This window comes from Scyliorhinus torazame, chromosome 4 (genome assembly GCF_047496885.1).
Source record: "Scyliorhinus torazame isolate Kashiwa2021f chromosome 4, sScyTor2.1, whole genome shotgun sequence".
NCBI classification, from domain to species: Eukaryota; Metazoa; Chordata; class Chondrichthyes; order Carcharhiniformes; family Scyliorhinidae; genus Scyliorhinus; species Scyliorhinus torazame.
Window position 1 is genome coordinate 370,477,314 of NC_092710.1, and position 70,765 is coordinate 370,548,078.

Genomic DNA, 70,765 nt, shown 5'->3' on the forward strand with positions numbered 1-70,765 from the left:
AGTTGGAGGAAGAAGAACGAAAAAAAAATGGACTATATTATTATACCTGTTTGAGTGTGTTGTTTTTTTTTTAAACGAAAAGTGTATTTACAGTGTGCATTTCTTAAAGGATAGTGCAAAGGTGAAAAATGAAACCATCTTGAAGTTCATGGTTTATTTTTTTATTCTTGGGGGGAGGTGTCATGTGAGAGTGCCTTCAAGTAATGAGTTTTGAAGAAATGTACCTTTAAGAAATGTATCTGCTCATGTTACTGGAGTGATGTCAGAGTGTGGGTGGAGCTGAGCTCTACTTCTGCTTTTTAGATTCAGTTTGAGAAAAAACTTGGCTGTGTCTGTGTATTTTCAGTGAGCTGCATCTGAAGTCTGCCATCCAAAGACTATCTATGAATCATTTGGTGAACCCAGAATTGTAAAAGGTCTCAATATTGAATGTAAACCTAATGTGCTCCTGTTTGAAGGTTTGTTAAGTCTTTTGAATGTCAAAAGGCAGCTTGTAGGGTTACTTAGTGTTGTATTCTTTGGGGGGGGTGTTTGATTTACTGGCTGCTAAGATGTTCACTGTTTGTTTTAGAAAGGTTAACTTGAGTTCATACAATAATCATTGTTTTGTTTTTAAAAATCCTTTTCCATTTCTGCTGTACCACGCCTGTAGAGTGGGCCGTGTGCTCCCCATACCACAATCTATTAATGGTTGTGGGTCAGGTGAACTCCATGATACACTTTGGGGTTCCCTAAACCCTGACCCATAACAATAGACTATTTTCTAAATGGGGAGATGCTTAGGAAATCAGAAGCACAAAGGGACTTGGGAGTCCTTGTTCACGATTCTCTTAAGGTTAATGTGCAGGTTCAGTCGGCAGTTAAGAAGGCAAATGCAATGTTAGCATTCATGTTAAGAGGGCTAAAGAGCAGGGATGTACTTCTGAGGCTGTATAAGGCTCTGGTCAGACCCCATTTGGAGTATTGTGAGCAGTTTTGGGCCCTGTATCTAAGGAAGGATGGGCTGGCCTTGGAAAGGGTCCAGAGGAGGCTCACAAGAATGATCCCTGGAATGAAGAGCTTGTCGTATGAGGAACGGTTGAGGACTCTGGGTCTGTGCTTGTTGGAGTTTAGAAGGATGAGGGGGGATCTTATTGAAACTTACAGGATACTGCGAGGCCTGGATAGAGTGGATGTGGAGAGAATGTTTCCACTCTCCAATTGTCACATCTCCCAATGAATTACTCTCTGTCTCTTCATTCTTTAACTTTACACCTCAACATCTTCACAGAATCATTTCACTGAAATGTGGAGAGTTTATCTGATATGAAACTAGTGATGTGATCAGTGACCCAGATTTATTTGTGAGGAAGAATCTAACACGAGACCAAATGTGTAAATGCATCACCCTCTTTATTTCACAGTGAGAATCCATTCCCAGCAGTTTGAAAAACAAAAGACAAACAAAGACTAGAAGACGATGGATTATTTACTGCACCAGACAAACCTGTGAATGGGTCACCTGTTAACGGCAGTCAGATCTGAATCGATCATTTTCTCAGTCACAGATTCAGTCTGTCGATATTCCCAAAGTCAGCTCCCAGTGTGGGTTTGAGGCGATCTGAATGGAAACTTTATTCCATCTTCAGTCTCTGGATTCTAATTTTAAACTGGGATTCTTTCTCCGGTTTAAGGACCAGTTTTAAGCTGCTTCACACCTGGGTCACAAAACTCCCACTTTCACTTTCCTTACCTGGGCCCATCTGTTTCCTGAACTTGGACTGATCTGAGTCAGACCAAACCGGGTTGAGAAACAACCTTTTTAATCATCCCCACCACAATGTCCAGTGTTTGATTCTCAGGACTGGCAGGAAAAGGGAATATTTTACTGCCCACACAGGGTGTGGTCTCCATTAGCAGGTTTCTCCAGTGAGTGACGTGTTCTTCCTACAGTGTCCAGTGTCTATTCCACACAGTCTGTTATATGGTCCATTCCCATTATATTTCAGAGCACAGGACACAGAACTATTCAAACATTGAAGCAAAATCTTCCCGATGATGTGATGAAAATCTCATTATTTTACAAATGGTGAACACACTGTCTCTTTACAGTTTAAACATTCCCTCGTAATTAAATAATTCCATCTGGAACTAACTCCGAGTGAGAGAGCCCAGGAACAGTCCCACATCTGATCACTCCATGATTTCACATTTAACAGCTTCAATACTCTGTGCTCTGTCACAAATCCCAACTCTTTTCACATCAACTTGAAACATTCTGGGCAGTATGATGGATAAATATGAATATATTCCATGGCTGTGTGAAGATAGAAAATTCTGGAACTATATCTGACAGTAGGACCATCTCAGTCTCAGTCTCACAATTCATTGAAAGCAAGATTACAGAAAAAGCAAATTAGTGCAGTGATTAATCTCCGTTCCCCAATAGAGGGCCCACCACCCGGTACAATTGAGTTTTGCCCTGTATCTGTGCAGTGTGGAGACGTGTTCAGCAATGAATTTCAGACGTTGAAGGGAAACCTAATTATAAATAATATTAAGGGGAAATAGAGCAGGCGGGACTCAGAGACAGTCAAATATATCAGGGCTGGAGTCACATGTACGGTTAACGTGTGGGTGGACGATCACGTGTTTGCTCCACATTTGGTTGGTTAAGTGAGTGGTTAAGAACATGGCAGGTAGAATATGATGTGGTGATGTTTGGGCTCCTTAGTTAAGGGTGGATGAACCGGGTTTAGTGGGAGTGCATTCCCTGTTTATCAGACAGATTACACACTCGAGGGACAGTGTGGGAAGGTGGAGTTAAGGTCGAAGATCAGCCATGATCTTCCTGAATGGTGGAGCGGATTGAAGAGTCTCTGTTTTTATTTAATTTTGAGGCAGACAAAACGGTCCACCCCCAGGTCAGAACCAAGATGACCGGACGATGTGGGGAGAAACTGGACATCGAGAAAAGAACATTGTTTAGAATCATTGAGCTAAATAATCAATGGGACAGTGTATGGAAATGAGGAAGAAATGTTCACTGTTGATATGAATGTCGCTGAATAATTTTGAATCTAGAATAAATGCTGCAGTGTGTGTGTGGGAGTCATAATTACTAACTGCCAGTAGTGGGCAATATTTCTAAACAGGGTCACAGGGATTTGGAGATGGACATTGGTGGAATTGTCCAAAATGCCAATATTGACTCAGAGACGTAACCTGTCTGATGAACAGACATTGCGTTCCCTCAAAGGTAAATATAACCGTCTTGAGGTAAGGAGATTAAAACTATGCTCAGTATTCCAGATTAAACCCAATGGAAAGTTAAACAGTTTTAGAATAGAGTTAAGCATATCTCACTGTTTCATGTTCAGAAAAGCAACAGAACCTTCCAGAAAACCTTGATTCTCCCGTCTTTTCAAAACCCATTCCCATTAGCCCGTCTGTGGTAAAAATATCCATGATGAAATATGTGCTATCGAAGGATTGGTTGTCCTGTTCCAGATCCTTCATTAGTTGAAACAGGTGCTCTTCCATTTGCTGTTCATCAACTTTCGTGTCAAAAGCCCTGCAACAGAATTAAGAACAGAGGACTTTAATTTTTACCCTCCTGACAAAACCTGTTTGGAAAGTCGGTTGCCAGGACAACAGGGACAGGAGTTGACCATTCAGCCCATTGAGTCGCCTCCGCCAGTCAGTTATTCCAGGCATTGTCAAACGCGGGGGAGCGACCGCGACTGTTAATCACGCCGGCTGCAAGCGGCCTTCAAAATGGCTGCGAACATGTTCAAAAAAAGCGGCTGCACTGTGCATGCGTGTCAGATCGATGCACTGTGCATGCGTGTCAGATCGATGCACTGTGCATGCGTGTCAGATCGATGCACTGTGCATGCGTGTCAGATCGATGCACAGTGCATGCGTGTCAGATCGATGCACTGTGCATGCGTGTCAGATCGATGCACTGTGCATGTGTGTCAGATCGATGCACTGTGCATGCGTGTCAGATCGATGCACTGTGCATGCATGTCAGATCGATGCACTGTGCATGCGTGTCAGATCGATGCACTGTGCATGCGTGTCAGATCGATGCACTGTGCGTGCGTGACAGATCGATGCACTGTGCATGCGTGACAGATCGATGCACTGTGCATGCGTGTCAGATCGATGCACTGTGCATGCATGTCAGATCGATGCACTGTGCATGCGTGTCAGATCGATGCACTGTGCATGCGTGTCAGATCGATGCACTGTGCATGCGTGTCAGATCGATGGCGATCATGTGCAGTGCGGCCGTTTTTTTTTTAAACGGTCGCAGCTTTTTGTTTTACAAGTTCGGGGGGGTTTTATTCATTTAATTTTTTTTTTCATTTATTTTATTCTTTTAATTTTTTTTTATTTTTACAAGTTCGGGTGGGGGGGGTTTATTTGATCAAATTTTACAGGAAAAATGTGCGGAATTTTGGACAGATGGAGACTCCATACTTTCCCACACCGGAAGGCTTCACCTTCATCCAACAGATTCCATTGGAGGAGCGCGTACGAGGGCCAAAGGGACCCAAAACCATTTCCTCCATTTTTATCAGCAGCAAACAAGGGAAGAGAAAATGGTGGCTCGCGCAGTTTGGCCGGCGTGGGTCACGAAGGTCGGCCGACGCGGGTCGCGAAGGTCGGCCAGCGTGGGTCGCGAATGTCGGCCGGCATGGTTCGCGAAGGTCGGCTGGCCTGGGTCCCGAAGGTCGGCCGGTTGGTAAAAATGGGTCCCCGGAAAAAAAGTTTGAAGAAGACTGAGTTAGTCCCCAGCTGGGGTAAGATCATCGAGAAGCTGGCCAAATGGGCAGACAAGTGGCAGATAGAGTTTAACACAGAGAAATGTGAGGTGATGCATTTTACAGAAAGGGTGGAGAGAGTCTATCCAGACTTAATGGCTCAGATCTAAAGAGAGTGCAGTAGCAGAGGGACCTCGGGGTGCCCGCCCAGGATAGATTCTCTGCCATTCCGGCGGGAAAAACGCCAGTGTGAGAAACATTCTTCACAATGTAGTGTGCCAAAGTCAGGATGCCTGGCGCTGCCCACAGAGTTGAGGATGGAGAGCGCCCTCAACCCTGGACCCTGGAGCACCACAGCAGTGGGTTGGGGGAGATTGGGACCATGGATCTTCCGTATCATGTGTTCTGGAGGGGGTCCTTCTGCTGGCCTGTTTCTGGGTGACCAATGTTGCTGGAAATCGATCTGCATTTTCAGGAGGTCCACCTTCTTTTGTCAACATGGCTCAGTGTTGTTGGACATCTTTTCAATATGACACCCAGGCAGGAGGGCGGACTACACACCATCCAGGCCTGACCCACTGCTGAAAACAGCGGAAAACACCCAGGTGAATAATTAATGATGGGTGGGAAGATTCAGAGTGTTTTCCGGCAAGCGGCCACGTTCCTGCCCACTTTCATGCCCACTTTCCTGCCCACTTTCCTGCCCACATTCCTGCCCATGTTGCTACCCATGTTGCTACCCATGTTCCTGCCCTCGTTCATGCCCATGTTCCTGCCCTCGTTCATGCCCATGTTCCTGCCCACATTTATGCCCTCGTTCCTGCCCACGTTGCTACTCACGTTGCTACCCATGTTCCTGCCCACATTTCTGACCATATTCCTGCCCTTGTTCCAGCCCACATTTCTGCCCACATTCCTGCTCACTCTCCTGCTCACGCTCCTGATCACTCTCCTGCTCACGCACATGCTCACGCTCCTGCTCACACTCCTGCTCACGTTTCTGCCCACGTTACTGCCCACGCTCCTGCCCACGTTCCAACACACGCGCCTGCCCATGTTCCTGCCCACGTTCCTGCCCACATTCCTGCCCACGCTCCTGCCCATGCTCCTGCCCACAGTCCTGCCCATATTCCTGCCCTTGTTCCTGCCCATGTTTCTGCCCATGTTTCTGCCCGCATTCCTGCCCTCATTTCTGACCACACTCCTGCCCATATTTCTGCCCACATTCCTGCCCACGTTACTGCCCACGTTCCTGTCCACGCTCCTGCCCACGCTCCTGCCCACGCTCCTGCCCACATTCCTGTCCACGCTCCTGCCCACGCTCCTGCTCACGTTCCTGCTCACGTTCCTGCTCACGCTCCTGCTCACGGTCCTGCCCGTGATCCTGCCCACATATCTGCCCACATTCCTGCCCATGTTCCTGCCCACACTCATGCCCACGTTGCTGCCCACATTCATGCCCCTGCTCCTGCTCACGCTCCTGCTCACAGTACTGCCCACGTTCTTGCCCACATTCCTGCCCTCAATCCTGCCCATGTAGCTGCCCATGCTCCTGCCCACGTTCCTGCCCACATTCCTGCCCATGCTCCTGCCCACGTTCCTGCCCATGTAGCTGCCCATGCTACTGCCCATGTTCCTGCCCACATTCCTGCCCATGTTGCTGCCCACATTCCTGCCCACGCTCCAGCCCATGTTACTGCCCACGTTCCTGCCCACATTCCTGCCCTCAATCCTGCCCATGCTCATGCCCATGCTCCTCCCCACACTCCGGCCCACGTTCCTGCCCATGCTCCTGCCCACGTTCCTGCCCACGCTCCTGCCCCTGTTTCTGCCCACATTCATGCCCCTGCTCCTGCCCACGCTCCTGCCCACGTTCCTGCCCTTGTTCCTGCTCACGCTCCTGCTCACAGTACTGCCCATGCTCCTGCCCACATTCCTGCCCACATTCCTGCCCACATTCCTGCCAATGTTCCTGCCCACGCTACTGCCTATGTATCTGCCCACATTCCTGCCCACGTTCCTGACCATGTTTCTGCCCACATTCCTGCCCACGCTCCTGCCCACGTTCCTGCCCATGTTCCAGCCCACGCTCCTGCCCATGTTCCTGCCCACATTCCTGCCCACATTCCTGCCCACACACCTGCCCATGTTTCTGCCCACATTCCTGCCCACATTCCTGCCCATGTTCCTGCCCTCGTTCCTGCCCACGCTCCTGTCCACGTTTCTGGCCACATTCCTGCCCCTGCTCCTGCCCACGCTCCTGCTCACGCTCCTGCTCACGGTCCTGCCCTTGTTCCTGCCCACATACCTGCCCACGTTCCTGCCCATGTTCCTGCCCACACTCCTGCCCACGTTCCTGCCCAAGCTCCTGCCGACGTTTCTGCCCACATTCCTGCCCACATTCATGCCCCTGCTCCTGCCCACGCTCCTGCCCTCGTTCCTGCCCATGTTCCTGCCCACGCTCCTGCCCTCGTTCCTGCCCATGTTCCTGCCCATGCTCCTGCCCATGTTCCTGCTCACGCTCCTGCCCACAAAATAGCACTTAGTCTCAAAATGGGAGAATTGCTCCCCGGGCTGATGTTGATACAAGAGCTGACAGAAAGGAACATCAATCACAATATATCAGTCACTAAACTCACCTGCCATAGAACCAAACAGGAGGGGCTGTTACTATTTCAACTGTTGGATCTGTTGGTTGAGGCGGGTTGGTGACTTGAGGAACTATCACAAGAAATACTCGGAATCTCTGCTGTATTTCGCCATTTTTCACGTATCCAAAAACTCCCCAAGGTGCAGAGAGAGGAACAATAGTACCTGTGGACAGAGAGACACTGTTACAGCATTTAACTGGGTGATCAGCTGATAGATAGTCAGAGGTTACAGGTCAGGGGGCAGGGTCACTTTGGTGACATGTGGAAAATGTTGTGATATCACTTTAAGGGAATATGCAAATGCCCAAGTTGCCAGGATGGAGAGCAGCATGTGACCAGCATGGTCCCACTCGCAGTGTGAGTGTCGACTGTTGTGTTCTGCTTCTTCATGTAGCATAAGCTGCTTCCTTGATGTCGGCTCTGACAAAGGAAGGTTCAGACTTGGAGATGGTTTAACACATTTATTGAACAGTTAACAATTCTCCTCCTTGAGTTCGACTCTCCTGCTCATCTTGCTATAGTAACTCAGTCTAACTAACCAGTCTGCTCTCAGCCATGCGGTGAGTGTGATGCTTCCTGATCTGCCCCTGTCTCTCTGAGTGTCCTTTTATATGGGTACCTTGTGGTAGTGCCACCTCTGGGTGTCTTGACAGCTCATTGGACGTGTCCTATCTTACTGACCTATCGGTTGAATGTCTGTCAGCTCCCGCTAGTGTTTATTTAGTTGCAGAGTATTTACATGAACCCCTTGTGTGTTTACAGTGATGCACATCAGCACACCGACACCACACCCCCCTCCCTGCCCCCCGAGCCCTACACCACCCCCTTCCCTGCCCCCCGAGCCCTTCCCCACACTCCCCTCCCTGCCCTCAGAGCCCTACACCACCCCCCTCCCTGCCCCTGAGCCCTACACCACCCCCCCTCCCTGCCCCCCCGAGCCCTTCCCCACACACCCCTCCCTGCCCCCCGAGCCCTACCCCCCTCACCCCCCTCCCTATCCCCGAGCCCTACAACCCCCACAACCCCCCCTGCCGACACGAGACCTTACACCTCCTCCACATCCGTTGCACAGCTCTCCTTCCACATTACCCCCCTCGTCTTTGTCAAGCCATTAGTTCACCCCCACTCCAAACCCCCCCCCCCCCCCTCCCATGACCCCAGAACGCACCTCATACTCCTCTCCTGGTCAAACTTTGTACCTTTATTGTGGTGGCTGCTGAGTGTCACAGAGCTGTCCAGATAGACACTGGTGTGTGTCGCTGCTGGAAGGGACAGACAGCACAGAGCTGTCCAGATAGACACTGGTGTGTGTCACTGCTGGAAGGGACAGACAGCACAGAGCTGTCCAGATAGACACTGGTGTGTGTCACTGCTGGAAGGGACAGACAGCACAGAGCTGTCCAGATAGACACTGGTGTGTGACACTGCTGTAAGGGACAGACAGCACAGAGCTGTCCAGATAGACACTGGTGTGTGTCACTGCTGGAAGGGACAGACAGCACAGAGCTGTCCAGATAGACACTGGTGTGTGTCACTGCTGGAAGGGACAGACAGCACAGAGCTGTCCAGATAGACACTGGTGTGTGACACTGCTGTAAGGGACAGACAGCACAGAGCTGTCCAGATAGACACTGGTGTGTGTCACTGCTGGAAGGGACAGACAGCACAGAGCTGTCCAGATCGACACTGGTGTGTGTCACTGCTGGAAGGGACAGACAGCACAGAGCTGTCCAGATAGACACTGGTGTGTGTCACTGCTGGAAAGGACAGAGAGCACAGAGCTGTCCAGATAGACACTGGTGTGTGTCACTGCTGGAGGGGGAGACAGCACAGAGCTGTCAGATAGACACTGGTGTGTGTCACTGCTGGAAGGGACAGACAGCACAGAGCTGTCCAGATAGACCCTGGTGTGTGTCACTGCTGGAAGGGACAGACAGCACAGAGCTGTCCAGATAGACACTGGTGTGTGTCACTGCTGGAAGGGACTGACAGCACAGAGCTGTCCAGATAGACACTGGTGTGTGTCACTGCTGGAAGGGACAGACAGCACAGAGCTGTCCAGATAGACACTTGTGTGTGTCACTGCTGGAAGGGACAGACAGCACAGAGCTGTCCAGATAGACACTGGTGTGTGTCACTGCTGGAAGTGACAGACAGCACAGAGCTGTCCAGATAGACACTGGTGTGTGTCGCTGCTGGAAGAGACAGACAGCACAGAGCTGTCCAGACAGACACTGGTGTGTGTCACTGCTGGAAGGGACAGGCAGCACAGAGCTGTCCAGATAGACACTGGTGTGTGTCACTGCTGGAAGGGACAGACAGCACAGAGCTGTCCAGATAGACACTTGTGTGTGTCACTGCTGGAAGGGACAGACAGCACAGAGCTGTCCAGATAGACACTGGTGTGTGTCACTGCTGGAAGGGGGAGACAGCACAGAGCTGTCCAGATAGACACTGGTGTGTGTCACTGCTGGAAGGGACAGACAGCACAGAGCTGTCCAGATAGACACTGGTGTGTGTCGCTGCTGGAAGAGACAGACAGCACAGAGCTGTCCAGATAGACACTGGTGTGTGTCACTGCTGGAAGGGGGAGACAGCACAGAGCTGTCCAGATAGACACTGTTGTGTTTCACTGCTGGAAGGGAAAGACAGCACAGAGCTCTCCAGATAGACACTGGTGTGTGTCGCTGCTGAAGGGGGAGACAGCACAGAGCTGTCCAGATAGACACTGGTGTGTGTCACTGCTGGAAGGGACAGACAGCACAGAGCTGTCCAGATAGACACTGGTGTGTGTCACTGCTGGAAGGGACAGACAGCACAGAGCTGTCCAGATAGACACTGGTGTGTGTCACTGCTGGAAGGGACAGACAGCACAGAGCTGTCCAGATAGACACTGGGGTGTGTCACTGCTGGAAGGGACAGACAGCACAGAGCTGTCCAGATAGACATTGGTGTGTGTCACTGCTGGATGGGACAGGCAGCACAGAGCTGTCCAGATAGACACTGGTGTGTGTCACTGCTGGAAGGGGGAGACAGCACAGAGCTGTCCAGATAGACACTGGTGTGTGTCACTGCTGGATGGGACAGACAGCACAGAGCTGTCCAGATAGACACTGGTGTGTGTCACTGCTGGAAGGGGGAGACAGCATAGAGCTGTCCAGATAGACACTGGTGTGTGTCACTGCTGGAAGGGGGAGACAGCATAGAGCTGTCCAGATAGACACAGGTGTGTGTCGCTGCTGGAAGGGGGAGACAGCACAGAGCTGTCCAGATAGACACTGGTGTGTGTCGCTGCTGGAAGGGACAGACAGCACAGAGCTGTCCAGATAGACACTGGGGTGTGTCACTGCTGGAAGGGACAGACAGCACAGAGCTGTCCAGATAGACATTGGTGTGTGTTACTGCTGGAAGGGACAGACAGCACAGAGCTGTCCAGATAGACACTGGTGTGTGTCGCTGCTGGAAGGGACAGACAGCACAGAGCTGTCCAGATAGACACTGGGGTGTGTCACTGCTGGAAGGGACAGACAGCACAGAGCTGTCCAGATAGTCACTGGTGTGTGTTACTGCTGGAAGGGACAGACAGCACAGAGCTGTCCAGATAGACACTGGTGTGTGTCACTGTTGGAAGGGGGAGACAGCACAGAGCTGTCCAGATAGACACTGGTGTGTGTCACTGCTGGAAGGGACAGACAGCACAGAGCTGTCCAGATAGGCACTGGTGTGTGTCACTGCTGGAAGGGACAGACAGCACAGAGCTGTCCAGATAGACACTGGTGTGTGTCACTGCTGGAAGGGGGAGACAGCACAGAGCTGTCCAGATAGACACTGGTGTGTGTCACTGCTGGAAGGGACAGACAGCACAGAGCTGTCCAGATAGACACTGGTGTGTGTCACTGCTGGAAGGGGGAGACAGCACAGAGCTGTCCAGATAGACACTGGTGTGTGTCACTGCTGGAAGGGGGAGACAGCACAGAGCTGTCCAGATAGACACTGGTGTGTGTCACTGCTGGAAGGGAGAGACAGCACAGAGCTGTCCAGATAGACACTGGTGTGTGTCACTGCTGGAAGGGACAGACAGCACAGAGCTGTCCAGATAGACACTGGTGTGTGTCACTGCTGGAAGGGACAGACAGCACAGAGCTGTCCAGATAGACACTGGTGTGTGTCGCTGCTGGAAGGGACAGACAGCACAGAGCTGTCCAGATAGACACTGGTGTGTGTCACTGCCGGAAGGGGGAGACAGCACAGAGCTGTCCAGATAGACACTGGTGTGTGTCACTGTTGGAAGGGACAGACAGCACAGAGCTGTCCAGATAGACACTGGTGTGTGTCACTGTTGGAAGGGACAGACAGCACAGAGCTGTCCAGATAGACAATGGTGTGTGTCACTGCTGGAAGGGACATACAGCACAGAGCTGTCCAGATAGACAATGGTGTGTGTCACTGCTGGAAGGGACATACAGCACAGAGCTGTCCAGATAGACACTGGTGTGTGTCACTGCTGGAAGGGACAGACAGCACAGAGCTGTCCAGATAGACACTGGTGTGTGTCACTGCTGGAAGGGGGAGACAGCACAGAGCTGTCCAGATAGACACTGGTGTGTGTCGCTGCTGGAAGGGACAGACAGCACAGAGCTGTCCAGATAGACACTGGGGTGTGTCACTGCTGGAAGGGACAGACAGCACAGAGCTGTCCAGATAGACACTGGTGTGTGTCACTGCTGGAAGGGGGAGACAGCACAGAGCTGTCCAGATAGACACTGGTGTGTGTCACTGCTGGAAGGGACAGACAGCACAGAGCTGTCCAGATAGACACTGGTGTGTGTCACTGCTGGAAGGGACAGACAGCACAGAGCTGTCCAGATAGACACTGGTGTGTGTCACTGCTGGAAGGGACAGACAGCACAGAGCTGTCCAGATAGACACTGGTGTGTGTCACTGCTGGAAGGGACAGACAGCACAGAGCTGTCCAGATAGACACTGGTGTTTGTTGCTGCTGGAGGGGGAGAAGGAGACTCCTGTACTCGCAGCCCTGGCACAATACTGAACGGGAAACGGTGGCACAGGCGTGTCCATGGGTCCAGCAGCACGGTGCTGCCCATGAAGACGAGCTGGGCATGGAGACGGAGGGCAGGAAGTGTGGTGAACGATGCATCAGGAGCGGCGCAGCACTGTGGCAGTGTTGCATTCACCTCAAATCTCGGGTGAACCGAGAGCCCCCTGTTCACGCCAGCCTTCATCGCCATTAACCCGCCATTGGGAGACTTGTAACGGAATTTTACACCAGCGGGTATTCGACGGTCTGGCTCCCACCAGATTCACCGCATCCAGCCGGCACTAAGAGAATTGGGAGAATGGGGTCCCTGGTTTAACAGAGCTGTGAGTGAGGTCGGTCTCATTGCTCTATTGGACTGATCCATTTAATTGCACGGACCCTCTCTTCACTTTCCCCATTCGTTGAACATTTCTCTGTTGAATTTTAGCCTTGCATTTGTTTCCAGTTCATTCCCGTGACTTCCGGCCTCCCCAGAGTTGGATTTGGAGAGGGTTTTCCAAAGATGTTACATTCGCGCCACACAAGTGCCCGGCAATGACCATCTCCGACAAGAGAGGGTCTCACCCTCGCCCCAGAGAGCGGGGAATCTGTGGAATTTGAAGAAGGAATTAGATTTGCTCTCGGGGCGAAAGGGATCGAGGGAGATGGGGGAAGGTGGGATCAGGGGATTGAACTTGATGATCAGCCATGATCAGAATGAATGGCGGGGCAGGCTCGAAGGGCCGAATGGCCTCCTCCTGCTTCTATTTTCCCGGTTTGTTCCTATGTGTGTAAGTAGCCCAAACAGCGCCTCAACCCACTGGTCACATGTGACCGCGGAACGCTCTGGGATTGACAATTCTTTGCTCAGTGTGTCAGTCTGTACAAAAAGTTTCAAACGTGACAGGTTAAAGAGTGAATGGCTGTTTTAGAATCTGTTGTTACTTTGAAGGAACATCTGACATACCTGCAACATTCCCACAACGTGCATAACTGAATAGTTTGTCCAGACCGATCGCCAGCGCACTTTTAATATCCACGGCATCAACTTCAGTTTCAATCCTCCGGCGTTCTTTGAATTGCACCTCAAGGTAATTCTAAAACAAGAAAATAAAATCCATCACCATGTGACACAACTGAACTCGCACCAAAACACATCAGTGTTGAGGGGACTGTCCTCGGTTCCCAGGTGTGGGAGCAGTATTCATGTCCTGTGATAGGGAGACCCCCCCCTCACAGAGACCCCTGTGACAGGGAGACCCCCACAGAGTCCCCTGTGACAGGGAGACACCCACAGAGACCCCTGTGATAGGGAGACCCCCACATAGAGACCCCTGTGATAGGGAGATCCTCACAGAGACCCCCGTGATAGGGACACCCCCACAGAGACCCCTGTGATAGGGAGACCCCCCCCCAAGAGACCCCAGTGATAGGGAGACTCCCACAGAGACCCCTGTGATAGGGAGACCCCCACAGAGACCCCTGTGATAGGGAGACCCCCCCACAGAGACCCCAGTGATAGGGAGACCCCCACAGATACCCCAGTGATAGGGAGACCCCCACAGAGACCCCTGTGATAGGGAGACCCCCCCCACAGAGACCCCAGTGATAGGGAGACCCCCACAGAGACCCCAGTGATAGGGAGACCCCCACAGAGACCCCTGTGATAGGGTGACCCCCCTATTTTGACCCCCTTCCTGCAGGAATCCCCTCCACAGGCGACTCCCCACATAAAGACCCCCCCCCCCCACAGACACACAGAAGATGAACCCACCCCTGCCTGGAAGCTCAGAGCAGTCCAAACAGGGTCAGTTAGTGCCCCCCTATTACAGGGGTCCCTGTGGGGGGCTCCCTATTACAGGGGTCTCTGTGGGGTCTCCCTATCCCAGGGGTCTCTGTGCGGGGGTCTCCCTGTCTCAGGGGCCTCTGTGGGGGGTCTCCCTATCACTGGCGTCTCTGTGGGGGGGCTGACATGTGGTCCGGAGGGTGGGGGGGGGGGGGGGGGGGGGCTGTGCGGTGTGGTGGGGAGAGAGGGTGTGGGATGATGGGGGGGCTGTGCGGTGTGGTGGGGAGGGAGGGTGAGGGATGATGGGGGGGGGCTGTGCAGTGTGGTGGGGAGGGAGGGTGAGGGCTGATGGGGGGGGGCTGTGCGGTGTGGTGGGGAGAGAGGGTGAGGGATGATGGGGGGGGCTGTGCGGTGTGGTGGGGAGAGAGGGTGAGGGATGATGTGGGGGGGCTGTGCTGTGTGGTGGGGAGAGAGGGTGAGGGATGATGGGGGGGGCTGTGCGGTGTGGTGGGGAGGGAGGGTGAGGGCTGATGGGGGGGCTGTGCGGTGTGGTGGGGAGAGAGGGTGAGGGATGATGGGGGGGTTGTGTGGTGTGGTGGGGCAGGAGGGTGAGGGGTGATGGGGGGGTCTGTGTGGTGTGGTGGGGAGAGAGGGTGAGGGATGATGGGGGGGGCTGTGCGGTGTGGTGGGGAGGGAGGGTGAGGGATAATGGGGGGGGGGGCTGTGCAGTGTGGTGGGGAGAGAGGGTGAGGGATAATGGGGGGGTGGCTGTGCAGTGTGGTGGGGAGAGAGGGTGTGGGATGATGGGGGGGGGCTGTGCGGTGTGGTGGGGAGAGAGGGTGTGGGATGATGGGGGGGGGGCTGTGCAGTGTGGTGGGGAAGGAGGGTGAGGGATGATGGGGGGGGCTGTGCAGTGTGGTGGGGAGGGAGGGTGAGGGATGATGGGGGGGCTGTGCGGTGTGGTGGGGAGGGAGGGTGAGGGATGATGGGGGGGACTGTGCGGTGTGGTGGGGAGAGAGGGTGTGGGGTGATGGGGGGGGCTGTGCGGTGTGGTGGGGAGGGTGGGTGACGGATGATGGGGGGGGGCTGTGCGGTGTGGTGGGGAGAGAGGGTGAGGGATGATGGGGGGTGGGTTCGGTGTGGTGGGGTGGGAGGGTGAGGGATGATGGTGCGGCTGTGCAGTGTGGTGGGGAAGGAGGGTGACGGATGATGGGGGGGGCTGTGCGGTGTGGTGGGGAGGGAGGGTGACGGATGATGGGGGGGCTGTGCAGTGTGGTGGGGAAGGAGGTTGAGGGATGATGGGGGGGCTGTGCGGTGTGGTGGGGAGGGAGGGTGAGGGATGATGGGGGGGGCTGTGCGGTGTGGTGGGGAGAGAGGGTGAGGGATGATGGGGGGGTCTGTGCGGTGTGGTGGGGAAGGAGGGTGAGGGATGATGGGGGGGCTGTGCGGTGTGGTGGGGAGGGAGGGTGTGGGATGATGGGGGGGCTGTGCGGTGTGGTGGGGAGGGAGTGTGAGGGATGATGGGAGGGGCTGTGCGGTGTGGTGGGGAAGGAGGGTGAGGGATGATGGGGGGGGGCTGTGCGGTGTGGTGGGGAGGGAGGGTGAGGGATGATGGGGGGGCTGTGCGGTGTGGTGGGGAGGGAGGGTGAGGGGTGATGGGGGGGCTGTGCAGTGTGGTGGGGAAGGAGGGTGAGGGATGATGGGGGGGGGGCTGTGAGGTGTGGTGGGGATGGAGGGTGAGGGGTGATGGGGGGGGGCTGTGCAGTGTGGTGGGGAAGGAGGGTGAGGGGTGATGGGGGGGGGCCGTGCAGTGTGGTGGGGAGGGAGGGTGAGGGGTGATGGGGGGGGGCTGTGCGGTGTGGTGGGGAGGGAGGGTGAGGGATGATGGGGGGGGCTGTGCAGTGGGGTGGGGAGGGAGGGTGAGGGGTGATGGGGGGGCTGTGCGGTGTGGTGGGGAGGGAGGGTGAGGGATGATGGGGGGGGGCGGTGCAGTGTGGTGGGGAGAGAGGGTGTGGGATGATGGGGGGGGGCTGTGTGGTGTGGTGGGGAGGGAGGGTGTGGGATGATGGGGGGGGCTGTGCAGTGTGGTGGGGAGAGAGGGTGTGGGATGATGGGGGGGGGCTGTGCAGTTTGGTGGGGAAGGAGGGTGAGGGATGATGGGGGGGGGCGGTGCAGTGTGGTGGGGAGAGAGGGTGTGGGATGATGGGGGGGGGCTGTGTGGTGTGGTGGGGAGGGAGGGTGTGGGATGATGGGGGGGGCTGTGCAGTTTGGTGGGGAAGGAGAATGAGTGATGATGGGGGGGCGGTGCAGTGTGGTGGGGAGAGAGGGTGTGGGATGATGGGGGGGGCTGTGCAGTTTGGTGGGGAAGGAGGGTGAGGGATGATGGGGGGGGGCGGTGCGGTGTGGTGGGGAGAGAGGGTGTGGGATGATGGGGGGGGGCTGTGTGGTGTGGTGGGGAGGGAGGGTGAGGGATGATGGGGGGGCTGTGCAGTGTGGTGGGGAGGGAGGGTGAGGGATGATGGGGGGAGGCTGTGCGGTGTGGTGGGGAAGGAGGGTGTGGGGTGATGGGGGGGGCTGTGCAGTTTGGTGGGGAAGGAGGGTGAGGGATGATGGGGGGGCTGTGCAGTGTGGTGGGGAGGGAGGGTGTGGGGTGATGGGGGGGGCTGTGCAGTTTGGTGGGGAAGGAGGGTGTGGGATGATGGGGGGGGCTGTGCGGTGTGGTGGGGAGGGAGGGTGTGGGGTGATGGGGGGGGCTGTGCAGTTTGGTGGGGAAGGAGGGTGAGGGATGATGGGGGGGCTGTGCAGTGTGGTGGGGAGGGAGGGTGAGGGCTGATGGGGGGGGCTGTGCGGTGTGGTGGGGAGAGAGGGTGTGGGGTGATGGGGGGGGGGCTGTGCGGTGTGGTGGGGAGAGAGGGTGAGGGGTGATGGGGGGGCTGTGCAGTGTGGTGGGGAAGGAGGGTGAGGGATGAAGGGGGAGGGCTGTGCAGTGTGGTGGGGAGGGAGGGTGAGGGATGATGGGGGGGGTGCGGTGTGGTGGGGAGAGAGAGTGAGGGGTGATGGGGGGGGCGGTGTGGTAGGGAGAGATGTGATGGGGGGGGGTGCTGTGTGGTGGGGAGGGAGGGTGAGGGATGATAGGGGGGGGTGTGCGGTGTGGTGGGGAGGGAGGGTGAGGGATGATGGGGGGGGTGTGTGCGGTGTGGTGGGGAGAGAGGGTGTGGGATGTTGGGGGGGGGGCTGTGCAGTGTGGTGGGGAGAGAGGGTGAGGGATGATAGGGGGGGTGTGCGGTGTGGTGGGGAGGGAGGGTGAGGGATGATGGGGGGGGTGTGCGGTGTGGTGGGGATAGAGGGTGAGGGATGATGGGGGGGGCTGTGCTGTGTGGTGGGGAGGGAGGGTGAGGGATGATGGGGGGGCTGTGCGGTGTGGTGGGGAAGGAGGGTGAGGGATGATGGGGGGGGGGCTGTGTGGTGTGGTGGGGAGGGAGGGTGAGGGGTGATGGGGGGGGGCTGTGCAGTGTGGTGGGGAAGGAGGGTGAGGGGTGATGGGGGGGGCTGTGCAGTGTGCTGGGGAGGGAGGGTGAGGGGTGATGGGGGGGCTGTGCGGTGTGGTGGGCAGGGAGGGTGAGGGATGTTGGGGGGGGGTGCTGTGCAGTGGGGTGGGGAGGGAGGGTGAGGGGTGATGGGGGGGGGCTGTGCAGTGTGGTGGGGAAGGAGGGTGAGGGGTGATGGGGGGGGGCTGTGCGGTGTGGTGGGGAGAGAGGCTGAGGGATGATGGGGGGGCTGTGCAGTGTGGTGGGGAGAGAGGGTGAGGGGTGATGGGGGGGGCTGTGCGGTGTGGTGGGGAGGGAGGGTGAGGGATGATGGGGGGGGCTGTGCAGTGTGGTGTGGAGGGAGGGTGAGGGATGATGGGGGGGGGCTGTGCAGTGTGGTGTGGAGGGTGTGGGATGATGGGGGGGGCTGTGTGGTGTGGTGGGGAGTGAGGGTGAGGGATGATGGGGGGGCAGTGCGGTGTGGTGGGGAGGGAGGGTGAGGGATGATGGGGGGGCTGTGCGGTGTGGTGGGGTAGGAGGGTGAGGGATGATGGGGGGGGGCTGTGCAGTGTGGTGGGGAGGGAGGGTGTGGGATGGTGGGGGGGGCTGTGCAGTGTGGTGGGGAGGGAGGGTGAGGGATGATGGGGGGGTTGTGTGGTGTGGTGGGGCAGGAGGGTGAGGGGTGATGGGGGGGTCTGTGTGGTGTGGTGGGGAGAGAGGGTGAGGGATGATGGGGGGGGCTGTGCGGTGTGGTGGGGAGGGAGGGTGAGGGATAATGGGGGGGGGGGGGCTGTGCAGTGTGGTGGGGAGAGAGGGTGAGGGATAATGGGGGGGTGGCTGTGCAGTGTGGTGGGGAGAGAGGGTGTGGGATGATGGGGGGGGGCTGTGCGGTGTGGTGGGGAGAGAGGGTGTGGGATGATGGGGGGGGGGCTGTGCAGTGTGGTGGGGAAGGAGGGTGAGGGATGATGGGGGGGGCTGTGCAGTGTGGTGGGGAGGGAGGGTGAGGGATGATGGGGGGGCTGTGCGGTGTGGTGGGGAGGGAGGGTGAGGGATGATGGGGGGGACTGTGCGGTGTGGTGGGGAGAGAGGGTGTGGGGTGATGGGGGGGGCTGTGCGGTGTGGTGGGGAGGGTGGGTGACGGATGATGGGGGGGGGCTGTGCGGTGTGGTGGGGAGAGAGGGTGAGGGATGATGGGGGGTGGGTTCGGTGTGGTGGGGTGGGAGGGTGAGGGATGATGGTGCGGCTGTGCAGTGTGGTGGGGAAGGAGGGTGACGGATGATGGGGGGGGCTGTGCGGTGTGGTGGGGAGGGAGGGTGACGGATGATGGGGGGGCTGTGCAGTGTGGTGGGGAAGGAGGTTGAGGGATGATGGGGGGGCTGTGCGGTGTGGTGGGGAGGGAGGGTGAGGGATGATGGGGGGGCTGTGCGGTGTGGTGGGGAGAGAGGGTGAGGGATGATGGGGGGGTCTGTGCGGTGTGGTGGGGAAGGAGGGTGAGGGATGATGGGGGGGCTGTGCGGTGTGGTGGGGAGGGAGGGTGTGGGATGATGGGGGGGCTGTGCGGTGTGGTGGGGAGGGAGTGTGAGGGATGATGGGGGGGGCTGTGCGGTGTGGTGGGGAAGGAGGGTGAGGGATGATGGGGGGGGGCTGTGCGGTGTGGTGGGGAGGGAGGGTGAGGGATGATGGGGGGGCTGTGCGGTGTGGTGGGGAGGGAGGGTGAGGGGTGATGGGGGGGCTGTGCAGTGTGGTGGGGAAGGAGGGTGAGGGATGATGGGGGGGGGGCTGTGAGGTGTGGTGGGGATGGAGGGTGAGGGGTGATGGGGGGGGGCTGTGCAGTGTGGTGGGGAAGGAGGGTGAGGGGTGATGGGGGGGGGCCGTGCAGTGTGGTGGGGAGGGAGGGTGAGGGGTGATGGGGGGGGCTGTGCGGTGTGGTGGGGAGGGAGGGTGAGGGATGATGGGGGGGGCTGTGCAGTGGGGTGGGGAGGGAGGGTGAGGGGTGATGGGGGGGCTGTGCGGTGTGGTGGGGAGGGAGGGTGAGGGATGATGGGGGTGGGCGGTGCAGTGTGGTGGGGAGAGAGGGTGTGGGATGATGGGGGGGGGCTGTGTGGTGTGGTGGGGAGGGAGGGTGTGGGATGATGGGGGGGGCTGTGCAGTGTGGTGGGGAGAGAGGGTGTGGGATGATGGGGGGGGGCTGTGCAGTTTGGTGGGGAAGGAGGGTGAGGGATGATGGGGGGGGCGGTGCAGTGTGGTGGGGAGAGAGGGTGTGGGATGATGGGGGGGGCTGTGTGGTGTGGTGGGGAGGGAGGGTGTGGGATGATGGGGGGGGCTGTGCAGTTTGGTGGGGAAGGAGGGTGAGGGATGATGGGGGGGGGCGGTGCAGTGTGGTGGGGAGAGAGGGTGTGGGATGATGGGGGGGGCTGTGCAGTTTGGTGGGGAAGGAGGGTGAGGGATGATGGGGGGGGGGCGGTGCGGTGTGGTGGGGAGAGAGGGTGTGGGATGATGGGGGGGGGCTGTGTGGTGTGGTGGGGAGGGAGGGTGAGGGATGATGGGGGGGCTGTGCAGTGTGGTGGGGAGGGAGGGTGAGGGATGATGGGGGGAGGCTGTGCGGTGTGGTGGGGAAGGAGGGTGTGGGGTGATGTGGGGGGCTGTGCAGTTTGGTGGGGAAGGAGGGTGAGGGATGATGGGGGGGCTGTGCAGTGTGGTGGGGAGGGAGGGTGTGGGGTGATGGGGGGGGCTGTGCAGTTTGGTGGGGAAGGAGGGTGTGGGATGATGGGGGGGGCTGTGCGGTGTGGTGGGGAGGGAGGGTGTGGGGTGATGGGGGGGGCTGTGCAGTTTGGTGGGGAAGGAGGGTGAGGGATGATGGGGGGGCTGTGCAGTGTGGTGGGGAGGGAGGGTGAGGGCTGATGGGGGGGGGCTGTGCGGTGTGGTGGGGAGAGAGGGTGTGGGGTGATGGGGGGGGCTGTGCGGTGTGGTGGGGAGAGAGGGTGAGGGGTGATGGGGGGGCTGTGCAGTGTGGTGGGGAAGGAGGGTGAGGGATGAAGGGGGAGGGCTGTGCAGTGTGGTGGGGAGGGAGGGTGAGGGATGATGGGGGGGGTGCGGTGTGGTGGGGAGAGAGAGTGAGGGGTGATGGGGGGTGCGGTGTGGTAGGGAGAGATGTGATGGGGGGGGGTGCTGTGTGGTGGGGAGGGAGGGTGAGGGATGATAGGGGGGGGTGTGCGGTGTGGTGGGGAGGGAGGGTGAGGGATGATGGGGGGGGTGTGTGCGGTGTGGTGGGGAGAGAGGGTGTGGGATGTTGGGGGGGGGCTGTGCAGTGTGGTGGGGAGAGAGGGTGAGGGATGATAGGGGGGGTGTGCGGTGTGGTGGGGAGGGAGGGTGAGGGATGATGGGGGGGGTGTGCGGTGTGGTGGGGATAGAGGGTGAGGGATGATGGGGGGGGCTGTGCTGTGTGGTGGGGAGGGAGGGTGAGGGATGATGGGGGGGCTGTGCGGTGTGGTGGGGAAGGAGGGTGAGGGATGATGGGGGGGGGGCTGTGCGGTGTGGTGGGGAGGGAGGGTGAGGGGTGATGGGGGGGGGCTGTGCAGTGTGGTGGGGAAGGAGGGTGAGGGGTGATGGGGGGGGGGCTGTGCAGTGTGCTGGGGAGGGAGGGTGAGGGGTGATGGGGGGGCTGTGCGGTGTGGTGGGCAGGGAGGGTGAGGGATGTTGGGGGGGGGTGCTGTGCAGTGCGGTGGGGAGGGAGGGTGAGGGGTGATGGGGGGGCTGTGCGCTGTGGTGGGGAGGGAGGGTGAGGGATGATGGGGGGGCTGTGCGGTGTGGTGGGGAGGGAGGGTGAGGGATGATGGTGGGGGCTGTGCGGTGTGGTGGGGAAGGAGGGTGAGGGATGATGTGGGGTGCTGTGCGGTGTGGTGGGGTGGGAGGGTGAGGGATGATGGGGGGGGGCTGTGCATTGTGGTGGGGAGAGAGGGTGAGGGGTGATGGGGGGGGATGTGCTGTGTGGTGGGGAGAGAGGGTGAGGGCTGATGGGGGGGGCTGTGCGGTGTGGTGGGGAGAGAGGGTGAGGGATGATGGGGGGGGCTGTGCAGTGTGGTGTGGAGGGAGGGTGAGGGATGATGGGGGGGGGCTGTGCAGTGTGGTGTGGAGGGAGGGTGTGGGATGATGGGGGGGGCTGTGTGGTGTGGTGGGGAGTGAGGGTGAGGGATGATGGGGGGGCTGTGCGGTGTGGTGGGGAGGGAGGGTGAGGGATGATGGGGGGGCTGTGCGGTGTGGTGGGGTAGGAGGGTGAGGGATGATGGGGGGGGGCTGTGCAGTGTGGTGGGGAGGGAGGGTGTGGGATGATGGGGGGGGCTGTGCAGTGTGGTGGGGAGGGAGGGTGAGGGATGATGGGGGGGGGGCTGTGCGGTGTGGTGGGGAGGGAGGGTGTGGGATGATGGGGGGGGCTGTGCAGTGTGGTGGGGAGGGAGGGTGAGGGATGATGGGGGGGCTGTGCGGTGTGGTGGGGTAGGAGGGTGAGGGATGATGGGGGGGGGCTGTGCAGTGTGGTGGGGAGGGAGGGTGTGGGATGATGGGGGGGGCTGTGCAGTGTGGTGGGGAGGGAGGGTGAGGGATGATGGGGGGGAGCTGTGCGGTGTGGTGGGGAGGGAGGGTGTGGGATGATGGGGGGGGCTGTGCAGTGTGGTGGGGAGGGAGGGTGAGGGATGATGGGGGGGGGCTGTGCGGTGTGGTGGGGAGGGAGGGTGAGGGATGATGGGGGGGGCTGTGCGGTGTGGTGGGGAGGGAGGGTGAGGGATGATGGGGGGGGGGCTGTGCGGTGTGGTGGGGAAGGAGGGTGAGGGATGATGGGGGGGGGCTGTGCAGTGTGGTGGGGAGGGAGGGTGAGGGCTGATGGGGGGGGGCTGTGCGGTGTGGTGGGGAGGGAGGGTGAGGGGTGATGGGGGGGGCTGTGCGGTGTGGTGGGGAGGGAGGGTGAGGGATGATGGGGGGGCTGTGCAGTGTGGTGGGGAGGGAGGGTGAGGGATGCTGGGGGGGGGGCTGTGCGGTGTGGTGGGGAGGGAGGGTGAGGGATGATGGGGGGGGCTGTGCGGTGTGGTGGGGAGAGAGGGTGTGGGAGATGGGGGGGGGGCTGTGCGGTGCGGTGGGGAGAGAGGGTGAGTGATGATGGGGGGGCTGTGCAGTGTGGTGGGGAGGGAGTGTGAGGGATGATGGGGGGGGGTGTGCGGTGTGGTGGGGAGGGAGGGTGAGGGGTGATGGGGGGGGGCGGTGTGGTGGGGAGAGAGGTGATGGGGGGGGTGCAGTGTGGTGGGGAGGGAGGGTGAGGGATGATGGGGGGGGTGTGCGGTGTGGTGGGGATAGAGGGTGAGGGATGATGGGGGGGCTGTGCGGTGTGGTGGGGAAGGAGGGTGAGGGATGATGGGGGGGGCTGTGCAGTGTGGGGGGGAGGGAGGGTGAGGGATGATGGGGGGGGGGCTGTGCGGTGTGGTGGGGAGGCAGGGTGAGGGATGATGGGGGGGCTGTGCGGTGTGGTGGGGAGGGAGGGTGTGGGATGATGGGGGGGGCTGTGCAGTGTGGGGGGGAGGGAGGGTGAGGGATGATGGGGGGGGGGCCTCTGCGGTGTGGCGCGGAGGGAGGTGGAGGGCTGATGGGGGGGGCCGTGCGGTGTGGTGGGGAGAGAGGGTGAGGGATGATGGGGGGGGGGGGCTGTGCGGTGTGGTGGGGAGGGAGGGTGAGGGGTGATGGGGGGCTGTGCGGTGTGGTGGGGAGAGAGGGTGAGGGGTGATGGGGGGGGGGGCTGTGCGGTGTGGTGGGGAGGGAGGGTGAGGGATGATGGGGGGGGTTGCTGTGCGGTGTGGTGGGGAGGGAGGGTGTGGGATGATGGGGGGGCAGTGCAGTGTGGTGGGGAGGGAGGGTGAGGGATGATGGGGGGGGGCTGTGCGGTGTGGTGGGGAGGGAGGGTGTGGGATGATGGGGGGGGGCTTTGCAGTGTGGTGGGGAGGGAGGGTGAGGAATGATGGGGGGGGCTGTGCGGTGTGGCGCGGAGGGAGGGGGAGGGCTGATGGGGGGGCTGTGCAGTGTGGTGGGGAGGGAGGGGGAGGGCTGTTGGGGGGGTTCTGTGCGGTGTGGTGGGGAGAGAGGGTGAGGGATGATGGGGGGGCTGTGAGGTGTGGTGGGGAGGGAGGGTGAGGGATGATGGGGTGGGGCTGAGCGGTGTGGTGGGGAGGGAGGGTGAGGGATGATGGGGGGGGCTGTGCGGTGTGGTGGGGAGGGAGGGGGAGGGCTGATGGGGGAGGTCTGTGCGGTGCGGTAGGGAGGGAGGGTGAGGGATGATGGGGGGGGCTGTGCAGTGTGGTGGGGAGGGAGGGTGTGGGATGATGGGGGGGGCTGTGCAGTGTGGTGGGGAGGGAGGGTGAGGGATGATGGGGGGGGCTCTGCGATGTGGCGCGGAGGGAGGGTGAGGGCTGATGGGGGGGGCCGTGCGGTGTGGTGGGGAGAGAGGGTGAGGGATGATGGGGGGGGGGCTGTGCGGTGTGGTGGGGAGGGAGGGTGAGGGGTGATGGGGGGCTGTGCGGTGTGGTGGGGAGAGAGGGTGAGGGATGATGGGGGGGGGCTGTGCGGTGTGGTGGGGAGGGAGGGTGAGGGATGATGGGGGGGGGCTGTGCGGTGTGGCGGGGAGGGAGGGTGAGGGGTGATGGGGGGGCTGTGCAGTGTGGTGGGGAGGGAGGGTGATGGGGGGGTGCTGTGCGGTGTGGTGGGGAGGGAGGGTGAGGGATGATGGGGGGGCTGTGCGGTGTGGTGGGGAGAGAGGGTGATGGGGGGGGGCTGTGCGGTGTGGTGGGGAGGGAGGGTGAGGGATGATGGGGGGGGGGCTGTGCGGTGTGGTGGGGAGGGAGGGTGAGGGATGATGGGGGGGCTGTGCGGTGTGGTGGGGAGAGAGGGTGATGGGGGCGGGCTGTGCGGTGTGGTGGGGAGGGAGGGTGAGGTTTGATGGGGGGGGTTGCTGTGCGGTGTGGTGGGGAGAGAGGGTGAGGGATGATGGGGGGGGGCTGTGCGGTGTGGCGGGGAGGGAGGGTGAGGGGTGATGGGGGGGCTGTGCAGTGTGGTGGGGAGGGAGGGTGATGGGGGGGGGCTGTGCGGTGTGGTGGGGAGGGAGGGTGAGGGATGATGGGGGGGCTGTGCGGTGTGGTGGGGAGAGAGGGTGATGGGGGGGGGCTGTGCGGTGTGGTGGGGAGGGAGGGTGAGGGATGATGAGGGGGGGGCTGTGCGGTGTGGTGGGGAGGGAGGGTGTGGGATGATGGGGGGGGCTGTGCAGTGTGGTGGGGAGGGAGGGTGAGGGATGATGGGGGGGGTCTGTGCGGTGTGGCGCGGAGGGAGGGGGAGGGCTGATGGGGGGGGTCTGTGTGGTGTGGTGGGGAGAGAGGGTGAGGGATGATGGGGGGGGGCTCTGCGGTATGGCGCGGTGGGAGGGGGAGGGCTGTTGGGGGGGTTCTGTGCGGTGTGGTGGGGAGAGAGGGTGAGGGATGATGGGGGGGCTGTGCGGTGTGGTGGGGAGAGAGGGTGAGGGATGATGGGGGGGGCTGTGCGGTGTGGTGGGGAGGGAGGGGGAGGGATGATGGGGGGGCCTGTGCGGTGTGGTGGGGAGAGAGGGTGACGGATGATGGGGGGGCTGTGCGGTGTGGTGGGGAGAGAGGGTGAGGGATGATGGGGGGGGCTGTGCGGTGTGGTGAGGAGGGAGGGTGAGGGATGATGGGGGGGGGGGCTGTGCGGTGTGGTGGGGAGGGAGGGGGAGGGATGATGGGGGGGCTGTGCAGTGTGGTGGGGGGAGAGGGTGTGGGATGATGGGGGGGCTGTGCGGTGTGGTGGGGAGGGAGGGGGAGGGATGATGGGGGGGGCTGTGCAGTGTGGTGGGGAGGGAGGGGGAGGGATGATGGGGGGGGCTGTGCGGTGTGGTGGGGAGAGAGGGTGAGGGATGATGGGGGGGGCTGTGCGGTGTGGTGGGGAGAGAGGGTGAGGGCTGATGGGGGGGGGGCTGTGCGGTGTGGTGGGGAGGGAGGGTGAGGGCTGATGGGGCGGGGGCTGTGCGGTGTGGTGGGGGGAGAGGGTGTGGGATGATGGGGGGGCTGTGCGGTGTGGTGGGGAGGGAGGGTGAGGGATGATGGGGGGGGGGGCTGTGCGGTTTGGTGGGGAGAGAGGGTGAGGGGTGATGGGGGAGGGCTGTGCAGTGTGGTGGGGAGGGAGGGTGAGGGGTGATGGGGGGGGCTGTGCTGTGTGGTGGGGAGAGAGGGTGAGGGGTGATGGGGGGGGGCTTTGCGGTGTGGTGGGGAGAGAGGGTGAGGGATGATGGGGGGGGCTGTGCAGTGTGGTGAGGAGGGAGGGTGAGGGATGATGGGGGGGGGCTGTGCGGTGTGGTGGGGAGAGAGGGTGAGGGATGATGGGGGGGGGCTGTGCAGTGTGGTGATGAGGGAGGGTGTGGGATGATGGGGGGGGGCTGTGCAGTGTGGTGATGAGGGAGGGTGTGGGATGATGGGGGGGGGCTGTGCGGTGTGGTGGGGAGGGAGGGTGAGGGATGATGGGGGGGGCTGTGCGGTGTGGTGGGGAGGGAGGGTGAGGGATGATGGGGGGGGCTGTGCGGTGTGGTGGGGAGAGAGGGTGAGGGGTGATGGGGGGGGGCGCTGTGCAGTGTGGCGGGGAGATAGGGTGTGGGGTGATGGGGGGGGGGTGTGCGGTGTGGTGGGAAGAGAGGGTGATGGGTGATGGGGGGGCTGTGCGGTGTGGTGGGGAGAGAGGGTGAGGGCTGATGGGGGGGGGCTGTGCGGTGTGGTGGGGAGGGAGGGTGAGGGATGATGGGGGGGGCTGTGCGGTGTGGTGGGGAGGGAGGGTGAGGGATGATGGGGGGGCTGTGCGGTGTGGTGGGGAGAGAGGGTGAGGGGTGATGGGGGGGGCGCTGTGCAGTGTGGCGGGGAGATAGGGTGTGGGGTGATGGGGGGGGGGTGTGCGGTGTGGTGGGAAGAGAGGGTGATGGGTGATGGGGGGGGGCTGTGCGGTGTGGTGGGGAGAGAGGGTGAGGGCTGATGGGGGGGGGCTGTGCGGTGTGGTGGGGAGGGAGGGTGTGGGATGATGGGGGGGGCTGTGCGGTGTGGTGGGGAGGGAGGGTGTGGGGTGATGGGGGGGCTGTGCGGTGTGGTGGGGAGAGAGGGTGAGGGGTGATGGAGGGGGGCTGTGCGGTGTGGTGGGGAGAGAGGGTGAGGGCTGATGGGGGGGTGCTGTGCGGTGTGGTGGGGAGGGAGGGTGAGGGCTGATGGGGGGGCTGTGCGGTGTGGTGGGGAGGGAGGGTGAGGGGCGATGGGGGGGCTGTGCGGTGTGGTGGGGAGGGAGGTTGAGGGCTGATGGGGGGGGCTGTGCAGTGTGGTGGTGAGGGAGGGTGTGAGATGATGGGGGGGGGGGCTGTGCGGTGTGGCGCGGAGGGAGGGGGAGGGCTTATGGGGGGGGCTGTGCGGTGTGGTGTGTAGGGAGGGTGTGGGATGATGGGGGGGCTGTGCGGTGTGGTGTGGAGGGAGGGTGTGGGATGATGGGGGGGGGGCTGTGCAGTGTGGTGGGGAGGGGGGTGTGGGAAATTGGGGGGGGCTGTGCGTTGTGGTGGGGCGGGAGGGTGAGGGATGATGGGGGGGTCTGTGCAGTGTGGTGGGGACAGAGGGTGAGGGGTGATGGGGGGGGGCTGTGCAGTGTGGTGGGGAGAGAGGGTGAGGGGTCATGGGGGGGGCTGTGCGGTGTGTTTGGGAGGGAGGGTGAGGGGTGATGGGGGGGCTGTGCGGTGTGGTGGGGAGGGAGGGTGAGGGGTCATGGGGGGGGCTGTGCGGTGTGTTTGGGAGGGAGGGTGAGGGGTGATGGGGGGGGGCTGTGCAGTGTGGTGGGGAGAGAGGGTGAGGGGTGATGGGGGGGTGCTGTGCAGTGTGGTGGGAAGGGAGGGTGTGGGATGATGGGGGGGCTGTGCGGTGTGGTGGGGAGGGAGGGTGTGGGATGATGGGGGGGCTGTGCGGTGTGGTGGGGCGGGAGGATGAGGGCTGACGGGGGGGGCTTTGCGGTGTGGTGGGGAGGGAGGGTGTGGGATGATGGGCGGGCTGTGCGGTGTGGTGGGGAGGGAGGGTGAGGGATGATAGGGGGGGGCTGTGCGGTGTGGTGGGGCGGGAGGATCAGGGATGATGGGGGGGCTGTGCGGTGTGGTGGGGAGGGAGGGTGAGGGGTGATGGGGGGGGGGCTGTGCAATGTGGTGGGGAGGGAGGGGGAGGGATGATGGGGGGGGGCTGTGCGGTGTGGTGGGGCGGGAGGATGAGGGATGATGGGGGGGCTGTGCGGTGTGGTGGGGAGGGAGGGAGAGGGGTGATGGGGGGGGGGCTGTGCGGTGTGGTGGGGAGGGAGGGTGAGGGATGATGGGGGGGGCTGTGCGGTGTGGTGGGGCGGGAGGATGAGGGATGATGGGGGGGCTGTGCGGTGTGGTGGGGAGGGAGGGTGAGGGGTGATGGGGGGGGGGCTGTGCAATGTGGTGGGGAGGGAGGGTGAGGGGTGATGGGGGGGGGCTGTGCAGTGTGGTGGGGAGGGAGGGTGAGGGGTGATGGGGGGGGCTGTGCAATGTGGTGGGGAGGGAGGGTGAGGGGTGATGGGGAGGGGCTGTGCGGTGTGGCGCGGAGGGAGGGGGAGGGCTGATGGGGGGGCTGTGCGTTGTGGTGGGGAGTGAGGGTGTGGGATGATGGGGGGGGGCTGTGCGGTGTGGCGCGTAGGGAGGGGGAGGGCTGATGGGGAGGGGCTGTGCGGTGTGGTGGGGCAGGAGGGTGAGGGATGATGGGGGGGGCTGTGCGGTGTGGTGGGGAGAGAGGGTGGGGGATGATGGGTGGGGATGTGCGGTGTGGTCCGGAGAGAGGGTGTGGGATGATGGGGGGGGGGCTGTGCAGTGTGGTGGGGAGGGAGGGTGTGGGATGATGGGGGGGGCTGTGCAGTGTGGTGGGCAGGGAGGGTGTGGGATGATGGGGGGGCTGTGCGGTGTGGTGGGGAGAGAGGGTGAGGGATGATGGGGGGGGGTGCAGTGTGGTGGGGAGGGAGGGTGTGGAATGATGGAGGGGGGGTGCAGTGTGGTGGGGATAAGGGTGAGGGATGATGGGGGGGTGTGCAGTGTGGTGTGGAGGGAGGGTGAGGGCTGATGGGGGGGCTGTGCAGTGTGGTGGTGAGGGAGGGTGAGGGATGATGGGGGGGGGGCTGTGCGGTGTGGTGGGGAGAGAGGGTGAGGGATGATGGGGGGGCTGTGCGGTGTGGTGGGGAGAGAGGGTGAGGGGTGATGGGGGGGGGCTGTGCAGTGTGGTGGGGAGGGAGGATGAGGGATGATGGGGGGGCTGTGCAGTGTGGTGGGGAGAAGGGTGAGGGATGATGGAGGGGGGGTGCAGTGTGGTGGGGACGGAGGGTGTGGGATGATGGGGGGGGCTGTGCGGTGTGGGTGGGAGGGAGGGTGAGGGCCTATGGGGGGGGGGGCTGTGCAGTGTGGTGGGGAGGGAGGGTGTGGGATGATGGGGGGGGCTGTGCGGTGTGGTGGGGAGGGAGGGTGTGGGATGATGGGGGGGCTGTGCGGTGTGGTGGGGAGGGAGGGTGAGGGCCTATGGGGGGGGGAGCTGTGCAGAGTGGTGGGGAGTGAGGGTGTGGGATGATGGGGGGGGGGCTGTGCGGTGTGGTGGGGAGAGAGGGTGAGGGGGGATGATGGAGGGGGGCTGTGCAGTGTGGTGGGGAGTGAGGGTGTGGGATGATGGGGGGGGCTGTGCGGTGTGGTGGGGAGAGAGGGTGAGGGCTGATGGGGGGGGGCTGTGCGGTGGGAGGGAGGGTGAGGGCTGATGGGGGGGGGGGGCTGTGGATGGGCTCAGTTGGTCACTACAATCTCGGCCCAGGTGTGGTGGGCCTCACCAATGGGGCAAACGCTCCGATGTGACTCCCGGGGAGAGAGAATCCCGGGAGTGCAGAGCAAAGGCGTCATTCCCATCCATTCCCATTTATTTATGCTCCCGCTGGCGTGCGACATGGAACCCGTTCCCACCGTCACTGAGGGGCTCAGAGCATCGCGTTCCCGTTGTCACCAATCCCAATGTTACCCCAATTCTCCGTCCCATTGGGGAACACATCCCGGGTATCCCGGGCCGCAGAATCCAGCCCTTCCAGTCACAGAATCATCCCTCCACCACCCTCAGCTTCCTGCCTCTCAGCCAATTGTGGGTCCAATGTGTCTCTTTGCCTTGGGTGCCATGGGCCCTGACTGGATCAGTCTGCCACGAGGGACCCTATCAAAAGCCTGGCTAAAGCCCATATCGACCACTCCAAATGCATTCCCCTCATCAACACTCCTGCTCACCGCCTCAAATAATTCAAATGTGTTTGTCAAGAAAGACCTTCCACGCTGACTATCCCTGATTAATCCGTGTCTAAAGTACAGATAGTTTCTGCTCCTCAGAATACTTTCCTGATCCCAGCCTTGAATTTAGAAATCATTAACTGTGTGAGTGCCGGGTCCCGGGATGTGTGAACCGCCCGGGGCAGATATTTCACTGTTTATTCCAGTTCACACACTCAGCATTGACAACCCTCCCTGCCTGAGTCAGACAGATGTTTGACAGTAAAGAGAGTAAAGGGGACTCGACCCAATAACACAGGCATTAAATAATTTCCACTGGTACGAATGTTACACAATGCAGTAAACTCTGAAGGGCAGCACGGTAGCACAGTGGTTAGCACAGTTGCTTCACAGCGCCAGGGTCCCAGGTTCGATTCCCGACTTGGCGCACTGTTTGTACGTTCTCCCTGTGTCTGCGTGGGTTTCCTCCGGGCGCTCCGGTTTCCTCCCACAAGTCCCGAAAAACGTGCCATTAGGTGAATTGGACATTCTGAATTCTCCCTCTGTGACCCGAACAGGCGCCGGAATGTGGCGACGAGGGGATTTTCACAGCAACTACATTGCAGTGTTAATGTCAGCCTACCTGTGACACTAATAAAGATTATTCTTGTTCTAATTATCCTTACCTTTTCCTGAATGAATACTGCGGGTTTCAGGCAGTCATTTTCTCCGCAGACCCCGATCACCTCGTCTACCGCATCCTGTGCAGCGAGTTGGTTCCAGAAGAGGACAGACACGGTTAAGAAGATTCTCAGCATCTTGGTGTCGGTACAGGTCACTGGTGAATTCACTGAATGACCCTCAGCACCTTCAGCTCGATCTGCAGTTTGAGCAGAGAGATCAGGGATTTTTATACAGTTTTAAGGGGATGATTTTGAATAAAGTTTAGCTACGGGAACATCAGATGTTGAAGAACCGCCCAGCTTATTAACTATGGAAATGTTTTTTAGTGTTTTGATCACAGCCTGGAATTTAGAAACCATTTAGAAATATTTAGGTATCACAGTGGTTAGCACTGTTGCTTCACTGCTCCAGTGTCCCTGGTTCGATTCCCGGCTTGGGTCACTGTCTGTGTGGAGTCTGCACGTTCTCCCCGTGTCTGCGTGGGTTTCCTCCGGGTGCTCCGGTTTCCTCCCACAAGTCTCGAAAGACATGCTGTTGGTGAATTGGCCATTCTGAATTCTCCCTCAGTGTACCCGAACAGGCGCCGTAATGTGGCGACAAGGACTTTTCACAGTAAATTCATTGCAGTGTTAATGTAAGCCTGCTTGTAACAATAATAAAGATTATTATTATCACTGTGATGCCGTTTACCGGGAAATGTGAACCGCCCGGGGCAGATATTTCACTATTGATTCCAGTTCACACACTCAGCATTGACCCCCCTGCCTGAGTTAGACAGGAAATGTGAACTGCCCGGGACAGATATTTCACTATTGATTCCAGTTCACACACTCAGCATTGACCCCCCTGCCTGAGTTAGACAGGAAATGTGAACCGCCCGGGGCAGAGATTTCACTATTGATTCCAGTTCACACACTCAGCATTGATCCCCCTGCCTGAGTTAGACAGGAAATGTGAACCGCCCGGGGAAGATATTTCACTATTGATTCCAGTTCACACACTCAGCATTGACCCCCCTGCCTGAGTTCGACAGGAAATGTGAACCGCCCGGGGCAGATATTTCACTATTGATTCCAGTTCACACACTCAGCATTGACCCCCCTGCCTGAGTTAGACAGGAAATGTGAACCGCCCGGGGCAGATATTTCACTATTGATTCCAGTTCACACACTCAGCACTGACCCCCCTGCCTGAGTTAGACAGGAAATGTGAACCGCCCGGGGCAGATATTTCACTATTGATTCCAGTTCACACACTCAGCATTGACCCCCCTGCCTGAGTTCGACAGGAAATGTGAACCGCCCGGGGCAGATATTTCACTATTGATTCCAGTTCACACACTCAGCATTGACCCCCCTGCCTGAGTTAGACAGGTTTCTGGTGGGAAAGGAAGTCGAGGGTTATGGGGACAGGCAGCAAAGTGGAGTTAAGGCCACAGTTTGATCAGACATGATCTAATGGAACGATGGAGCAGGTTGGAGGGGCTGATTGATCTACTGCAGCTCCAATCTTTTTTTATTCTTTCTTGGGATGTGGGTGTTGCTGGGCGGGGCCGGCATTTGTTGCCCGACCCTAATTGCCCTGGAACTGAGTGGTTTGCTAAGACAAACCAGTGGACAGTGCGGAAGGATGTTACAAGTTACAGAGGGACATAGATAAGCTGCAGCACTGGGCTGAGATGGTGTTTAATGCAGAAAAGTGTGAGGTGATTCATTTTGGAAGGAATAACAGGAAGACAGAGTACTGGGCTAATGGTAAGATTCTTGGCAGTGTGGATGAGCAGAGAGATCTCGGTGTCCATGTACATAGATCCCTGAAAGTTGCCACCCAGGTTGAGAGGTTTGTTAAGAAGGCGTACGGTGTGTTAGCTTTTATTGGTAGAGGGATTGAGTTTCGCAGCCATGAGGTCATGTTGCAGCTGTACAAAACTCTGGTGCGGCCGCATTTGGTATATTGCGTGTAATTCTGGTCGCCGCATTATAGGAAGGATGTGGAAGCATTGGAAAGGGTGCAGAGGAGATTTACCAGAATGTTGCCTGGTATGGAGGGAAGATTTTATGAGGAAAGGCTGAGGGACTTGAGGCTGTTTTCGTTAGAGAGAAGAAGGTTAAGAGGTGACTGAATTGAGGCATACAAGATGATCAGAGGATTGGATAGGGTGGACAGTGAGAGCCTTTTTCCTCGGATGGTGATGTCTAGCACGAGGGCACATAGCTTTAAATTGAGGGGAGATAGATATAAGACAGATGTCAGAGGTAGGTTCTTTACCCAGATAGTAGTAAGTTTATTTTTCTACAGGATTGAGGAGCAATGGAACAATTTCAAATCTAAAAATCAGCTCCACCTATTGCTCTGAAATGTGGGCCCTGTAAATGTCCCGATGGACAATTGAAATGAGGTTTCAGATCTGCCTTTGGGGCAGTTTTACTTCAGTGGTCAGTGGGTGCCCCAGATCTCCCGAACATTTCCAATGACCTTGTTTTTGAGTGAGGCACTCAGCTGATGTGATGACTTTGCATTGACAGAGCCACACACCATCGCCTGGCCTCTCTTCACAGTCACATTTACATGGTGCTTTGCAACTTCTGATGTTGAACTCATGGGAGACGAAGAAAAACATTGTCACAAGCTCAAAGTGACTTCACCTGCACCTGGACAAACTAAATTGCTGAATTTTCTACCCTGATATTCAAAATGGAGCTGTAATTCTCTCTGACTCTTTATTCCCGGGATTAGTTACACAGATTGTCACAAGCCAGAAGCTGACAGGAATGAGGAGGTGGGTGGTGGGTGTGAGTGTGATTCCGCACAGCAGAGACTGGAGGGAATGATCCCTGGCATCCGGAAAGGGGGCTGGCAAAATATCTGGGTTATTGCAGCTGGGAAAGGTGAAGAGAATTCTGCACCAAAGAATGGCCAAGAGTTTCGATTTTGCCCTGGATTGACTCAAATAGACCAGGGGCTCTGATTGGACAGACAGTCGGCGGGGGGTGGGGGGGGGGGGGGGGGGGGTGATGAACTATCTGTTCCTGCCCTCTCTGTCCAATAGATGCCCTTCACCACATTAAAAAGATGTAACACCTGTCCTTCTCGCAGCCACCATGTCACTTCGAGGGGGTTTGTGCCTCTTGATCTCACAAATGGTGTCAATGCCTCATTGTGACTGTTGGCAGTTAAACCAGCAGCAGAGATGTCTCTGCACCCCAGCATTGAAATGTTCAAGAGGACCCTGCCTGTCTCCAGTGGATCGTTGGTGAAGTGAACGTGGAGTTTGGCCTGGAATAGATCGACAGCAAGTCAATAAGTTTCTCTTTCAGCCTTATTCCTGCACACCCACACACCCCTGGTAACTACGTTGTGGGTTGGGAGGTGTAGGGTTCTGGAGGAGGTGATAAAAGTCGGGGTGTTGTCTGAGATACCGACACAGCTGATCCCAATCCTGTCCTCAATAAATCCCCGTGTGGAGTTTGTAGAGCAGAGGTCAGTGGATTCCAGCAGGAACAGGAACACTGCTGGTTTAATGTTTCCCTTTCCCAGACAAGGAATAAACCGTTGACCCAACTGGCAGCAGGTTGAGATCAGAGACGTCCTCACAGACAGCAGGTTAAAGGTGGGACATTCCCGGTCAGATATGTTTCAGTTCCACATCCCAGGACAACTTCCCCTCACAGAGATCACAGGAGAGGCTGGAATCTCCCCTTGGGCAGTAATACAATCTGAGATATAGGGAATCGCGGCTCCTTTTACACCCGATTGTGTAAATCAGCGGGAAAAGGATTGGTCTTCACGCTGACACCTGGGACATCCCATTCACTCTATAACAATACAGGGTCACTGAGAGGGCCGGCCCTGCTATTGGATACTCAGATACTGGAATCAGAAATCACCTTCTTAAACATTCACATTTCAGGGAATGGACACAGCCCCGATCAGCACAGGGTGAACATTATTCAGAGATTTCCCCCATCAGTTTTAAAGACAGCTCTGTGATCACAGGGATATTTTATTCCCCACCTTACAGAGATAGCAGAACAATTGTCGCAGTTAAGTTAGTGAGAGACAGATAAAGGCAGAGCATTTGCTGCGATGTTTGTGCCAGCTCATTTTACTCTGGACACTGAGAGACAGAAAGACATTTAGTCGATGTTTGTTTGATGATCAGGTTTGATTTTGGGCCTTGTGGAAACATTTGACTCGAGTTGTTTTTGTTAATTGAGTTTGGACAATAAGATTCTGGAATAACATTGGGTTGAACAACAAATCCACTCTTGTCCTTTGTTCATCTCATGAGTAACGTCACCGGGGAAACGGGTCTGAATATAAACTGGTCAAAGAGTCGAACATTTCAAACAACAGGAGGGATAAATGAGTCTGTTTTGGACTGGGAAATGGAATCACTGTCAGAGACACAATTATTTACAATCTCGATCAATGATTTGGGTGAAGGGGCCAAATGTCAGGCAGCTCAATTTGCTGATGGCACCAAGATAGGTGGGAGAGTAAGGTGTGAAGAGGAGGTACAAAAGGTGAAGTCACACGGGGTCAGAGGTGAGCTGGCAAGATGGATACAGAACTGGCTCGGACAAAATTATGAGGGGCATAGACAGAGTGGATAGTCTGAGGCTTTTTCCCAGGGTAGAGGGGTCAATTACTAGGGGGCATAGGTTTAAGGTGCGAGAGGCAAGGTTTAGAGGAGATGTACGAGGCAAGTTGTTCACACAGAGGGTAGTGGGTGCCTGGAACTCGCTGCCGGAGGAGGTGGTGGAAGCAGGGACGATAGTGACGTTTCAGGGGCATCTTGACAAATACATGAATAGGCTGGAAATGGAGCGATGTGGACCCCGGAAGTGTGGAAGGTTTTAGTTTAGATGGGCAGCATGGTCGGTGCAGGATTGGAGGGCCGAAGGGCCTGTTCCTGTGCTGTACTTTTCTTTGATGTGGAGATGCCGGCGTTGGACTGGGGTGAGCACAGTACGAAGTCTTCCAACACCAGGTTAAAGTCCAACAGGTTTGTTGCGATGTCACTTGCTTTCGGAGCACTGCTCCTTCCTCAGGTGAATGAAGAGGTATGTTCCAGAAACATATATATCGACAAATTCAAAGATGCCAAACAATGCTTGGATTGCGACCATTAGCAGGTGATTAAATCTTTACAGCTCCAGAGATGGGGTAACCCCAGGTTAAAGAGGTGTGAATTGTATCAAGCCAGGACAGTTGGTAGGATTTTGCAGGCCAGATGGTGGGGGATGAATGTAATGTGACATGAATCCCAGGTCCCGGTTGAGGCCGCACTCATGTGTGCGGAACTTGGCTATAAGTTTCTGCTCGGCGATTCTGCGTTGTTGCGCGTCCTGATGGTCGACTTGGAGAACGCTTACCCGGAGATCAGAGGCTGAATGCCCTTGACTGCTGAAGTGTTCCCCGACTGGAAGGGAACATTCCTGCCTGGTGATTGTTGCGCGATGTCCGTTCATTCGTTGTCGCAGCGTCTGCATGGTCTCGCCAATGTACCACGCTTCGGGACATCCTTTCCTGCAGCGTATGAGGTAGACAACGTTGGCCGAGTCGCACGAGTATGTACCGCGTACCTGGTGGGTGGTGTTCTCACGTGTAATGGTGGTATCCATGTCGATGATCTGGCACGTCTTGCAGAGATTGCCATGGCAGGGTTGTGTGGTGTCGTGGTCACTGTTCGGAAGGACCCGCGACAACGCAGAATCGCCGAGCAGAAACTTATAGCCAAGTTCCGCACACATGAGTGCGGCCTCAACCGGGACCTGGGATTCATGTCACATTACATTCATCCCCCACCATCTGGCCTGCGAAACCCTACCAACTGTCCTGGCTTGACACAATTCACACCTCTTTCACCTGGGGTTACCCCATCTCTGGATCTGTAAAGATTTAATCACCTGCTAATGGTCGCATTCCAAGCATTGTCTTGCATCTTTGAATTTGTCTATATATGTGTTTCTGGAACATACCTCTTCATTCACCCGAGGAAGGAGCAGCGCTCCGAAAGCTAGTGACATCGAAACAAACCTGTTGGACTTTAACCTGGTGTTGTAAGACTTCGTACCTGAGGAAGGAGCAGCGCTCCGAAAGCAAGTGACATCGAAACAAACCTGTTGGACTTTAACCTGGTGTTGTAAGACTTTGTGCTGTACTTTTCTTTGTTCTTTGTTCTTTCCTACTTTTGTTTTCAAATCTTCAAGGGCTTCGTCTGTTCCAGCCTTCCAGACCTTATAAATCCTTCCTTTTTCTTTTTGACGAGGCTCACAATATCCCTCATCATCCAAAGTTCCCGAAACTGGCCATATTTATCCTTCATCCTTTCAGGAAGCTGCCGTCCTGAATTCGAAGTGACTGACATTTGAAGGACTCCCACTTCTCAGACGTTGATTTATCCTCAATCTGCCGCCCCCAGTCTAAATTCTTCACTTGCTGCTGAACATTGTTGGAACCGGCCTTACTCCAATTTAACACCTTCCATCGGGAGAGCAAGTGGAATGTTGGCCTCCATTTCAAAGGGAATGGAGTTTAAAAATACAGACGTCCTGCTAAAACTAGACAAGGCCCGAGTTGGGTCACAGCTGAACACAGAGCAGTTTTGGTACTTTATCTGAGGAAGGATACACTGCCATTGGAGGCTGGCCAGAGAAGGTTCATTCGGTTAATCCCGGGTATGGAGCGACTTTCTCATGAGGAGAGGGTGAGGAGGTGGGGCCTGTGCTCACTGGAGTTTAGAAGGATGAGAGGCCACCTTATCGAGACATATCGGATTCTCAGGGGGCTTGACAGGGTCGATGCTGAGAGGATGTTTCCCCTTGTGGGAGAGTCTAGGACCAGAGGGCAGAATGTCAGAGTGAGGGCTCACCCATTTCAGACAGAGATGAGGAGGAATTTCTTCTGTCAGAGGGGAGTGAATCTGTGGAATTCCCAGTGTCCGTCAAGGTCACCGCGGCCCTGACCTCAGGATCATTCCGGGGCTCGAGCGGGGACTTGTGTGGTATCTCACAAGCTGCAGTCCACAAATGCGAGGTCAGGTATGGCCTGTTTGCCCAGGCAGCGAACTACATCCACTTGGTCATGGACCGGGCCCTGCAAGGTGCCTGGGAAGCAGCATTCTCCGCCCTCGCTGGGACACCCCAGGCTCAGGGGGTAGTGGATTGCACGCAGGCCGCCTTGCCCTCATCGAGCCCCCTGGAGCGCCCTCCATCAACATAAGACCATGAGACATAGGAGCAGAATTAGGCCACTCGGCCCATCGAGTCTGCTCCGCCATCCAATCATGGCTGATATTTTTCTCATTATATGCTCCAGCCTTCTCCCCATAACCCCTGATCCCTTATTAATCAAGAACCTATCTATCTCTGTCTGAAGACACTCAGTGATTTGGCCTCCCACAGCCTTCTGCGGCAAAGAGTTCCACAGATTCACCGCCCTCTGGCTGAAGAAATTCCTCCTCATCTCAGTTTTAAAGGATCGGCCCTTTAGTCTGAGATGGTGTCCTCTGGTTCTAGTTTTTCCTACAAGTGGAAACATCCTCTCCACGTCCACTCTATCCAGGCCTCACAGTATCCTGTAAGTTTCAATGAGATTCCCCCTCATCCTTCTAAACTCCAACGAGCACAGACCCAGAGTCCTCAACCGTTCCTCATACGAGAAGCTCTTCATTCCAGGGATCATTCTTGTGGACCTCCTCTGGACCCTTTCCAAGGCCAGCACATCCTTCCTTAGATACAGGGCCCAAAACTGCTCACAATACTCCAAATGGGGTCTGACCACAGCCTTATACAGCCTCAGAAGTACATCCCTGGCCTTGCATTCTAGCCCTCTTGACATGAAAGCTAACATTGCATTTGCCTTCCTAACTGCCGACTGAGCCTGGACGTTAACCTTAAGAGAATCGTGAACAAGGACTCCCAAGTCCCTTTGTGCTTCTGATTTCCAAAGCATCTCCCCATTTAGAAAATAGTCTATGCCTCCATTTCTCCTTCCAAAATGCATAAGCTCACACTTTTCCACATTGTATTCCATCCGCTCTCCTAGCCTGGCCAAGTCCTTCTGCAGCCCGCCTGCTTCCTCAATACTACCTGTCCCTCGACAGATCTTTGTATCATCTGCAAACTTAGCAACAGAGCCTTCAGTTCCTTCTTCCAGATCATTAATGTATATTGTGAAAAGTTGTGGTCCCAGCACAGACCCCTGAGGCACACCACTAGTCACCGGCTGCCATCCTGAAAAAGACCCCTTTATCCCCACTCTCTGCCTTCTGCCAGTCAGCCAATCCTCTATCCATGCCAGGATCTTACCCTGAACACCATGGGCTCTTAATTTATTTAACAGTCTCCTATGTGGCACCTTGTCAAAATCCTTCTGGAAATCTAAATAAATCACGTCCACTGGTTCTCCTTTGTCTAACTTCCTTGTTACTTCCTCAAAGAAATCTAACAGATTTGTCAGACATGACTTCCCCTTGACGAAGCCGTGCTGACTCAGTCCTATTTTACCATGCACTTCCAAGCACTCCGTGATCTCATCTTTAATAATGGACTCTAAAATCTTACCGAAGTCAGGCTAACCGGCCTATAATTTCCTGTCTTCTGCCTCCCTCCCTTCTTAAACAGCGGTGTTACATTAGCCACTTTCCAGTCCTCTGGGTCCCTTCCTGCTCCACAATTTCCTCAGCTGTCTCTTTTAGAACCCTGGGGTGTAGTCCATCCGGGCCAGGTGACTTATCCAGCTTCAGACCTTTCAGTTTCCCCAGAACCTTCTCCTTAGTAATGGTCACTGCATCACCTCTGCCCCCTGGTTCTGGAGCTCTGGCATCCCACTGGTGTCTTCCACCGTGAAGACTGATGCAAAGTAACTATTCAGTTCCTCTGCCATTTCTTTGTTTCCTATTATCACTTCTCCAGCCACATTTTCCAGTGATCCAATGTCTATTTTTGCCTCTCTTACCTTTTATATATTGAAAACAACTCTTCCTATCTTCTTTTATATTACTAGCTAGCTTGCATTCATATTTCACCCTCACTCCTCTTATTGCATTTTTAGTTGTCCTCTGCTCGCTTTTAAATGATTCCCAATCCTCTGGCTTCCCACTAAGACTCGCCACTTTGTCTGCTTTTTCTTTAGCTTTTATGCTGTCCTTGACATCCCTCGTCAGCCATGGATGCCTTGTCCTCCCCTGAGCATGTTTCCTCCTCCTTGGGATGAATTTCTGTTGTGCCTCCCTCATAACCCCCAAAAACTCCTGCCATTGCTGTTCCACTGTCTTCCCTGCTTGGCTCCTTTTCCAATTAACTCTGGCCAGCTCCTCCCTCATGTCTTTGTAGTTACCCTTATTTAATTGTCATCCCGTTACATCTGATTCCAGTTTCTCCCTCTCAAACTGCAGGGTAAATTCTATCATATTGTGGTCACTGCTCCTTAAGGGTTCCTTCACCTTGAGTTCCCGAATCAAGTCTGCCTCATTACACATCACCAAATCCAGAATTGCCTGTTCCCTAGTGGGCTCTGTCACAAGCTGCTCCAAAAAACCATCTCTTAGACATTCCACAAATTCCTTTTCTTGGGATCCATGACCAACCTGGGGCGAGATTCTCCGATCCCCCGCCGGGTCGGAGAATCGCCGGGGGCTGGCGTGAATCCCGCCCCGCCGGTTGCCGAATTCTCCACCACCAGATATTCGGCGGGGGCAGGAATCGCGCCGGGCCGGTTGGCGGACCCCCTCCCCGCGATTCTCCGGCCCAGGTGGGCCGAAGTCCCGCCGCTAAAATGCCTGTCCCGCCGGCGAAGATTAGACCACCTACCTTACCGTCGGGACAAGGCGGCGCGGGCGGGCTCCGGAGTCCTGGCGGGAGCGCAGGGCGATCTGGCCCCGGAGGTGCCCCCACGATGGCCTGGCCCGCAATCGGGGCCCACCGATCCGCGGGCGGGCCTGTGCCGTGGGGCACTCTTTCCCTTCCGCCTTCTCCACGGTCTCCACCATGGCGGAGGCGGAAGAGACTCCCTCCACTGCGCATGCGCGAGAATGCCGTCAGCGGCCGCTAACGCTCCCGCGCATGCGCCGCCCGGAGATGTCATTTCCGCGCCAGCTGGCGGGGCACCAAAGGCCTTTTCCGCCAGCTGGCGGGGCGGAAATTCATCCGGCGCCGGCCTAGCCCCTTGAGGTTGGGGCTCGGCCCCCAAAGATGCGGAGCATTCTGCACCTTTGGGGCGGCGCGATGCCCGGTGATTTGCGCCATTTTGGTCGCCAGTCGGCAGACATCGCGCCGATACCGGAGAATTTCGCTCCTGATTTCCCAGTCCGCCTGCATGTTGAAGTCTCCCATGATTATTGTAATATTGCCTTTTCTTTCTGCTGATTTATTTTCTGCCCCACATCCTGACTACTGCTCGGGGGCCTGTACATCACTCCCATCAGGGTCTTTTTACCTTTGCGATTCCTCAACTCTACCCACAGAGTGAATGGGATGTCCCAGGTGTCAGCGTGAAGACCAATCCTTTTCCCGCTGATTTACACAATCGGGTGTAAAAGGAGCCGCGATTCCCTATATCTCAGATTGTATTACTGCCCAAGGGGAGATTCCAGCCTCTCCTGTGATCTCTGTGAGGGGAAGTTGTCCTGGGATGTGGAACTGAAACATATCTGACCGGGAATGTCCCACCTTTAACCTGCTGTCTGTGAGGACGTCTCTGATCTCAACCTGCTGCCAGTTGGGTCAACGGTTTATTCCTTGTCTGGGAAAGGGAAAAATTAAACCAGCAGTGTTCCTGTTCCTGCTGGAATCCACTGACCTCTGCTCTACAAACTCCACACGGGGATTTAATGAGGACAGGACTGGGATCAGCTGTGTCGGTATCTCAGACAACACCCCGACTTTTATCACCTCCTCCAGAACCCTACACCTCCCAACCCACAACGTAGTTACCAGGGGTGTGTGTGTGTGCAGGAATAAGGCTGAAAGAAAAAATTGCTAATGCTCTTCGATAGGGTTTAATCTAGTTCAGCAGGGGATTGGGAACCTGAATTGTAGTTCCAGTATACAGGAGGTTGAGAGTAGTGAGGTCATGAGTAAGGTTTCAAAGTTGCAGGAGTGTACCGGCAGGCAGGAAGGTGGTTTAAAGTGTGTCTTCTTCAATGCCAGGAGCATCCGGAATAAGGTGGGTGAACTTGCGGCATGGGTTGGTACCTGGGACTTCGGTGTTGTGGCCATTTCGGAGACGTGGATAGAGCAGGGACAGGAATGGTTGTTGCAGGTGCCGTGGTTTAGATATTTCAGTAAGCTCAGGGAAGGTGGTAAAAGAGGGGGAGGGGTGGCATTGTTAGTCAAGGACAGTATTACGGTAGCAGTATGGACGTTTGATGTGGACTCGTCTACTGAGGTGGTATGGGCTGAGGTTAGAATCAGGAAAGGAGAGGTCACCCTGTTAGGAGTTTCTATAGGCCTCCAAAAAGTTCCAGAGATGTAGAGGAAAGGATTGCAAAGATGATTCTGGATAGGAGTGAAAGTAACAGGGTAGTTGTTATGGGGGACTTTAACTTTCCAAATATTGACTGGGAAAGCTATAGTTCGAGTACTTTAGATGGGTCCGTTTTTGTCCAATGTGTGCAGGAGGGTTTCCTGACACAGTATGTAGATAGGCCAATGAGAGGCGAGGCCATATTGGATTTGGTACTGGGTAATGAACCAGGACAGGTGTTAGATTTGGAGGTAGGTGAGCACTTTGGTGATAGTGACCACAATTCGATTACGTTTGCTTTAACGATGGAAAAGGATAGGTATATACCGCAGGGGAAGAGTTATATCTGGGGGAAAGGCAATTATGATGCGATGAGGCATGACTTAGGATTCATCGGATGGGGAGGGAAACTGCAGGGGATGGGCACAATTGAAATCATAGATCATAGAATTTACAGTACAGAAGGAGGCCATTCGGCCCATCGAGTCTGCACCGGCTCTTGTAAGGAGCACCCTACCCAAGGTCAACAGCTCCACACTATCCTCATAACCCAGTAACCCCACCCAACACTAAGGGCAATTTTGGACACTAAGGGCAATTTATCATGGCCAATCCACCTAACCTGCACATCTTTGCACTGTGGGAGGAAACCGGAGCACCCGGAGGAAACCCACGCACAGACGGGGAGGATGTGCAGACTCCACACAGACAGTGACCCAAGCCGGAATTGAGCCTGGGACCCTGGAGCTGTGAAGCAATTATGCTATCCACAATGCTGCCCACAAATGTGGAGCTTGTTCAAGGAACAGCCACTGCGTGTCCTTGATAAATATGTATGTACCTGTCAGGCAGGGAGGAAGTGGTCGAGCGAGGGAACCGTGGTTTACTAAAGTAGTTGAATCACTTGTCAAGGGGAAGAAGGAGGCTTATGTAAAGATGAGATGTGAAGGTTCAGTGAGGGTGCTCGAGAATCACAAGTTAGCTTGGAAGGACCCAAAGAAGAGCCAGGAGTGGACATGAGAAGTCTTTGGCAGGTAGGATCGAGGATAACGCTAAAGCTTTCTATAGATATGTCAGGAATAAAAGAATGACTAGGGTAAGAGTAGGGACAGTCAAGGACAATAGTGGGAAGTTGTGCGTGGAGTCCGAGGAGATAGGAGAGGTGCTAAATGAATATTTTTCGTCAGTATTCACACAGGAAAAAGGCAATGTTGTCGAGGAGAATACTGAGATTCAGGCTACTAGACTAGAAGGGCTTGAGGTTCATAAGGAGGAGGTGTCAGCAATTCTGAAAAGTGTAAAAATAGTTAAGTCCCCTGGGTCGGATGGGATTTATTTTAGGATTCTCTGGGAAGCTAGGGAGGAGATTGCTGAGCCTTTGGCTTTGATCTTTATGTCATCTTTGTCTACAGGAATAGTGCCAGAAGACTGGAGGATAGCAAATGTTGTCCTCTTATTCAAGAAGTGGAGTAGAGACAACCCCAGTAACTATAGACCAGTGCGCCTTACTTCTGTTGTGGGCAAAGTCTTGGAAAGGTTTATAAGAGCAAGGATGTATAAACATCTGAAAAGGAATAATTTGATTAGAGATAGTAAACACGGTTTTGTGAAGGATAGGTCGTGCCTCACAAACCTTATTGAGTTCTTTGAGAAGATTTCCAAACAGGTGGACGAGGGTAAAGCAGTTGATGTGGTGTATATGGATTTCAGTAAAGCGTTTGATAAGGTTCCCCACGGTAGGCTATTGCAGAAAATACGGAGGCTGGGGATTGAGGGTGATTTAGCGGTTTGGATCAGAAATTGGCTAGGTGTAAGAAGACAGAGGGTGGTGGTTGATGGGAAATGTTCAGCCTGTAGTTCAGTTACTAGTGGTATACCACAAGGATCTGTTTTGGGGCCACTGCTGTTTGTCATTTTTATAAATGACCTGGAGGAGGGCGTAGAAGGATGGGTAAGTAAATTTGCAGATGACACTAAAGCGGTGGAGTTGTGGACAGTGCGGAAGGATGTTACACGTTACAGAGGGACATAGATAAGCTGCAGAGCTGGGCTGAGAGGCAAATGGATGAATGCAGAAAAGTGTGAGGTGATTCATTTTGGGAGGAATAACAGGAAGACAGAGTACTGGGCTAATGGTTAGATGCTTGGCAGTGTGGATGAGCAGAGAGATCTCGGTGTCCATGTACATAGATCCCTGAAAGTTGCCACCCAGGTTGAGAGGGTTGTTAAGAAGGCGTACGGTGTGTTAGCTTTTATTGGTAGAGGGATTGCGTTTCGGAGCCATGAGGTCATGTTGCAGCTATACAAAACTCTGGTGGGGCTGCATTTGGAGTATTGCGTGCAATTCTGGTCGCCGCATAATAGGAAGGATGTGGAAGCATTGGAAAGGGTGCAGAGGAGATTTACCAGAATGTTGCCTGGTATGGAGCGAAGATCTTATGAGGGAAGGCTGAGGGACTTGAGGCTGTTTTCGTTAGAGAGAAGAAGGTTAAGAGGTGACTTTAATTGAGGCATACAAGATGATCAGATGATTGGATAGGGTGGACAGTGAGAGCCTCTTTCCTCGGATGGTGATGTCTAGCACGAGGGGACATAGCTTTAAATTGAGGGGACATAGATATAGGACAGATGTCAGAGGTAGGTTCTTTACTCCGAGAGTAGTAAGGGCGTGGAATGCCCTGCCTGCAACAGTAGTGGACTCGCCAACATTAAGGGCATTTAAATGGTCATTGGATAAACATATGGATGATAATGGAATAGGGTCGATGGGCTTTAGATTGGTTTCACAGGACAGCGCAACATCGAGGGCCGAAGGGCCTGTACTGCGCTGTAATGTTCTATGTTCTATGAAAGAGAAACTTATAGACTTGCTGTCGATCTATTCCAGGCCAAACTCCACGTTCACTTCACCAACGTTCCGCTGGAGACAGGCAGGGTCCTCTTGAACATTTCCATGCTGGGGTGCAGAGACATCTCTGCTGCTGGTTTAACTGCCGACAGTCACAATGAGGCATTGACACCATTTGTGAGATCAAGAGGCACAAACCCCCTCGAAGTGACATGGTGGCTGCGAGAAGGACAGGTGTTACATCTTTTTAATGTTGTGAAGGGCATCTATTGGACAGAGAGGGCAGGAACAGATAGTTCAACCCCCCCCCCACCCCCCACCCCTACGTCTGTCCAATCAGAGCCCCTTGTCTATTTGAGTCACTCCAGGGCAAAATCGAAACTCTTGGCCATTCTTTGGTGCAGAATTCTCTTCACCTTTCCCAGCTGCAATAACTTCCAGATATTTTCCCAGCCCCCTTGCCGGATGCCAGGGATCATTCCCTCCAGTCTCTGCTGTGAGGAATCACACTCACACCCACCACCCACCTCCTCATTCCTGTCAGCTTCTGGCTTGTGACAATCTGTGTAACTAATCCCGGGAATAAAGAGTCAGAGAGAATTACAGCTCCATTTTGAATATCAGGGGAGAAAATTCAGGATTTAGTTTGTCCAGGTGCAGGTGAAGTCACTTTGAGCTTGTGACAATGTTTTTCTTCGTCTCCCATGAGTTCAACATCAGAAGTTGCAAAGCACCATGTAAATGTTACTGTGAAGAGAGGCCAGGCGATGATGTGTGGCTCTGTCAATGCAAAGTCATCACATCAGCTGAGTGCCTCACTCAATAACAAGGTCATTGGAAATGTCCGGGAGATCTGGGGCACCCACTGACCACTGATGTAAAACTGTCCCAAAGGCAGATCTGAAACCTCATTTCAATTGTCCATCGGGACATTTACAGGGCCCACATTTCAGAGCAATAGGTGGAGCTGATTTTTATATTTGAAATTGTTCCATTGCTCCTCAATCCTGTAGAAAAATGAAGCTGTAAAAAACTTTAACCAGGAACATATTTGGTTGAGTCATTGCAGATTGTGGTTACATGGTATTTATTATTACTTCTTGGGATGTGGGAGTTATCGACAAGGTTGGGAGGCAGGTTAGCACAATGGTTAGCACTGTGGCTTCACAGCGCCAGGGTCCCAGGTTCGATTCCCGGCTTGGGTCACTGTCTGTGTGGAGTCTGCACGTTCTCCCCGTGTCTGCGTGGGTTTCCTCCGGGTGCTCCGGTTTCCTCCCACAAGTCCCGAAAGACGTGCTTGTTAGGTGAATTGGACATTCTGAATTCTCCCTCAGTGTACCCGAACAGGTGCCGGAATGTGGTGACTAGGGGCAGGCCAGCTTGGGACCGCCCATTAAGGGCAGACATTTAAACAGTAGATTTATTCATTTATTTTTAAATTTAGAGTACCCAATTCATTTTTTCCAATTAAGGGGCAATTTAGCGTGGCCAATCCACCTACCCTGCACATCTTTGGGGTGTGGGAGCGACACCCACGCAGACACGGGGAGAATGTGCAAACTCCACACGGACAGTGACCCAGAGCCGGGATCGAACCCGGGACCTCAGCGCCGTGATGCAGCAGTGCTAAACGCAGCCCCACCGTGCTGCCCTAAACAGTAGATTCATATTGAAAAACTCAGGAAACTATTTTAACAAGTGTTTTCAAGGTATGTAGAAACTTTCTTCACAGTTTTTTAAATCTTTCTTTGAAACAGGCATCACTGTTTCTGTTGATTCTTTTAAAATAACTTTAATTTTTTTATGTTTTAAAGGTGATTATTGATAAGTGAACATATGTTTTATTATTTGTTTTAAGTCTGTGAAACTAGTTAAATCTGGGCTATATTATTATATCACTTTCCGTGCAGTATGCTGAAAAATGTTTGTGTGTTTTAATTTAGATTATTGTCAGAAGATTTTAAAAGCACCGCAGGGCTTTTTGCCGTCACTTTCCTTGTAACATTTGATTTTTTGGGGGATTTGTGTTTGTAGAATCAGTGCAGTGCATAAGGAGGCCATTCGGCCCATCGAGTCTGCACTGACACTGGGAAAGAGCACCTTACTCAGGCCCAGGCTCCCGCCCTGTGCCCATAACCCACCTAACCTCTGGACACGAAGGGGCAATTTGTCAAGGCTATTCCACCGAACCTGCTCATCCTTGGATATGGGAGGAAACCGGAGCACCCGGAGGGTTCGGGGGAGATTGACAAAGATGTCCTGGACAAATAGACGGAGGGGTTGTAAATGGTGGTGACTGATGTGTTGGGTAGGCTGGGTCGATGTGGACTGCACTTGATGCAGTGTAGCGAGAGACAGACCTCCAACACTTGCTAAGATGCAACACGATTTTATTTAACATCTAAACTATTATACATGTTCAACGGTGGGTTGACACTATGCTGACTTGACTGGAGACCTGTTACTAGCCTAACCAGACTTACTAGCTACCACATGGCCAGCTCACAAACTCTGACTCTCTCCGAGGCTGGGTCCCGAGAGCGCGAGAAAACTGGTGCCCTCTGGCTCTATAGTGGTCGTGTCCTGTCTGGTGATTGGCTGCTCTGTTCTGTGTGCTTACTGGTCATCCTGAGTGTCAGTCACTGTCTGTCTGCACTCCATTACATACATAGATGTATATTATGACGATGACAATGACTCAGAAGGGAGCTGATAGCAGCACATTCAGAGATCAGACTGTGTTTATGGCAGAACAGAGGTAAACAGTGTGTCAACGATGGCCTTAGAGGGACAAATGGTGAGGGACAAATGGATTGATGGAGGAAATGAAAATAAATTGATAGAAATGAATATGGGGTAAAGGTGCATGAAAGAGTTCACAGTCTGAAGTTGTTGAACTCAATGTTACAGCAGGTCAAGGACGGACATGTGGACGTGAGGTCAGGACGGTGAGTTAAAATGGCAGCAACAGGAAGGCCTGGGCCCTGCTTGTGGGCGGACTGGAGGTGTTCTGCAATGCGGTCACCCAGTCTTGGTGGAGTCTCTCCAATGTAGAGTAGGAGGGTGAACAGCCAGTTGTCGCGGTGCATATAGGCACCAATGATATAGGTAAAAAATGGGATGAGGTCCTACAAGCAGAATTTAGGGAGTTAGGAGCCAAGTTAAAAAGTCGGACCTCAGAGGCAGTAATCTCAGGATTGCTACCTGTGTCACGTGGTAGTCAGAGTAGAAATGAAAGAATAGGCAGGATGAATGCGTGGCTTGAGACATGGTGCAGGAGGGAGGGGTTCAGATTTTTGGGACATTAGGACCGGTTCTGGGGGAGGTGGGACTACTACAAATTGGACGGTCTACACCTGGGCCGGACTGGAACCAATGTCCTTGGGGGTGCTTTTGCTGACGCTGTTGGGGAGGGTTTAAACTAATGTGGCAGGGGGATGGGAACCAAATGAGGAGGTTAGTGGACAGTAAGGAGGTAGTAACTAAAGCCTGTAAGGAACTAGATCATGAAGTCGGCGTGACTAAGGGGAAGAGGCAGGGAGCAGATGATGAACGCTAAGGGACTGGTGGTCTGAGGTGCATTTGTTTTAATGCAAGAAGTGTAGTAGGTAAGGCAGGTGAACTTCGGGCTTGGATTAGTACCTGGGAGTATGATGTCATTGCTGTTACTGAGACTTGGTTGAGGGAAGGGCATGATTGGTAACTAAATATCCCAGGATATCGATGCTTCAGGTGGGATAGAGAGGGAGGCAAAAGGGGTGGAGGAGATGCATTACTGGTCAGAGAGGATATCACAGCTGTGCTGAAGGAGGGCACTATGGAGGACACTATGGGGCAGCACGGTAGCATAGGACAATTTCTTCACAGCTCCAGGGTCCCAGGTTCGATTCCGGCTTGGGTCACTGTCTGTGTGGAGTCTGCACATCCTCCCCGTGTGTGCGTGGGTTTCCTCCGGGTGCTCCGGTTTCCTCCCACAGTCCAAAGATGTGCAGGTTAGGGCCATGATAAATTGCCCTTAGTGTCCAAAATTGTCCTTAGTGTTGGGTGGGGTTACTGGGTTATGGGGATAGGGTGGAGGTGTGGACCTTGGGTAGGGTGCTCTTTCCAAGAAAAGGGTTAAGGAAAATCCCAAAGCCTTTTATTCACATATAAGGAGCAAGAGGGTAACTAGAGAAAGGGTTGGCCCACTCAAGGACAAAGAAGAAAAGTTATGCGTGGAGTCAGAGAAAATGGGTGAGATTCTTAATGAGTACTTTGCATCGGTATTCACCGAGGAGAGGGACATGAAATGAAAATGAAAATCGCTTATTGTCACAAGTAGGCCTCAAACGAAGTTACTGTGAAAAGCCCCTAGTCGCCACATTCCACGCCTGTTCGGGGAGGCTGGTACGGGAATTGAACCGTGCTGCTGGCCTGCCTTGGTCTGCTTTCAAAGTCAGCGATTTAGCCCTGTGCTAAACAGCCCCATGACAGATGTTGAGGTTAGGGATAGATGCTTGATTACTCTAGGTCAAGTCGGAATAAGGAGGGAGGATGTGTTGGGTATTCTAAAAGGCATTAAGGTGGACAAGTCCCCAAGTCTGGATGGGATCTATCCCAGGTTGCTGAGGGAAGTCAGAGAGGAAGTAGCTGGGACCTTAACAGACATCTTTGCAGTATCCTTGAACATGGGTGAGGTACCGGAGGACTGGAGAATTACTAATGTTGTCCCCTTGCTTAAGAAGGGTAGCAGGGATAATCCAGGTAATGATAGACCGGTGAGCCTGATGTCAGTGGTAGGGAAGCTGCTGGGGAAGATACTGAGGGATAGGATCTATTCCCATTTGGTAGAAAATGGGCTTATCAGTGATAGGCAACATGGTTTTGTGCAGGGAAGGTCATGTCTTACCAACTTAGTAGAATTCTTTGAGGAAGTGACAAAGTTGATTGATGAGGGAAGGGCTGTAGATGTCATATACATGGACTTCAGTAAGGCATTTGATAAGGTTCCCCACGGTAGGCTGATGGAGAAAGTGAAGTCTCATGGGGTCCAGTGTGTACTAGCTAGATGGATAAAGATCTGGCTGGGCAACAGGAGACAGAGAGTAGTCTTGGAAGGGAGTTTCTCAAAATGGAGAACTGTGACCAGTGGTGTTCCACAGGGATCCGTGCTGGGACCACTGTTGTTTGTGATATACATAAATGATCTGGAGGAAGGTAAAGGTGGTCTGATTAGCAAGTTTGCAGATGACACTAAGATTGGTGGAGTAGCAGATAGTGAAGGGGACTGTCAGAGAATACAGCAGAATATAGCTAGATTGGAGAGTTGGGCGGAGAAATGGCAGATGGATTTCAATCCGGGAAAATGCGAGGTGATGCATTTTGCAAGATCCAATTCAAGAGCGGACTATACGGTAAATGAGAAAGCCCTGGGGAAAATTGATGTACTGAGAGATCTGGGTGTTCAGGTCCATTGTACCCTGAAGGTGGCTGCGCAGGTCGATAGAGTGGTCAAGAAGGCATATGGCATGCTTTCCTTCATCGGAAGGGGTATTGAGTACAAGAGTTGGCAGGTCATGTTACAGTTGTATAGGACTTTGGTTCGGCCACATTTGGAATACTGCGTACAGTTCTGGTCGCCACATTACCAGAAGGATGTGGATGCTTTGGAGAAGGTGCAGAGGAGGTTCACCAGGATGTTGCCTGGTCTGGAGGGCGCCGGCTGGGTCACTGTCTGTGCGGAGTCAGCACCTTCTCCCCGTGTGTGCGTGGGTTTCCTCCGGGTGCTCCGGTTTCCTCCCACAGTCCAAAGATGTGCAGGTTAGGTGGATTGGCCGTGCTAAATTGCCCTTAGTGTCCACAGGTTAGGTGTGTTTCCGGGGAAGGGGGCCTTGGGCCGAGGTAGGGGCTCTTTCAGAGGGTCAGTGCAGACTCAATGGGCCGAGTGTCTCCCGTCTGAACTATAGGGATTCTATGTCTGGTCTATTAACAGGCAGCCCATTGACAGGGTTTTCCTGGGGAGTAAATTAAACAATGTCTTGTAACCTTTGTCTGTATTTTGCTTTTCTAAAGGCTGGGATTGGATTCTCACTGTTAAAAACAGAGGATGCTGCATCGTAACAGGCGGTGTCACCAAACCCTCAGAGATGGGGAGGAGGTGGCACAGTGGCATTGTCACTGGACGGGTAACCCAGAGACCCAGGGGAATGCTCTGGGATCCCCGGATCGAATCCCACTCAGCAACATGGTGAAATTGGAATTAAATTTAAGTATCTGGAAGTTAAAGTCTGTTGATGACCATGAAACCATTGTCGATCATCGTAAAACCCCATCTGGTTCACTAATGTCCTTTAGGGAAGGAAATCTGCCGTCCTTACCCGGTCTGGCCTACACGTGACTCCAGACCCACAGCAATGCGGTTTCCTCTCAGCAAACCACTCAGTTCCAGGGCAATTAGGGTCGGGCAACAAATGCCGGTCCCGCCCAGCGACACCTACATCGCAAGAATGAATAAAAAAAGATTGGAGCTGGAATCGATCAACCAGCCCCTCCAACCTGCTCCATCGTTCCATTAGATCATGTCTGATCAAACTGTGGCCTTAACTCCACTTTGCTGCCTGTCCCCATAACCCTCGACTTCCTTTCCCACCAGAAACCTGTCTAACTCAGGCAGGGGGGTCAATGCTGAGTGTGTGAACTGGAATCAATAGTGAAATATCTGCCCCGGGCGGTTCACATTTCCTGTCTAACTCAGGTAGGGGGATCAATGCTGAGTGTGTGAACTGGAATCAATAGTGAAATATCTGCCCCGGGCGGATCACATTTCCTGTCTAACTCAGGCAGGGGGGTCAATGCTGAGTGTGTGAACTGGAATCAATAGTGAAATATCTGCCCCGGGCGGTTCACATTTCCTGTCTAACTCAGGCAGGGGGGTCAATGCTGAGTGTGTGAACTGGAATCAATAGTGAAATATCTGCCCCGGGCGGTTCACATTTCCTGTCTAACTCAGGCAGGGGGGTCAATGCTGAGTGTGTGAACTGGAATCAATAGTGAAATATCTGCCCCGTGCGGTTCACATTTCCTGTCTAACTCAGGCAGGGGGATCAATGCTGAGTGTGTGAACTGGAATCAATAGTGAAATATCTGCCCCGGGCGGTTCACATTTCCTGTCTAACTCAGGCAGGGGGGTCAATGCTGAGTGTGTGAACTGGAATCAATAGTGAAATATCTGCCCCGGGCGGTTCACATTTCCTGTCTAACTCAGGCAGGGGAGTCAATGCTGAGTGTGTGAACTGGAATCAATAGTGAAATATCTGCCCCGGGCGGTTCACATTTCCTGTCTAACTCAGGCAGGGGGATCAATGCTGAGTGTGTGAACTGGAATCAATAGTGAAATTTCTGTACCGGGCGGTTCACATTTCCTGTCTAACTCAGGCAGGGGGGTCAATGCTGAGTGTGTGAACTGGAATCAATAGTGAAATATCTGCCCCGGGCGGTTCACATTTCCTGTCTAACTCAGGCAGGGGGGTCAATGCTGAGTGTGTGAACTGGAATCAATAGTGAAATATCTGCCCCGGGCGGTTCACATTTCCTGTCTAACTCAGGCAGGGGGGTCAATGCTGAGTGTGTGATCTGGAATCAATTGAGAAATATATGCCCCGGGCGGATCACATTTCCTGTCTAACTCAGGCAGGGGAGTCAATGCTGAGTGTGTGAACTGGAATCAATAGTGAAATATCTGCCCCGGGCGGTTCACATTTCCTGTCTAACTCAGGCAGGGGGATCAATGCTGAGTGTGTGAACTGGAATCAATAGTGAAATATCTTCCCCGGGCGGTTCACATTTCCTGTCTAACTCAGGCAGGGGGATCAATGCTGAGTGTGTGAACTGGAATCAATAGTGAAATATCTGCCCCGGGCGGTTCACATTTCCTGTCTAACTCAGGCAGGGGGGTCAATGCTGAGTGTGTGAACTGGAATCAATAGTGAAATATCTGCCCCGGGCGGTTCACATTTCCTGTCTAACTCAGGCAGGGGGGTCAATGCTGAGTGTGTGAACTGGAATCAATAGTGAAATATCTGCCTCGGGCGGTTCACATTTCCTGTCTAACTCAGGCAGGGGGGTCAATGCTGAGTGTGTGAACTGGAATCAATAGTGAAATATCTGCCCCAGGCGGTTCACATTTCCTGTCTCACTCAGGCAGGGGGGTCAATGCTGAGTGTGTGAACTGGAATCAATAGTGAAATATCTGCCCCGGGCGGTTCACATTTCTGGTCGAACTCAGGCAGGGGGATCAATGCTGAGTGTGTGAACTGGAATCAATAGTGAAATATCTGCCCCGGGCGGTTCACATTTCCTGTCTAACTCAGGCAGGGGGGTCAATGCTGAGTGTGTGAACTGGAATCAATAGTGAAATATCTGCCCTGGGCGGTTCACATTTCCTGTCTAACTCAGGCAGGGGGGTCAATGCTGAGTGTGTGAACTGGAATCAATAGTGAAATATCTGCCCCGTGCGGTTCACATTTCCTGTCTAACTCAGGCAGGGGGATCAATGCTGAGTGTGTGAACTGGAATCAATAGTGAAATATCTGCCCCGGGCGGTTCACATTTCCTGTCTAACTCAGGCAGGGGGGTCAATGCTGAGTGTGTGAACTGGAATCAATAGTGAAATATCTGCCCCGGGCGGTTCACATTTCCTGTCTAACTCAGGCAGGGGAGTCAATGCTGAGTGTGTGAACTGGAATCAATAGTGAAATATATGCCCCGGGTGGTTCACATTTCCTGCCTAACTCAGGCAGGGGGGTCAATGCTGAGTGTGTGAACTGGAATCAATAGTGAAATATCTGCCCCGGGCGGTTCACATTTCCTGTCTAACTCAGGCAGGGGGATCAATGCTGAGTGTGTGAACTGGAATCAATAGTGAAATTTCTGTACCGGGCGGTTCACATTTCCTGTCTAACTCAGGCAGGGGGGTCAATGCTGAGTGTGTGAACTGGAATCAATAGTGAAATATCTGCCCCGGGCGGTTCACATTTCCTGTCTAACTCAGGCAGGGGGGTCAATGCTGAGTGTGTGAACTGGAATCAATAGAGAAATATCTGCCCCGGGCGGTTCACATTTCCTGTCTAACTCAGGCAGGGGGATCAATGTTGAGTGTGTGAACTGGAATCAATAGTGAAATATCTGCCCCGGGCGGTTCACATTTCCTGTCTAACTCAGGCAGGGGGGTCAATGCTGAGTGTGTGAACTGGAATCAATAGTGAAATATCTGCCCCGGGCGGTTCACATTTCCTGTCTAACTCAGGCAGGGTGGTCAATGCTGAGTGTGTGAACTGGAATCAATAGTGAAATATCTGCCCCGGGCGGTTCACATTTCCTGTCTAACTCAGGCAGGGGGATCAATGTTGAGTGTGTGAACTGGAATCAATAGTGAAATATCTGCCCCGGGCGGTTCACATTTCCTGTCAAACTCAGGCAGGGGGGTCAATGCTGAGTGTGTGATCTGGAATCAATTGTGAAATATCTGCCCCGGGCGGATCACATTTCCTGTCTAACTCAGGCAGGGGAGTCAATGCTGAGTGTGTGAACTGGAATCAATAGTGAAATATCTGCCCCGGGCGGTTCACATTTCCTGTCTAACTCAGGCAGGGGAGTCAATGCTGAGTGTGTGAACTGGAATCAATAGTGAAATATCTGCCCCGGGCGGTTCACATTTCCTGTCTAACTCAGGCAGGGGGGTCAATGCTGAGTGTGTGAACTGGAATCAATAGTGAAATATCTGCCCCGGGCGGTTCACATTTCCTGTCTAACTCAGGCAGGGGAGTCAATGCTGAGTGTGTGAACTGGAATCAATAGTGAAATATCTGCCCCGGGCGGTTCACATTTCCTGTCTAACTCAGGCAGGGGGATCAATGCTGAGTGTGTGAACTGGAATCAATAGTGAAATATCTGCCCCGGGCGGTTCACATTTCCTGTCTAACTCAGGCAGGGGGGTCAATGCTGAGTGTGTGAACTGGAATCAATAGTGAAATATCTGCCCCGGGCGGTTCACATTTCCTGTCTAACTCAGGCAGGGGGATCAATGCTGAGTGTGTGAACTGGAATCAATAGTGAAATATCTGCCCCGGGCGGTTCACATTTCCTGTCTAACTCAGGCAGGGGGGTCAATGCTGAGTGTGTGAACTGGAATCAATAGTGAAATATCTGCCCCGGGCGGTTCACATTTCCTGTCTAACTCAGGCAGGGGAGTCAATGCTGAGTGTGTGAACTGGAATCAATAGTGAAATATCTGCCCCGGGCGGTTCACATTTCCTGTCTAACTCAGGCAGGGGGATCAATGCTGAGTGTGTGAACTGGAATCAATAGTGAAATATCTGCCCCGGGTGGTTCACATTTCCTGACTAACTCAGGCAGGGGGGTCAGTGCAGAGTGTGTGAACTGGAATCAGTAGTGAAATATCTGCCCCGGGCGGTTCACATTTCCTGTCTAACTCAGGCAGGGGGGTCAATGCTGAGTGTGTGAACTGGAATCAATAGTGAAATATCTGCCTCGGGCGGTTCACATTTCCTGTCTAACTCAGGCAGGGGGGACAATGCTGAGTGTGTGAACTGGAATCAATAGTGAAATATCTGCCCCAGTCGGTTCACATTTCCTGTCTCACTCAGGCAGGGGGGTCAATGCTGAGTGTGTGAACTGGAATCAATAGTGAAATATCTGCCCCGGGCGGTTCACATTTCTGGTCGAACTCAGGCAGGGGGATCAATGCTGAGTGTGTGAACTGGAATCAATAGTGAAATATCTGCCCCGGGCGGTTCACATTTCCTGTCTAACTCAGGCAGGGGGGGTCAATGCTGAGTGTGTGAACTGGAATCAATAGTGAAATATCTGCCCCGGGCGGTTCACATTTCTGGTCGAACTCAGGCAGGGGGATCAATGCTGAGTGTGTGAACTGGAATCAATAGTGAAATATCTGCCCCGGGCGGTTCACATTTCCTGTCTAACTCAGGCAGGGGGGGTCAATGCTGAGTGTGTGAACTGGAATCAATAGTGAAATATCTGCCCCGGGCGGTTCACATTTCCTGTCTAACTCAGGCAGGGGGGTCAATGCTGAGTGTGTGAACTGGAATCAATAGTGAAATATCTGCCCCGGGCGGTTCACATTTCCTGTCTAACTCAGGCAGGGGAGTCAATGCTGAGTGTGTGAACTGGAATCAATAGTGAAATATCTGCCCCGGGTGGTTCACATTTCCTGTCTAACTCAGGCAGGGGGGTCAATGCTGAGTGTGTGAACTGGAATCAATAGTGAAATATCTGCCCCGGGCGGTTCACATTTCCTGTCTAACTCAGGCAGGGGGATCAATGCTGAGTGTGTGAACTGGAATCAATAGTGAAATTTCTGTACCGGGCGGTTCACATTTCCTGTCTAACTCAGGCAGGGGGGTCAATGCTGAGTGTGTGAACTGGAATCAATAGTGAAATATCTGCCCCGGGCGGTTCACATTTCCTGTCTAACTCAGGCAGGGGGGTCAATGCTGAGTGTGTGAACTGGAATCAATAGAGAAATATCTGCCCCGGGCGGTTCACATTTCCTGTCTAACTCAGGCAGGGGGATCAATGTTGAGTGTGTGAACTGGAATCAATAGTGAAATATCTGCCCCGGGCGGTTCATATTTCCTGTCTAACTCAGGCAGGGGGGTCAATGCTGAGTGTGTGAACTGGAATCAATAGTGAAATATCTGCCCCGGGCGGTTCACATTTCCTGTCTAACTCAGGCAGGGTGGTCAATGCTGAGTGTGTGAACTGGAATCAATAGTGAAATATCTGCCCCGGGCGGTTCACATTTCCTGTCTAACTCAGGCAGGGGGATCAATGTTGAGTGTGTGAACTGGAATCAATAGTGAAATATCTGCCCCGGGCGGTTCACATTTCCTGTCTAACTCAGGCAGGGGGGTCAATGCTGAGTGTGTGATCTGGAATCAATTGTGAAATATCTGCCCCGGGCGGATCACATTTCCTGTCTAACTCAGGCAGGGGAGTCAATGCTGAGTGTGTGAACTGGAATCAATAGTGAAATATCTGCCCCGGGCGGTTCACATTTCCTGTCTAACTCAGGCAGGGGAGTCAATGCTGAGTGTGTGAACTGGAATCAATAGTGAAATATCTGCCCTGGGCGGTTCACATTTCCTGTCTAACTCAGGCAGGGGGGTCAATGCTGAGTGTGTGAACTGGAATCAATAGTGAAATATCTGCCCCGGGCGGTTCACATTTCCTGTCTAACTCAGGCAGGGGGGTCAATGCTGAGTGTGTGAACTGGAATCAATAGTGAAATATCTGCCCCGGGCGGTTCACATTTCTGGTCGAACTCAGGCAGGGGGATCAATGCTGAGTGTGTGAACTGGAATCAATAGTGAAATATCTGCCCCGGGCGGTTCACATTTCCTGTCTAACTCAGGCAGGGGGGTCAATGCTGAGTGTGTGAACTGGAATCAATAGTGAAATATCTGCCCCGGGCTGTTCACATTTCCTGTCTAACTCAGGCAGGGGGGTCAATGCTGAGTGTGTGAACTGGAATCAATAGTGAAATATCTGCCCCGTGCGGTTCACATTTCCTGTCTAACTCAGGCAGGGGGATCAATGCTGAGTGTGTGAACTGGAATCAATAGTGAAATATCTGCCCCGGGCGGTTCACATTTCCTGTATAACTCAGGCAGGGGGGTCAATGCTGAGTGTGTGAACTGGAATCAATAGTGAAATATCTGCCCCGGGCGGTTCACATTTCCTGTCTAACTCAGGCAGGGGGGTCAATGCTGAGTGTGTGAACTGGAATCAATAGTGAAATATCTGCCCCGGGCGGTTCACATTTCCTGTCTAACTCAGGCAGGGTGGTCAATGCTGAGTGTGTGAACTGGAATCAATAGTGAAATATCTGCCCCGGGCGGTTCGCATTTCCTGTCTAACTCAGGCAGGGGGATCAATGTTGAGTGTGTGAACTGGAATCAATAGTGAAATATCTGCCCCGGGCGGTTCACATTTCCTGTCTAACTCAGGCAGGGGGGTCAATGCTGAGTGTGTGATCTGGAATCAATTGTGAAATATCTGCCCCGGGCGGATCACATTTCCTGTCTAACTCAGGCAGGGGAGTCAATGCTGAGTGTGTGAACTGGAATCAATAGAGAAATATCTGCCCCGGGCGGTTCACATTTCCTGTCTAACTCAGGCAGGGGGATCAATGTTGAGTGTGTGAACTGGAATCAATAGTGAAATATCTGCCCCGGGCGGTTCACATTTCCTGTCTAACTCAGGCAGGGGGGTCAATGCTGAGTGTGTGAACTGGAATCAATAGTGAAATATCTGCCCCGGGCGGTTCACATTTCCTGTCTAACTCAGGCAGGGTGGTCAATGCTGAGTGTGTGAACTGGAATCAATAGTGAAATATCTGCCCCGGGCGGTTCACATTTCCTGTCTAACTCAGGCAGGGGGATCAATGTTGAGTGTGTGAACTGGAATCAATAGTGAAATATCTGCCCCGGGCGGTTCACATTTCCTGTCTAACTCAGGCAGGGGGGTCAATGCTGAGTGTGTGATCTGGAATCAATTGTGAAATACCTGCCCCGGGCGGATCACATTTCCTGTCTAACTCAGGCAGGGGGGTCAATGCTGAGTGTGTAAATTGGAATCAATAGTGAAATATCTGCCCCGGGCGGTTCACATTTCCTGTCTAACTCAGGCAGGGGGGTCAATGCTGAGTGTGTGAACTGGAATCAATATTGAAATATCTGCCCCGTGCGGTTCACATTTCCTGTCTAACTCAGGCAGGGGGGTCAATGCTGAGTGTGTGAACTGGAATCAATAGTGAAATATCTGCCCCGGGCGGTTTACATTTCCTGTCTAACTCAGGCAGGGGAGTCAATGCTGAGTGTGTGAACTGGAATCAATAGTGAAATATCTGCACCGGGCGGTTCAAATTTCCTGTCTAACTCAGGCAGGGGAGTCAATGCTGAGTGTGTGAACTGGAATCAATAGTGAAATATCTGCCCCGGGTGGTTCACATTTCCTGTCTAACTCAGGCAGGGGGGTCAATGCTGAGTGTGTGAACTGGAATCAATAGTGAAATATCTGCCCCGGGCGGTTCACATTTCCTGTCTAACTCAGGCAGGGGGGTCAATGCTGAGTGTGTGAACTGGAATCAATAGTGAAATATCTGCCCCGGGCGGTTCACATTTCCTGTCTAACTCAGGCAGGGGGATCAATGCTGAGTGTGTGAACTGGAATCAATAGTGAAATTTCTGTACCGGGCGGTTCACATTTCCTGTCTAACTCAGGCAGGGGGGTCAATGCTGAGTGTGTGAACTGGAATCAATAGTGAAATATCTGCCCCGGGCGGTTCACATTTCCTGTCTAACTCAGGCAGGGGGGTCAATGCTCAGTGTGTGAACTGGAATCAATCGAGAAATATCTGCCCCGGGCGGTTCACATTTCCTGTCTAACTCAGGCAGGGGGATCAATGTTGAGTGTGTGAACTGGAATCAATAGTGAAATATCTGCCCCGGGCGGTTCACATTTCCTGTCTAACTCAGGCAGGGGGGTCAATGCTGAGTGTGTGAACTGGAATCAATAGTGAAATATCTGCCCCGGGCGGTTCACATTTCCTCTCTAACTCAGGCAGGGTGGTCAATGCTGAGTGTGTGAACTGGAATCAATAGTGAAATATCTGCCCCGGGCGGTTCACATTTCCTGTCTAACCCAGGCAGGGGGATCAATGTTGAGTGTGTGAACTGGAATCAATAGTGAAATATCTGCCCCGGGCGGTTCACATTTCCTGTCTAACTCAGGCAGGGGGGTCAATGCTGAGTGTGTGATCTGGAATCAATTGTGAAATATCTGCCCCGGGCGGATCACATTTCCTGTCTAACTCAGGCAGGGGAGTCAATGCTGAGTGTGTGATCTGGAATCAATAGTGAAATATCTGCCCCGGGCGGTTCACATTTCCTGTCTAACTCAGGCAGGGTAATCAATGCTGAGTGTGTGAACTGGAATCAATAGTGAAATTTCTGTACCGGGCGGTTCACATTTCCTGTCTAACTCAGGCAGGGGGGTCAATGCTGAGTGTGTGAACTGGAATCAATAGTGAAATATCTGCCCCGGGCGGTTCACATTTCCTGTCTAACTCAGGCAGGGGGGTCAATGCTGAGTGTGTGAACTGGAATCAATAGAGAAATATCTGCCCCGGGCGGTTCACATTTCCTGTCTAACTCAGGCAGGGGGATCAATGTTGAGTGTGTGAACTGGAATCAATAGTGAAATATCTGCCCCGGGCGGTTCACATTTCCTGTCTAACTCAGGCAGGGGGGTCAATGCTGAGTGTGTGAACTGGAATCAATAGTGAAATATCTGCCCCGGGCGGTTCACATTTCCTGTCTAACTCAGGCAGGGTGGTCAATGCTGAGTGTGTGAACTGGAATCAATAGTGAAATATCTGCCCCGGGCGGTTCACATTTCCTGTCTAACTCAGGCAGGGGGATCAATGTTGAGTGTGTGAACTGGAATCAATAGTGAAATATCTGCCCCGGGCGGTTCACATTTCCTGTCTAACTCAGGCAGGGGGGTCAATGCTGAGTGTGTGATCTGGAATCAATTGTGAAATATCTGCCCCGGGCGGATCACATTTCCTGTCTAACTCAGGCAGGGGAGTCAATGCTGAGTGTGTGAACTGGAATCAATAGTGAAATATCTGCCCCGGGCGGTTCACATTTCCTGTCTAACTCAGGCAGGGGAGTCAATGCTGAGTGTGTGAACTGGAATCAATAGTGAAATATCTGCACCGGGCGGTTCACATTTCCTGTCTAACTCAGGCAGGGGAGTCAATGCTGAGTGTGTGAACTGGAATCAATAGTGAAATATCTGCCCCGGGTGGTTAACATTTCCTGTCTAACTCAGGCAGGCGGGTCAATGCTGAGTGTGTGAACTGGAATCAATAGTGAAATATCTGCCCCGGGCGGTTCACATTTCCTGTCTAACTCAGGCAGGGGGGTCAATGCTGAGTGTGTGAACTGGAATCAATAGTGAAATATCTGCGCCGGGCGGTTCACATTTCCTGTCTAACTCAGGCAGGGGGACCGATGCTGAGTGTGTGAACTGGAATCAATAGTGAAATATCTGCCCCGGGCGGTTCACATTTCCTGTCTAACACTGGCAGGGCGGTCAATGCTGAGTGTGTGAACTGGAATCAATATTGAAATATCTGCCCCGGGCGGTTCACATTTCTTGTCTCACTCAGGCAGGGTGATCAATGCTGAGTGTGTGAACGGGAATCAATAGTGAAATATCTGCCCCGGGTGGTTCACATTTCCTGTCTAACTCAGGCAGGGGGGTCAATGCTGAGTGTGTGAACTGGAATCAATAGTGAAATATCTGCCCCGGGCGGTTCACATTTCCTGTCTAACTCAGGCAGGGGGATCAATGCTGAGTGTGTGAACTGGAATCAATAGTGAAATTTCTGTACCGGGCGGTTCACATTTCCTGTCTAACTCAGGCAGGGGGCTCAATGCTGAGTGTGTGAACTGGAATCAATAGTGAAATATCTGCCCCGGGCGGTTCACATTTCCTGTCTAACTCAGGCAGGGGGGTCAATGCTGAGTGTGTGAACGGGAATCAATAGTGAAATATCTGCCCCGGGTGGTTCACATTTCCTGTCTAACTCAGGCAGGGGGGTCAATGCTGAGTGTGTGAACTGGAATCAATAGTGAAATATCTGCCCCGGGCGGTTCACATTTCCTGTCTAACTCAGGCAGGGGGATCAATGCTGAGTGTGTGAACTGGAATCAATAGTGAAATTTCTGTACCGGGCGGTTCACATTTCCTGTCTAACTCAGGCAGGGGGCTCAATGCTGAGTGTGTGAACTGGAATCAATAGTGAAATATCTGCCCCGGGCGGTTCACATTTCCTGTCTAACTCAGGCAGGGGGGTCAATGCTGAGTGTGTGAACTGGAATCAATAGTGAAATATCTGCGCCGGGCGGTTCACATTTCCTGTCTAACACTGGCAGGGGGGTCAATGCTGAGTGTGTGAACTGGAATCAATATTGAAATATCTGCCCCGGGCGGTTCACATTTCTTGTCTCACTCAGGCAGGGTGATCAATGCTGAGTGTGTGAACTGGAATCAATAGTGAAATATCTGCCCCGGGCGGTTCACATTTCCTGTCTAACTCAGGCAGGGGGGTCAATGCTGAGTGTGTGAACTGGAATCAATAGTGAAATATCTGCCCCGAGGGGTTCACATTTCCTGTCTAACTCAGGAAGGGGGGTCAATGCTGAGTGTGTGAACTGGAATCAATAGTGAAATATCTGCCCCGGGCGGTTCACATTTCCTGTCTAACTCAGGCAGGGGGGTCAATGCTGAGTGTGTGAACTGGAATCAATAGTGAAATATCTGCCCCGAGCGGTTCACATTTCCTGTCTAACTCAGGAAGGGGGGGTCAATGCTGAGTGTGTGAACTGGAATCAATAGTGAAATATCTGCCCCGGGCGGTTCACATTTCCTGTCTAACTCAGGCAGGGGGGTCAATGCTGAGTGTGTGAACTGGAATCAATAGTGAAATATCTGCCCCGGGCGGTTCACATTTCCTGTCTAACTCAGGCAGGGTGGTCAATGCTGAGTGTGTGAACTGGAATCAATAGTGAAATATCTGCCCCGGGCGGTTCACATTTCCTGTCTAACTCAGGCAGGGGGATCAATGTTGAGTGTGTGAACTGGAATCAATAGTGAAATATCTGCCCCGGGCGGATCACATTTCCTGTCTAACTCAGGCAGGGGGGTCAATGCTGAGTGTGTGAACTGGAATCAATAATGAAATATCTGCCCCGGGCGGTTCACATTTCCTGTCTAACTCAGGCAGGGGGGTCAATGCTGAGTGTGTGAACTGGAATCAATAGTGAAATATCTGCCTCGGGCGGTTCACATTTCCTGTCTAACTCAGGCAGGGGGAGTCAATGCTGAGTGTGTGAACTGGAATCAATAGTGAAATATCTGCCCCGGACGGTTCACATTTCCTGTCTAACTCAGGCAGGGGGGTCAATGCTGAGTGTGTGAACTGGAATCAATAGTGAAATTTCTGTCCCGGGCGGTTCACATTTCCTGTCTAACTCAGGCAGGGGGGTCAATGCTGAGTGTGTGAACTGGAATCAATAGTGAAATATCTGCCCCGTGCGGTTCACATTTCCTGTCTAACTCAGGCAGGGGGGTCAATGCTGAGTGTGTGAACTGGAATCAATAGTGAAATATCTGCCCCGGGCGGTTCACATTTCCTGTCTAACTCAGGCAGGGGGATCAATGCTGAGTGTGTGAACAGGATTCAATAGTGAAATATCTGCCCCGGGCGGTTCACATTTCCTGTCTAACTCAGGCAGGGGGGTCAATGCTAAGTGTGTGAACTGGAATCAATAGTGAAATATCTGCCCCGGGCGGTTCACATTTCCTGTCTAACTCAGGCAGGGGGGTCAATGCTAAGTGTGTGAACTGGAATCAATAGTGAAATATCTGCCCCGGGCGGTTCACATTTCCTGTCTAACTCAGGCAGGGGGGTCAATGCTGAGTGTGTGAACTGGAATCAATAGTGAAATATCTGCCCCGGGCGGTTCACATTTCCTGTCTAACTCAGGCAGGGGGGTCAATGCTGAGTGTGTGAACTGGAATCAATAGTGAAATATCTGCCCCGGGCGGTTCACATTTCCTGTCTAACTCAGGCAGGGGGGTCAATGCTGAGTGTGTGAACTGGAATCAATAGTGAAATATCTGCCCCGGGCGGTTCACATTTCCTGTCTAACTCAGGCAGGGGGATCAATGCTAAGTGTGTGAACTGGAATCAATAGTGAAATATCTGCCCCGGGCGGTTCACATTTCCTGTCTAACTCAGGCAGGGGGGTCAATGCTGAGTGTGTGAACTGGAATCAATAGTGAAATATCTGCCCCGGGCGGTTCACATTTCCTGTCTAACTCAGGCAGGGGGGTCAATGCTGAGTGTGTGAACTGGAATCAATAGTGAAATATCTGCCCCGGGCGGTTCACATTTCCTGTCTAACTCAGGCAGGGGAGTCAATGCTGAGTGTGTGAACTGGAATCAATAGTGAAATATCTGCCCCGGGTGGTTCACATTTCCTGTCAAACTCAGGCAGGGGGGTCAATGCTGAGTGTGTGAACTGGAATCAATAGTGAAATATCTGCCCCGGGCGGTTCACATTTCCTGTCTAACTCAGGCAGGGGGGTCAATGTTGAGTGTGTGAACTGGAATCAATAGTGAAATATCTGCCCCGGGCGGTTCACATTTCCTGTCTAACTCAGGCAGGGGGGTCAATGCTGAGTGTGTGAACTGGAATCAATAGTGAAATATCTGCCCCGGGCGGTTCACATTTCCCGTCTAACTCAGGCAGGGGGGTCAATGCTGAGTGTGTGATCTGGAATCAATAGTGAAATATCTGCCCCGGGCGGTTCACATTTCCTGTCTAACTCAGGCAGGGGGTCAATGCTGAGTGTGTGAACTGGAATCAATAGTGAAATATCTGCCCCGGGCGGTTCACATTTCCTGTCTAACTCAGGCAGGGGGGTCAATGCTGAGTGTGTGAACTGGAATCAATAGTGAAATATCTGCCCCGGGCGGTTCACATTTCCTGTCTAACTCAGGCAGGGGGGTCAATGTTGAGTGTGTGAACTGGAATCAATAGTGAAATATCTGCCCCGGGCGGTTCACATTTCCTGTCTAACTCAGGCAGGGGGGTCAATGCTGAGTGTGTGATCTGGAATCAATAGTGAAATATCTGCCCCGGGCGGATCACATTTCCTGTCTCACTCAGGCAGGGGGGGTCAATGCTGAGTGTGTGAACTGGAATCAATAGTGAAATATCTGCCCCGGGCGGTTCACATTTCTTGTCTCACTCAGGCAGGGTGATCAATGCTGAGTGTGTGAACTGGAATCAATAGTGAAATATCTGCCCCGGGCGGTTCACATTTCCTGTCAAACACAGGCAGGGGGGTCAATGCTGAGTGTGTGAACTGGAATCAATAGTGAAATATCTGCCCAGAGCGGTTCACATTTCCTGTCTAACTCAGGAAGGGGGGTCAATGCTGAGTGTGTGAACTGGAATCAATAATGAAATATCTGCCCCGGGCGGTTCACATTTCCTGTCTAACTCAGGCAGGGGAATCAATGCTGAGTGTGTGAACTGGAATCAATAGTGAAATTTCTGTACCGGGCGGTTCACATTTCCTGTCTAACTCAGGCAGGGGGGTCAATGCTGAGTGTGTGAACTGGAATCAATAGTGAAATATCTGCCCCGGGCGGTTCACATTTCCTGTCTAACTCAGGCAGGGGGGTCAATGCTGAGTGTGTGAACTGGAATCAATAGAGAAATATCTGCCCCGGGCGGTTCACATTTCCTGTCTAACTCAGGCAGGGGGATCAATGTTGAGTGTGTGAACTGGAATCAATAGTGAAATATCTGCCCCGGGCGGTTCACATTTCCTGTCTAACTCAGGCAGGGGGGTCAATGCTGAGTGTGTGAACTGGAATCAATAGTGAAATATCTGCCCCGGGCGGTTCACATTTCCTGTCTAACTCAGGCAGGGTGGTCAATGCTGAGTGTGTGAACTGGAATCAATAGTGAAATATCTGCCCCAGGCGGTTCACATTTCCTGTCTAACTCAGGCAGGGGGATCAATGTTGAGTGTGTGAACTGGAATCAATAGTGAAATATCTGCCCCGGGCGGTTCACATTTCCTGTCTAACTCAGGCAGGGGGGTCAATGCTGAGTGTGTGATCTGGAATCAATTGTGAAATATCTGCCCCGGGCGGATCACATTTCCTGTCTAACTCAGGCAGGGGAGTCAATGCTGAGTGTGTGAACTGGAATCAATAGTGAAATATCTTCCCCGGGCGGTTCACATTTCCTGTCTAACTCAGGCAGGGGAGTCAATGCTGAGTGTGTGAACTGGAATCAATAGTGAAATATCTGCCCCGGGCGGTTCACATTTCCTGTCTAACTCAGGCAGGGGGGTCAATGCTGAGTGTGTGAACTGGAATCAATAGTGAAATATCTGCCCCGGGCGGTTCACATTTCCTGTCTAACTCAGGCAGGGGGGGTCAATGCTGAGTGTGTGAACTGGAATCAATAGTGAAATATCTGCCCCGGACGGTTCACATTTCCTGTCTAACTCAGGCAGGGGGGTCAATGCTGAGTGTGTGAACTGGAATCAATAGTGTAATATCTGCCCCGGGCGGTTCACATTTCCTGTCTAACTCAGGCACGGGGGTCAATGCTGAGTGTGTGAACTGGAATCAATAGTGAAATATCTGCCCCGGGCGGTTCACATTTCTTGTCTCACTCAGGCAGGGTGATCAATGCTGAGTGTGTGAACTGGAATCAATAGTGAAATATCTGCCCCGGGCGGTTCACATTTCCTGTCAAACACAGGCAGGGGGGTCAATGCTGAGTGTGTGAACTGGAATCAATAGTGAAATATCTGCCCAGAGCGGTTCACATTTCCTGTCTAACTCAGGAAGGGGGGTCAATGCTGAGTGTGTGAACTGGAATCAATAATGAAATATCTGCCCCGGGCGGTTCACATTTCCTGTCTAACTCAGGCAGGGGAATCAATGCTGAGTGTGTGAACTGGAATCAATAGTGAAATTTCTGTACCGGGCGGTTCACATTTCCTGTCTAACTCAGGCAGGGGGGTCAATGCTGAGTGTGTGAACTGGAATCAATAGTGAAATATCTGCCCCGGGCGGTTCACATTTCCTGTCTAACTCAGGCAGGGGGGTCAATGCTGAGTGTGTGAACTGGAATCAATAGAGAAATATCTGCCCCGGGCGGTTCACATTTCCTGTCTAACTCAGGCAGGGGGATCAATGTTGAGTGTGTGAACTGGAATCAATAGTGAAATATCTGCCCCGGGCGGTTCACATTTCCTGTCTAACTCAGGCAGGGGGGTCAATGCTGAGTGTGTGAACTGGAATCAATAGTGAAATATCTGCCCCGGGCGGTTCACATTTCCTGTCTAACTCAGGCAGGGTGGTCAATGCTGAGTGTGTGAACTGGAATCAATAGTGAAATATCTGCCCCAGGCGGTTCACATTTCCTGTCTAACTCAGGCAGGGGGATCAATGTTGAGTGTGTGAACTGGAATCAATAGTGAAATATCTGCCCCGGGCGGTTCACATTTCCTGTCTAACTCAGGCAGGGGGGTCAATGCTGAGTGTGTGATCTGGAATCAATTGTGAAATATCTGCCCCGGGCGGATCACATTTCCTGTCTAACTCAGGCAGGGGAGTCAATGCTGAGTGTGTGAACTGGAATCAATAGTGAAATATCTTCCCCGGGCGGTTCACATTTCCTGTCTAACTCAGGCAGGGGAGTCAATGCTGAGTGTGTGAACTGGAATCAATAGTGAAATATCTGCCCCGGGCGGTTCACATTTCCTGTCTAACTCAGGCAGGGGGGTCAATGCTGAGTGTGTGAACTGGAATCAATAGTGAAATATCTGCCCCGGGCGGTTCACATTTCCTGTCTAACTCAGGCAGGGGGGGTCAATGCTGAGTGTGTGAACTGGAATCAATAGTGAAATATCTGCCCCGGACGGTTCACATTTCCTGTCTAACTCAGGCAGGGGGGTCAATGCTGAGTGTGTGAACTGGAATCAATAGTGTAATATCTGCCCCGGGCGGTTCACATTTCCTGTCTAACTCAGGCACGGGGGTCAATGCTGAGTGTGTGAACTGGAATCAATAGTGAAATATCTGCCCCGTGCGGTTCACATTTCCTGTCTAACTCAGGCAGGGGGGTCAATGCTGAGTGTGTGAACTGGAATCAATAGTGAAATATCTGCCCCGGGCGGTTCACATTTCCTGTCTAACTCAGGCAGGGGGTGTGGTGTTGGGTGTTCTAACACACAGATGAGCCAACACAGTTGCATATGGTACAACGCTTCTTTATTTAAACTCACTATTTACAACTTGGTCTTTGCACTCTGCACGTGGGGGGCTCCCTGCTTGTGGTGTTTCAACAGCTCTTTCTTGTTTCCTTCTCCCCAGACCTACTGACCTCCAGGTGTCGTGCTCGTGCTTTTTATGTGGTTGGTGTTCTTGTCTGTGATTGGTTGTGGTGTTGTGTACTCTGATTTGCCTGTTAGTGTGTCCATCATGATATGTGTGTTTGAATATCATGACATCCCCCCTTTTTACAAAGATATGTGCCTACGTGGTAATAAATATGATCGTGACGTGAGTGCATCTAAGAGTGTGTGTGTGTCGTGTGCAGCATGTGTCTATGACGGAACTATGTACATTGGGCGATGTCGAGTGCGTCACATGAATCCAGTTGTACCATAACATAACAGAAATGCGAACGAGAGAAGAAGAAAAAAAAATTTGAACAGTTGTCCAGTCAGACGACATCTGGAACGATAAACAACAACAGGTTATCATGTAAAATTGTCCAACTTATTAAACATATGAACTGTATTATAAGTCCATTCTAATGGGTTTGCGACGAATTCGGGTTGACCGCCTTAAGGGTGGATCAAGAACCACCGGCTGCTGTGCAGGCATGGCCATGGGTGGCGATGGAAAGGGCGTGATGTGCGGCAGCTCCACAAAGTCATCCTCGGAAGCCTGTTGAGGATCTGGCGTGTTGTGTGGCTGTGAGCGTGGAAGTCGGCGAAGGGCGCGCCGATTGCGGCGACGCACGGAACCATCCGGCATGCGAACCAGGAACGAGCGGGGAGCCACTTGTCGGAGGACTTCGGCCGGTGCTGACCAGCCACCATACGGTTGATGGACGCGTACTTTGTCTCCGGAGGACAGGGGGGGCAGGTCCGTCGCTCGTGTGTCGTACCGACCTTTCTGGCGATCACGCTGCAGTTGCATGTTCCGAAGAACCGCCTCATGGTCTGTTGTCGGTGCCAGGACGGAAGGTACCGTCGTCCTGAGGGAGCGACCCATTAGTAGCTGCGCTGGCGAGAGGCCCGTGGATAACGGGGCCGATCGATAGGCCAGCAAGGCAAGGTTAAAGTCCGATCCGGCATCAGCCGCCTTGCACAGGAGCCGCTTTGCGATGTGGACACCCTTTTCAGCCTTCCCGTTCGATTGTGGATGCAGAGGGCTGGATGTCACATGAGTGAAACCATATGCTGCGGCAAAGGACGACCATTCACGGCTGGCAAAACAAGGTCCATTGTCTGACATGACAGTCCTTGGAATGCCATGGCGAGCAAACGTTTCCTTGCAGGCCCCAATGACTGCGGACGACGTCAGATCATGGAGAGGCATGACTTCCGGGTAGTTTGAGAAGTAGTCTATAATAACAATGTAATCTCTGCCGAGCGCGTGAAATAAGTCAACACCCACCTTCGCCCAGGGGGACGTCACCATCTCGTGTGGTAGAAGTGTTTCCGGAGGTTGCGCTGGCTGAAACCTCTGACAGGTTGTGCAGTTGAGCACCATGTTGGCTATGTCTTCATTAATACCCGGCCAATATACCGCCTCCCGGGCCCTTCGTCTGCATTTTTCGACGCCCAAGTGGCCTTCGTGTAGTTGACGAAGAATCATCTGGCGCACACTGTGTGGAATGACGATCCTATGCGATTTCATAAGGACCCCGTCTATATTGGTGAGATCATCTCGCACATTATAAAACTGGGGGCACTGCCCTTTTAGCCACCCTTCCGTCATGTGGCGCATCACTCGCTGCAGCAGAGGGTCAGTCGCCGTCTCTGCGCGTATGTGGGCCAGACTAGGATCATCAGCTGGCATATTTGCTGCTGTCAGAGTCACGTGTGCCTCAATTTGACGCACGAACCCCTCTGCATCTGGTGGTGTGCTCACTGCTCGGGAAAGAGTGTCCGCCACGATGAGTTCCTTCCCCGGAGTGTAGATCAGTTCAAAATCGTACCTCCTGAGTTTGAGTAAGATGCGCTGGAGGCGAGGAGTCATGTCGTTCAGGTCTTTGTTAATGATGTTGACCAGGGGGCGGTGGTCAGTTTCGACCGTGAATCGTGGCAGGCCATACACATAGTCGTGGAACTTGTCCAGTCCAGTTAACAAGCCCAGGCATTCTTTTTCGATTTGCGCGTAGCGCTGTTCGGTAGGGGTCATGGCTCGTGAGGCATACGCAACCGGGGCCCATGATGACGTGCTGTCTTTTTGGAGGAGTACCGCTCCAATACCAGATTGGCTGGCGTCTGTTGAGATCTTTGTAGGGCGAGTCGTGTCAAAGAAGGCCAGCACTGGTGCCGTGACCAGTTTGTGCTTGAGCTCCTCCCATTCCCGCTGATGCGACTGGTGCCAGTTGAATTCCGTCGATTTTTTTACGAGATGGCGCATGTTTGTTGTATGAGAAGCCAGGTTGGGAATGAACTTCCCAAGGAAGTTGACCATGCCGAGGAATCTTAAGACAGCCTTCTTGTCAGCCGGTCGTGGCATGGCTGTGATGGCGCTAACCTTGTCTGCATCGGGACGGACCCCGGACCTTGAGATGTGGTCCCCGAGGAATTTCAGCTCCGTCTGGCCGAAAGCACACTTCGCACGGTTGAGACGCAGGCCATTTTGCCGTATGCGGGTGAAGACACGTCGAAGACGATGCATGTGTTCCTGCGGAGTGGTGGACCAAATGATGATATCGTCCACATATACAC

The 70,765-nt window shown here is 54.2% G+C and overlaps 1 protein-coding gene across 1 annotated transcript; it reads right to left on the minus strand.

Moving 5' to 3' along the window:
- Positions 1–2,910: 2,910 nt before the first annotated feature.
- LOC140411535 (uncharacterized) lies at positions 2,911–33,403 on the minus strand. The gene is made up of 5 exons (XM_072500622.1): positions 33,319–33,403; positions 30,786–30,979; positions 13,408–13,537; positions 7,391–7,565; positions 2,911–3,553 (listed from the first exon to the last, which is right to left on the minus strand). The coding sequence occupies exons 1-5, from the start codon at positions 33,401–33,403 to the stop codon at positions 3,331–3,333; spliced, it is 807 nt and encodes a 268-aa protein (XP_072356723.1). The 3' UTR covers positions 2,911–3,330.
- Between the last annotated feature and the right edge of the window lie 37,362 nt (positions 33,404–70,765).

Coding starts and splice junctions, on each gene's coding strand:
- LOC140411535 (XM_072500622.1), bottom strand. CDS start 33,403: ATGTTTTTCTTCGTCTCCCATGAGTTCAACATCAGAAGTTGCAAAGCA. Junction 13,538..30,785: donor CAGTATTCATTCAGGAAAAG/GTAAGGATAATT, acceptor TTCTTGTTTTAG/AATTACCTTGAGGTGCAATT. Junction 7,566..13,407: donor ACGTTGTGGGAATGTTGCAG/GTATGTCAGATG, acceptor CTCTGTCCACAG/GTACTATTGTTCCTCTCTCT.